The sequence below is a fragment of the Adelges cooleyi genome, unplaced genomic scaffold (assembly GCF_023614345.1).
Source record: "Adelges cooleyi isolate 19-005CV unplaced genomic scaffold, UGA_ACOO_1.1 ACOO_flye_CR_arks_rails_tigmint_CR_PRNA_30, whole genome shotgun sequence".
Taxonomy (NCBI): Eukaryota; Metazoa; Arthropoda; class Insecta; order Hemiptera; family Adelgidae; genus Adelges; species Adelges cooleyi.
In genome coordinates, this window is record NW_026095971.1 from 15141886 (window position 1) to 15213974 (window position 72089).

Here is a 72089-nt window from a genome sequence, read left to right on the forward strand (position 1 = left end):
TGGTTTTCAATTTCAAATAATCCATTTATTCTTTTTATCCGAAAATACTTGTAGTTTGTAGTTTATCGTTTTCTTAATAATTTGTTAAAACCTATTTGGTATTTTTAATATATTTATATTAACTTATGAAGCTTAAATGGTAACATGTATATTTTAAACATTTTTTTTTAAAAAGGTAATTATCTGAAAATTATAATATGTCGAATTTCAAAAATCAATTCTGAATAATTTTTTTTGAGTCACTACATTTAATAGTTTAGGCTGGACAAGAAGGACTGTTATGTGTTATATTTTTGTTCGTATACATTATTCAAATGCACTTTCCCTCTTTTTTTAAGAGACGTTTTATTAATTTCAATTTTAGTAATTCCTAATGATTATTGACCCGTGACCGCTCGACTCCACTTCTTCCCCCCAATTTCCCGACCTCATTGGTTCAAACATTTTTTCAGGTTTAAAAAAGTGATTTATCTTGTTTCTTGCTGTACCTTTCGTACGTATTAAAAGTACTGAGGTCTGAGCTGTTTTTATTATAAATATATTATTTTTAAAATACTCGGTAGACAGAAAATTATATATTACTTGACTCTTAACAACTATAAATGTTGCAGTATATGAATATTGATGAGCACGATCCGCTGTAGGCAAATAAAACCGATTTCATAATACTTTTAAATATATTACTTTCAATCTCCAATATCTGCGGAAATATTAAATGAATAAAAATAGAATAACAAAACATGATTTTTTTTGTTATGCTAAATAATATGTAAGTTTTAGTTATATAATTGTTTTAAAAAAAAATAATAGTAAGTTAGTGATTATGTATGCGTAGATTATATTTACCTACAGGCTATAAGCTATTCATTAAGACATATTTACAGCACAATATTGTTATAAATAATTTGCGGTTTTAGCTTTGATGCGAGCTGCGAAACTTCTAAATATATAGGTATTTATTTATATTTGATTATTCTCTAGCTATAGCTTAATTATAAAAATACTGGGTTGAATTCTTCGATTTATAAATTTACAGAAAACAAAATAATCGAAAACTATCCATTATGCAACTGACCTTATAAGGTAAGCATGAGGAAATATTCATTATAAAGTTTAACTTTAAGTATTTGCTAAATTGCAATGTATGTATTGTTATTAGCCAAAATAATGGAATTATTATTGTTACATAATGTTAAGTATCAATCCGTTCTGTTTGATACAAACCTTGTTTTTATGTTTAACTTAAACTCAGGTTACAGGAGAGAGGTCACCTAAAACTCAGCGTCTGAATTTTATAGGGTTCATAGGATCAGGAATAAACACCCGGCCAGCTCGAAAATTAAATCCTGGAACTTGATTGGTTTACTCTAACAAAAGTAGTTAAATATCCTTTCTCTCTCATTTGAAAACAGTACGTTTAAGGCTTAAATTGTATTTATTTAAATGTTTTTTATACACCAAAATCCTCTCATATCCCACCTATCAACACTTACACTACCTGACAACCCCCCTCGTCGCCTTAAAAGGCGCTGGTGTCGAGATCTTTTATAAATTATAAAAATCAACAAATTAAATTAATTTAGTCTGAAGGGTCCTATCATTGGATGGCCTCCCTTATCATGCCATTCTGTTATTTATATTATATTATATTATTGTTTTGTTGTACATATCATCTCATTTACCTATTGTGTTAACTAATACAAATTGTAAATTTTCAATAAAAAAAAAAAAAATGATTTTACATTATCAATTATAATTCCTTAAAGGTTGAAACTTTGGTGAAAATAAATATTTAATAGGCACCTCCTTTATTACCTTCTTACTGTACATGTGTCATCATATAAATATATAATAAGGTACGTTAGCCATGTTTCAAGTGTAAAAATGTTTCGATAGTTTTAACGAAAAACCGTTGCATGGTGTTGTGCAAATAAAAATATTATACATGAATAATTCATCAAAACTCCTCAGAGATTGCGTTTATCGTTCTATATTATTTATACACAACACGCATGAAATATTCATAATAATGTTAAAAACCATACATATAAAAACTGTGTGCTTTGAAGTAGCATAAATTTGTTTTCACTAAATCTTTATTTATTTAAAAGAAAACCGTTTAAACAAATTGAAATGAGGTAAGGTATTTGAATTTTGTTTACAATTATGAGATGCTGTTTTATAATATTCTCGGATTTTATATCTAAACTATTTTTTCCGCTTGGATTATGCACATTATTAATATGACGTCATATATATTTTCCGAGTTGTCCTTGGCGAGTGAAAGGCGTATGGTTTATTTATCCATGTGTAGAAAGGGTAGGAGAAGTTTTTTGAGGGAAAAAGGGGTCATCGTTACTCTCTTGTTGCGTGCTCAGGCATACATGCATCTGCTACAGAGCTGTGAATACATGTGCAGTATTTAGTATAATGGATAGGTAAGTCAACATAATTTATTCATTGTATTGCTGGTGTAGGTTTTAATTTTAGTAGGTACTGTAGTATAATTATTTTCACTGATATTATTACGCTGCATGCTTTTATTAATGAAAGGTAGGAGATATTTAATAAAGAAAGTTAGAAATTGCCATACTCTCATTCGCCTAATTATTAACAGACGACGCTCATAAAGAAATTGGTCTATATGTGACAATAGGTACCCATTTAAACTATATTACGTCTAACAACATTTATCATTTTTAGAAACTCATCTCAGGACGTTCTGTACTCAACTTGTTTTGTAGTATTTTAATAAAACTAATGTGTGGTACTTCAATGTGTAAATACAAAATGTGTAGACAATTTATTTAATTATCTTCTATAATAGTTAAATGATAGCTAAATAATTAATACGGTAATATATTTGAAATTTGTATACAAAAGTTTGTTCATTCTTTAATTTATAAAAAGTATTATTTATAATATGAGCTCTTAAAAATACTTTATAATTTATCTGTGCACTTTAAAATACAGCTAAATAATTGTTATAAGGATATTTTTTATTGAATATTTTTTTTATCTATTTAACAATTGATAGTTATAATTAATTTGTGTCATCGAATAAATAATGTCAATTACTTTCAAGTTAGTACAAACTTGTTTTCAACCAAATAAAGAAATTTTAGATAAATGCTCTAATAAATATCTGTATATTGTATGTACTTAATTTAATGAACGCCATTAGCCTATTGCCTACTCTGCTTTCTACTATTAACAAATTAAGAAAATAGACTAGTCAGTAAAATTAATAAACCGGTTTTTTTTAAATCTATATTAAACCTTTAGTTAATCTGATATTTAAGTTAAAATACAGTTTAGAGATTTGAATATGCAATAATTAGTTTAGCATACATTTTAGGTAATTTTAATATAATAAAGAAGTTGCTATGATTTTCTGGCTCAATGGATAATCTAGTTAGAGAAATTGGGTGGTTGAGGATTACAACTTTCTCCCCCCTCCCCTCAAAAATTAATTTTTATTTTTGAAACAGCTATACTTGATATTTAAATTTAGTTTTACTATATTGTTCATAAACCCCAAAAAAATCTTGGTTGATTTATTAATTCTGATTATTATTAATGAAAATCAACATCAATCAAGATCCTAGAAACCAAGGGATAAAAATTAATATTTGAAAATGTTCAGGAAAGATGTTAATAAATGTATTATGCCACATCATTACGTGTAATAAACTTCTATGTTCTATAACAGTAAAATTATAAATCTCTAGGCTTCCAATAAAAAGTTAAAATCTTATTAAATTTATTTTAATGAAATTTGACAATATGCTTGTAGAATGTAGATTAAAAATCTTAGATGAAAAAGTTTTTAAAAAGCCAAAACTGAATAAAAAAATCAATAAAGTTTAAAAAATTAGAATAATTAAAATTTTTCCAATTCCATCGATAAATAATATACCACTTTTTCAAAAATTGCCTTCTCTTGTACGGTGGTATATATTTATTACCACCTTCATAATCATTTTCAGAGAGAATCAGAGAAAAAAAATGCTGTGCTTCTAAGGGTTAAACTAAATAATTGATTTGTATTAAATTTATATTTTGATATTTGTTTATTAATATTACATTTTTTTAAACTCAAAATAATAGTATCCATCGTTTTTGGGGTGTCTAGATTTTGAAAGTTCCACTTCTATTGCTATACATAACTCAATTTCTTCAAAAAGTGGACCTATATACCTAGCGTCTAGAGTTCTCAACTATTTTATAATATTAAACTACAACTATAAATGAACTTTAATGTAAATTGTTTTATTATTTTTTTAAACTGTATTTCTAAAAATATCGATTTTATTAAGTATAGTGTTATGTAGGTAATTTTCGTATTTAATTATTTATTCTTATATCATAATTTGTAGATGCCATTAAAAGTATGGATGTCATAAGTTATAGAAAAAATCTTGAGTCTTCTTACTAAGAGTTCATTTGCATGATGCTTCCGCGGACGTAGACAGTTTTTTTTATAATTTACCAACATAAATAATTTGAAGTAAACAAAATTTAAATTGGCTTGTTACTATGTGATATTATTGATTATTATTTTTTTTATATCAATAATAGGTTCAACGATAGTTGAATATAGAAGCAATAAAAAACCATGCACACACATTTATTTCAAATAATTAAACTTTGTAAGATTTACAAAGCTTGTATATAAAATATAATTTTTTAAACAGTTTTTAAATATGCATAGACCATATGAAAAAATACAAACATTTCTTTTATTTCAAGATTCGTATACAAAAATTGAATAATATAAATCATTCTAAAGCTCGTTTAGTATTATTTATACTTCTTGATATCTACCTTAGAGTTCTGGTTTCAAACTACTTTCTCCACAATAAATCGATATTAAAGTGTGTACGGATTTCATTTTTGGCCTAAAGAAATCCTGAAACAACTAATATTTTTTGTTTTACAGTAAATCGCCTTATACAACATCTTTAATTTTAACCTAAAAATAATATTATCTTAATAAAGATAAATAAAACAGAACATTTTAAAGAATATTTTGTTTGATTGACCTATGAATCAGATATTCTATTGACACAATACAAATTACAAGAATAAAATAAAATATTAAGTTGTAAATAACTCACATTTTTTTTATCATGGTTATATAAAATAATATATACAAATTTAAAAATATAAGCAAAATTGTATTATTATTGAGTTTTTAGTTTAGTTAAATTTGTATTATTGAGTAAACATCTACATTATTTGTATATTAAGTATTCAAAATAGTTTTTTGTAAATCACTTAGCTAAATTCAACTTATCAATGAACCTACAAAATATTTATTGTTATACGAGATCAATAAATGATGATTTTAACTTTTTTCCCTGTGGAACTTGTATTTTTTTATTTTACCCAAGTCAAAATTTACCATACAGAAAACGGGCAATATAAAAGAATAATGTATTTCGCCATAACTGGATAATAATAATAATAATAATGAACATAATTTCTGCTACTTTCTCCGCAGATGGACAATAATTATATGGCTATGCTTACAATGTTATTACGCTAGCTGCGTAAAACCATATGTTTTATATTAAAATTATATAAACCTAAATTCTTGAGGTCACCTAATTTCTTGATAATGTTTTTTTACTAAATAACTATTATCAGTTTGGTTTGGAAATTAGTAACGTGTTTTCTTCTAGGTACTTTCATTATATTTCAGTTATTTTTTTAATTATCGGAATTCGAAATTAAGAATTTTTGTGAAATTAGAAAATGGTTGTCACGATTATATGAAAAAATAGTAATAGGAGTTTGTAACAGAAAGTCTTTCCTATTATTTTTGGTGTTGCTATTCAAACATCTTTAACGTTTATATTCTACATATAAAAAACAAAAACAGCTAAAGCAGTCCATGTAGGGCTACCCACCTAGGGAGTAGGTTTCCTGGTAGGTTCGCTATCCGGGACGGATCGACAGTCCGTCATTGCCTTTATAGATATGTATACTGTAATCTTAATAATAATTAATAATATGATTTTTATTGTAAAGTTTAGTATAGTTTTTAAAAAAGATTCACACATAAGGTTTCAATTGTATTTTTAAAAAAGTAATTATTTAAATTAGACTTGTTAGGTATGGTCATGTAGGTATTCAATAGGGCATAAACACTGGCCTCCGTGCGATGGTAAATATGTTATTAATTGTTCTTACGTTAGTGAAAGTGTGGGTGAGTTTATAAACATCGCACAACGTTTTGTATTTAAATATTCAAGGAGCGTAAAACCATATGTGAGTGTAGATTTTGATAGCATTATGAATGCAGCTTTATTGTCTATATATTTATTTATGGTATTAAGCGTTTTTATTAATGTCTTATCTCTATGTAAAATGTAATTTTTAGTTAATAATAAAATAAAAATAAGTCGTAACTCATAATATATGAATAAGTAGCAAAATTATATAAATAAACATTTATCAGTTATCACAGTATCGTATCGAAAAGATTTTAATAAAATCACTTTCACATTCATACCTTTAACAGTTAGTTTTATTATTGAACATGTTGAACATATCGAACGTCTAAAATTAATAATTTTTTTTTATTATCGAACTAAAATTTTTTACAATTAAGTTTAGCTAGCTGCTAGACAAAAAAAATGAACTGTAAAATCTGTTAATGGCATTTTAAATTAAAAAGAAAACTTAAAAAATATTTTAGTTATATTTTTTTATTAAAATATTTTAAATTTTCATAAAAATCATGTAATTTTTTAATTTAACTATCAAAACGTACGGTCAATTAAAAACAATATCACAAATGTATGCAGCTGTCTTTTTTTTTGTTTTACGTTTTTTTTAAGTGGATTCATCAAAGTTGTAAATTTTGAGTTATTTCAATATGCGGGTTTCTAATTTCGAAGTGTCGCGTGAAAGGTAATAGTTAGACGTTTGAACCACCCTTTTTTAATGCGGCTTGTCTGGAAATTCACAATAAAATGTGAAAGCATACTTGAAATTAAATTATATTTGTTACTCACCTTGACATTGATTCCATTTTAGATCTTGACAATATGCTTCCCAATTATTATTATTTTATTTTAACGTTTTACAAAAAGATGTCAATATTTGTATTAAGCGTTTGTTTTTAGCGATTTATATTTCTTTTTTTCAAAAAAATAAAGCTGTATTAATAATTAATGGATATTTATGTGCAAACACTTATGTAATATGATATTGTGACATATACAGTTTTGAACAAGAAGATTTAGCTGATTTTTAAACTCATAAATATGTGAATGTACATTGTACTAAATTCCAGTACATTAAACTAGGTAATAGGCAATGTACTAGTAGTTTTAACGTGCCTATGAATTATTAAAATCTTTTAATTATACATTTTTTTGATAACGTTTAAAATACAAAAAAAGTTGAAAACCAAAATAAAAATAAAGTATTTACGAAACTCGTACACAATTATTTGTTTAAACTTTATTTATACATTATAGTAATATAAATATTATTGTAATTGTACAATTATAAATGTATTTAAAGTGATACATAATAAGTTCATTCCCATGAACAAAGATTAAATATACTTTTTTATAATAAACTATGCTATGCAAATTTGTGCATTCGATTATCTACAGTTTTTAAATTGGAATGTGTTTTATTTTATTTTTCTAGAATACTTTTAAACGTCAGTATTATACTGACGATTTGTTTTTTCGGGCTTAGTCAATCTTTTGACGGTGATTGTGCATTACATTTAACTGGACCAGGAAGAACTAGCTTTTTTGACTTTAACAGTAATACACTGAGAGGAGGACCGCAGTGAGTATATCATCATTAAAATTATATATTTTTCAATTTTTTTTTTAATAGTAAGATGTATAGTTATTACCTACATATTTTTCTATACAATAATGGTTTACTCACAAATAGTAATAATTGAGAATATACAAATTTACATATTTAATGGTAATATTTTTATATAGACAAAATAAAATGCAATTGAGTAGGTTTCGGATATATATATAAATAAATATATATCAAGTTGATTAATATTTAAACAATATAATATAAATGCACTTATTTTAACAGTAAACAAATGAGTAGGTAGTTTGCGTGTTACATTGTTGTTTATTATTACGTTAAATAAACTCAACGAACAACACGAGGTAACTGGTAGATTATTTTCTATTGTTAATTACTCAGCTGGGTATTTTATTGTTGTTGGATTGTTCGATAATACAATTAAAAAGTTTATATACCATCGGAACGTAATATGTAGGTTATATTATTTAATATTTTTCTAGATCAGCGTTTGTAAATAGGACGATAAAGAGGTTTATCAGTATTGATATATAAATGTAAATTTAAATAAAGTAAAAAAAAAAAAATTTACATAAAACATTCATCTTAGATATTAATAGTTCAAAACACTCTACTAATCCCAGATATTTAAGTTACAATTCATATAGATTTATTTATTTTAGCGGATTCGGTCAACCTGGTCAATGCATCACTTATGAAGCGATCAATCAAGCTTACATAGATGCCAGGAAACGTATTAGTGAGTATACCAAGAGAAAAATAATCATTAAATCTGTACCTCAGAAGTAGACGAATGTAAATCACATTATGCCAACTTTTCATTACAGCATAAAAACGTTAATTTTCAAGCATACGCTGTTATGAGAACTTAAGTTCACCCGTGTAACCCTTGTAAGTTCTAAAAGGAAATTTTTTAAGGGAATTCCGAAATTATGGCTAGATGCAAACCCAGATTCTACATGCTAAATTATAATTATCTAAAAATCGCTATTTTCGGATATAGTTCGTTTAGTTCTGAGGTACAAAAATAATGATATGCAGTCAGATGTTTATAAGAGGAAGTTTAATCACTTGAGCGTTGCATAATATTAATATACATGTCTGGCAATAATCACACGTATACTGCGTTTAATCTAAATAATGGCCTAAGTGCGTTTTTCTAATCGCTTTCATCGATAAAGTGATTTTCCTATTATAGTGATGCGTGTGTACAAATATTTATATAATATATTATAATATTGAGATTCAATGTAAGCGAACGAGGATACGCATGTGATAATAATATAATATGTTAAAGCTGCGATGATGTCGGTGCTGTTGATGGTGAAAGGTGACCTCTACACAGTTTTCGCGACCGGTTCTATCGGTCTGCTGCCGTCGGAGTATTTATTTTTTTTTCATGAAGAAACCGTTACGAAATTTAATTGCCTCTAGAAAGATTCTTAAGATTATAATGTATTATCAGAAGTTTTTAAAATAAAAAAATGCAACGATATAAGTCTGCGATAACAATAGTCTGGGAATGGCAACCGCGGTTAGGTTAACAATTTTTTATTTTTCATCGTCAGTGCTATTGAAATAAGGACGTCACGTTTTAGCGCGAGTGCAGGATCGTCTACTGCTGGAACTCGTTCTTCTCCTCGTTTTTATGCTCGTGGTTGAATAATTACAACCTCTTTTTTTTTGCCTCGTAGACGTCGTGTCGGACAACAAAGAAAAATACACTGCCGAAGAAATAGCTTCCGTTGGCGAACTGCTTTTAGACATTTCCATTCAACTAACAAAAAAGTACACAAGATTATTATTTAGCGCGAAACACATTTACGGTGTAAAATTAATGCAACTTTTCTTCTTACGCTTAGCTACGGACTTTCGTATGAAGAAGTGGAAAAAGGCTTGCCCCAAATCGACACCTCGCGCACCCTGATCAAAGAGATATGTCCCGCTTTCTTGTCCAACGTCGAGTGCAGACCCGGCAAGTATAGAAGATATGACGGGCTATGCAATAACGTGAAACACCCTACGTGGGGCGCCACTAACACGCCGTTCTCCAGGCTGGTCGGTCCGCTCTTTTCCGACGGCATGAGCGCGCCAAAAGTCAGCATGCTTAGCAGTAAGCGACTGCCGCCTGCCAGAGTGGTATCCCGTACAATGCACCCCGACGAAGGTTACCATGAACACGCGGCCACGCTCATGTTGGTGGCTTTCGGTCAGTTTTTGGACCATGATTTCACGCTGATGGGGACGCCCTCAGGTAAGATACCGGTTTAGATTCATTTTAAAAGGTCAATTAAAGCATATTGTTGATTTTTTTATTTATAACAAAACCGTGAATCTTAACCTCTAATACACAGACCCGATAACCAAGAATGAACCCGAAGAATGTTGCAACCGACCTCCACACTTGAAAAATCCTTACTGTAACGAAATAGTCATACCGGATGACGATTACTTTTTCAAAAAATTTAAAGTCAAATGTTTGGATTTCGTAAGAGCTTTCCCTTCCGTCAGACCAGGATGTCGTCTAGGTAAGAAAATCGTTTTTATGTTGAACCTAGCTAAAAACATACCTCGAGACTAAAAAAATATTTAAAGATTTTCTTGTCATTAGAAAAATTGTAATTGAATGAAAAGAAATCGAGTTATGAATTACTAATAAATTATTAAATGAATAAATAATTAGAAATTATAACTTTAAGATGAAAGTGCTATTCCTAAATAATGCTTAAAGGTTAAATATTTTATACTGCAAATAATCAGATACGGATATACATATTTATATTTATATATACATACGTGTAAGGTAATTGATTTGTTTATTTATCGTACCAGGAAGTATTACCCCTTAAATAGTTTGTGAGACAACCAAACAATCATAACACTGTATGTATGTGTTATGTTCAATGTTAAGAAATGCAAATTTATAGGGTTAAATTTGCATTTAATAGACATTTTTAAAAATTCCTAAAAAGTAATATATGTTGAATGTTTTATACGAATTCATTTAACTTAGGTTTATTTATTTTGTGATTATATTTTACTTCATTTTATCCCGTTTTTTACTTATTATTGATTTTGAATATTTGTATTTTTTAATTATGGTCATATACAGCATTAGATTTCAACCAAAATATAGGTTTAAGAAATTAGACATTTTCATGACCATATCATGTTTATGAATGGTTAAGTTTTGATGAGAATTGGTTTAAAAAAAAGTACTGTTGTGAAAGCATAAAAAAATCCGTAAATTTACAAAATTATTGTAATTGCATAGTTTTTGGTATTAGCCCTATGCATTTATTTACTGTTCAGTAATTTGTATTGAGAGCATAAAAGTATTATTGTTATAATTTTGTTTTGCTATAATGTGTAATCACAAAAGCAATAAATTAAAAAAAAAAAAAAAAAAATTGTTTACCACATTTGATATAAGATGTATAACATGTAACATATTCATTTTTTGTTGTAATTTTAGGTTCAAGAGTACCTTTCAACACTTTAACAGGCGTACTCGACGCTAACACCGTATACGGTGTCACCGAAGATTATGCTAGGTATTAAAAAATTATTTTATTATATTCCTAGTTTCAAGACGAATGGTCTAGGCAAAGTGGTATACAATAAATAGTTAGTATAGTAACCAACGCCTACATGTATTCTTTAAAAAAGTCGATTTAATCTTAAGAATACAATAGTTCTGAGTAATAAGTTGAAAATGTTTGTTTTGTTTAGACATTTGAGAACCGGTTACCGTGGTTTGTTAAGAATGAATCCAGCATTTTCTGAGTTTGGTTTAAAAGATTTGCTACCAATGAGAACTATAGATCCCGATGAAGGGTGCACCAGAGTTAATCGATCACAGTTCTGTTTCGACGCAGGTAACTATGGAGATATTTTGATTTTTGACTGTTGAAGTAAGGAAAATCAGCAAGGTACAAGTGATCATTTTTTTTTTAACAGGTTTTCTTTATCTTACATTATTTACAATGAAAAATTTGGTTTAACTACTATCTACTGGTTTAAATTTTTATTTTTATTTTAGAAATAGTTATTGAAAAAAAAAAATATTACACATCACCTTATAAACAATATCGAAAATATAATTTTCATTTGGCTTTCCAATAATATTTTACACAAATAAATTATAACTACTGATTCTTTTTGCTTCAGTTGTTATTCATACAATTGTTATACTAATTATTAAACACGATTTTTTTAGGCGAAGTACGCGTTAATGAACAACTCGTATTGGCATCCATGCACACATTGTGGGCTAGAGAACATAATAGAATAGCCCAGGAGTTGGGTCAGATTAATCCACATTGGGACGACGAAACTGTTTTCCAAGAGAGCAGACGTATTGTTATTGCAAAAATTCAACATGTAACATATAATGAATTCTTGCCAACCTTACTCGGAAAGGGAGTCATGGAAAAGTTTGGACTTCTTCTCCAAAAAGAAGTAATAATAACTGTTGAATTTATATAGTTAAAACTTGAATATTTAAAGTATAATGGACATGAAATTGGTGGTTTTCGTTGCAATTTAAGACTTGTTTACAAAAAGAATAATTATTACAAGATAAAACATGTAATAAATTTATCGTTTAGGCAACTGATATACACATAAGAAATATAAGTAATCTATCAAAAAATTGTGGATTCAAGATAGGTTTTTAAAAATGTTATTTTTCAAATGATAGAGTAATGTTTTTATCTTGAGCTCTGTTTACAGCTAACATAAGTTATTATATATTATTATATTATTGATAAATTATAATTATAAATAAAAATAAAACCTAACATTGTTTAAATATAAGAGGTATTTTGATTATTCTTCTTTAACACTAAAGCTGTGGTTAAACCGTTTATCTTTTGTTAAGGATTTCTATTAGCCATTAAAAACTATTAGACAAATGTGATTTAGCTAATTAGAAGATCAATTTTATAAAAACACATTACAAAATATTCAAAGAAAAATATAGGGTATATAAGAAAATGAGTAGTATTATGGCACACAGTGAATTTACAAGCTTGAGTGTATGGGCGGTTTTCGAGACCCACCCTTTAACAAATTAAGTGTAGTACAGATAGATAACACTTGTAGATTTGACGTTTCTTTTTTCTGATTTGATAATAGTTTTATCTTTAAACATAGCGAAGTATAAAAATGCGGGAAATAAGCGCTGTTGGTTATTACATTAGCGTTGTCTATCAAAGTATATATTTTAATACTATAGACATTGAATATTTTTAATGAATAGACGTTTTTTTAGGGTTATTGGGATGGTTACGATCCTGAGGTCAATCCTAATATACTTTCTGAGTTTTCATCAGCCGCCTTTAGAATTGGACACACGTTTTTACCGAGTTCCGTTGAAAGATGGAGCAAGGCACACAAGTTTATTGGTAATAATAAAAAAAATCTATTACATTTTTACAAAACTATTTGTCTTATATAGTCTAAAGAACGTACTCGTATGCATTATGCACTTAAGTACTCTCAATTAAAGAATCATATAGAGTTATTTTCCATTGCATGACCAAGAATTAATTTCTCTATTGTTTTTTTTAGCATCAAAAAAATTATCCGATTTGATTCGTCGACCGTATGACTTGTATAGAGCTGGAGTTTTTGATGAGTACATAATGGGATTGGCAAATCAAGTTGCCCAGGCCATGGACGACTCTATCACTCAAGAAGTAACAAATAAATTATTGAAGAAACCAGGTCAGCAGTTTGGTTTTGATCTGGTATCATTTAATATACAAAGAGGACGTGATTTCGGATTGCCAGGATTTATGGAATACAGGTTAGAATAATAGGGCATTTCGGTCTTTCTCTAATCATACCATACACTGACATTGAAAAGGTTACTTTGTGACAAAATTAAAAGCAAAAAGAAAGGAAAACAAAACTAAAAATCATACTTGAAATTTAAAAGATCTGGTTTATTTCAACTATGATCATTTCTCTGTTAAAACTAACACCTTAGTCTTAATAATAGATATTGGATGTTGTTTGAATAATATAATTTAATAGATTTTCATAGATTTTTGAACAGTTGTCTAGATCTTACATAGATCTATAACATGTATAGTTTTCACTTTTCTTACAACATTGATGTACATAGTATTGCGCGACGTGGTGTTTTAATTAGAGTCATTACTGTTGTAATTACATTATAAAATAACGTGTAAATTTTTAAACAATAACAAAACAATTACATTCAGTTTTTAGGGTTTTTTTACATAATCTGAACTGGCCTGAGATTTTTAGCACGTCTGTTTTTTTTAATCGCCTGATTATAACAATATTTTACAATCTCTTTTTATTTTGCGTTAAAAAACTAATGTAGTACATGAATTTTGATTTCTGAGACCAATTTTTGAATTCAACAAAGGAAATAGATTAAGAAACTCTTTTAAAATTAAATTAAAAACGTCTATATACAAAACACGCTTAAAATATCATAAAACACCGTTTTACCTTTTTAAAGGCGATAAAAAACCCAGACAACAAATGCTCGCAGGAATGTAATTATTTCAAAAATCGTAGACATTTTGATACATTAATTTTTTTGTAATATGAACAATTTTACTTAAATTATTCACGATTAGATCACATAAGTAACTTTTTCTAAATATTTAGTCTCTATAAATTAGTTGGCGCTAGAAAGAGATCGTTCATTTATTAAAACGACTTTACATAAACTTCTGTTTTCCCAAAGGATAAACTAAGTTGTAAACTGTTCATTAAAGTCTTTAATACTATTATTTTTTAAAACATTTTCATTAACTATGTAGCCTCGTAAAATGTATGTAAAACGATTTTCAATTTACGTTTATTTCTATTTGAGATAATGTGTTATTACTTAATATTTATACAATATTTTGCAGGAAGTTTTGTGGTCTTCCCGCGTCAGATTCTTTCGACGGGTTATCTGGAGCCATGCCAAATTCGACGGTCAATAGATATTCGACCCTATACGAGTGAGTAATTTGTTAACAAGTGTTATTCACATAATTTCATTAACCGATAACATTTTATGTTAAACGTTTTGATCGTGTTTTTTACAGTTCGCCGGATGACGTAGACCTGTGGTCTGGAGGAGTGTCCGAAAAACCATTGCCAGGAAGCATGGCTGGTCCTGTATTCTCTTGTATATTGGCCACGCAGTTTAGCTACGCCAGAAGGGGAGATCGTTTTTGGTACGAATTGCCAAACCAGCCGTCCTCATTCACACCAGGTATGCGTCACATTTGTTTTCTACAGAACCATTTTTCTGATTGCTATTGGAATATATTTCTTTAATTTTCCTTAGAACAACTTCACGAGATTCGTAAAACTAGATTGGCTCGAGTAATATGCGACAACACCGATTTAATCGATACCATTCAGCTTTGGCCAATTGTTCTGCCAGATCACGAAATGTAAGTTTTATGTTCATTATTTATGAAAAGTAAACGGAAATACTATTGCATTCGAGACCCCATTTTTGAGTGTATATTTTTTTGGATCTTGCTTAATTTAAAAAAAATACCATAATTAAATATGGATTTTCATTCTCTCCGACCACTGATCGGAAAGTTATAGTGTGACGTTTATAAATATTTAATTTCATACGTTGGTAATATGTCAATTAGTCGGGGTGTTTTCTTGACTTGGAACCTAAACTATGGAAAAAAATTCACCTAATTACTCGACCGCCACCAAAATTTAATCAGCTCGTATACACAGCTGAACAAACATAATAGTAAACTTTTAAGGAAAAACTCGTAACCGCTTAAGCGCTAGAGATAGACATAGGACTTGCACAGACGTAGAGTACATAGTATTGCTCCCATTCACAGTGCGCAGAAATAACATTAAAATACAAAAGTGGCCAAAAGTGTTTTCTCAAAATATTTTGAGTTTGAGCATGGCTTTATTGAATAATAATTTCGATACCATTAACTTATTTTTAGTATTTACAATTAAAATAATGATAAACATGTTAAATTTGAGGTCTGCACAACAGATATACAGGGTGATCCATTCCACGTTAGACCTCATTTTTTCGGAAGTTTCCGTTTTCCGTCAAAGGTTATAATCTAATTTTTTACCAAAACAATTTAAAATGTATTACCTTACATTTGTAAAGAGCCCCTGACTCTAAATCTAAAAATTCTAATACTAGCTGTACTCTATGGACAAAGTGTTCCACCTCGTAAAGTCAGCGCTCCATGTTGGGTTTTTTAATGCAAGTATTATAAGACATAATACTCCATCAAAAACAAGTTTGCGAATAACATTATTTTTGCCGTAGCACCTTCATCGTGTAATGCCATTTTAAGATATACATATTGTATATTGTATAGGCACGCAAAAATGTTTTAAATTTCTGTGAAATAGCAACTATATAATTAATTAAAAAATAAAATAAATAATTGTTTAATTATTTGTAATGAATGTTTAAGGTTAACAGAATAAATATTGATCTGGGATATTTAATTAGAGATAGTTTTCAACAAGTGCATAAATAAAATTTAGAGCAAAAAAAAATAAGGGGTTCTTAAAAAATATTAGGTAACAAATTTTAATTTATTTTGGTGGAAATTGGATTATAAACTTTGGTGGAAAATGGAAAATTAGATCTTTGAGGAAGTAAAAATTATTATTATTAATCCAATACTTCCTCAGATCTGCATCGAAGTTAATATAATTGAAAAATATTATTAAATGTCAGCATAGTTTATAGTTTTAATTATATTTTACAACTGATTGCATATGAATTTATCAGAATGATTTATATAAGTGAAAATTTCAAATAACCAAATTAACATTGTATCTTACACAAACCCGTAAAAATGTTGTTAACTGCAATGATCATTTTCTACAAAACTAACCTAGCATTTTTCTTTTTTTTTTGTATAGAAATCCTCGGGTGCCTTGTCGAAGTGGAATAATCCCTTCGACAGACCTAAGAAAATGGGCTGACTCACCAGTTTCGGCTTCTCATGTGGACCCATTTATTTTTGAGCATCCGCCAGTAACAATATTTTGAGGAACAACACTTGAAATAAAAATAATCAAAGAAAATTGGTTTTGAACCAAATCACTATTATCTTATAGTTGTTGAAACATCCACGACTTCTTGTTTTTATTGCTACCAAAAACGAGGTAAATTCAAAATAAAACAAAAGATGGTATGTAAATATTTTTTGAACATCTGTTTATTGAGTTAAATTCAACATACTATTATAATATTGATGAGTAAACATATGTTTCGTTTTTTTAAATGCTTTAAAATGTTGATAAAGTTATACGATTTTTATTTTATTTGTTATTTTGTTAAATGTAGAAATTTGTATAATATTACAATATCATACTTTTTTTTATGATTTTATGTAATTTTTTTTTTTGTACGTTGTTTTAAACCGTCAAAGCGTTATTTATCTTAGACTAAAAACTATCGTAATTGTTTAAATATTGTACTATTATTATTATGATTATTATTATTATTATTAAAGTTTTATACATATTTTGTTTACTTTGTATTTTTGCAAGTATTATTTTCAGTTTTCAATTATCGCTTCCGATTCCCACCAGTTTTGCATTAATTTGCCAGTTAATTATAATTATTATTACCGACGACGTTAACGAAAGATGCGTTTCCATGTTTTCACAAAAAAAAATGTAACTAATATAATCATCACTATCACATCGATCTAAATATTACAACCAATCCAAGGTTAATTATTGTTTAACGAGATATCTTTACTCGCTACGGCGTGATCTTAGTATAGGGATGAGAGAGGTAGGGCAATGCAACCTTGACGAAAGCATGGAAGCACCCAGCATGTTTATTAGTGTTTGCTGCGCTCCGACGCTTCAGTTCGAGTTCGCAGAAGGCACCGACAATTCAGCCACTTGTTAGGGTAAGTTGATTTTTATTTTATAAATGTTTTTTATTTATTACATTTATTTTACTTCGCATACAACTCTTTTATTACCAATTATATTTTGTTAATTAAAAAACATTATTTTTTAAAAAAATCAGCTGTAAAATTATAACCGGGAGATTTTTTTTAATAAACCTATTGTTGAGTAATAAGTGAAACCTTATAATAGTTGGGGCCAACGGTTCTGTGTAGAATTTTAAATTGCCGTTTTTAGAACGTCTACCGCACGGCCACGTACAAGACCGGCGTTTTTAATTGTTTTTATCGTAATGGTTGGTATAAGTCTACAAGTTAGCCGCATACAAAATTAATGTTGGATAAAATAATAGAAATTTGTATTATCTATTATCGACGTTACCTGTACACGCGGAGTTCTAACAGTATTTAGGGCTTGTGTTTATTTTAAAATATATTCAAGTTTGAAATTTGCAGTAAAATCTTATAAATAGGTTAATTTAAAACTATTACAAAAACATATACGAAAGATATTTTTGTAAAACGTAGAACTTGATTTTTTAAATATTAAAATGTTACTATCATATCGCTGTTGTTTAGGACCGGTATTGTATTATTGGACCATTATACAGTATACTAGCACACCATAAGTAATTGTATTGTACAACAATAATCGTTGTAAATGTATTGCCATTAACCAAAGTGCGTCTGTCAAATTTTAACTATTTTAATTACTATATTTCTATTTTGATTTCATAATGTTTCTGTTAGTGGTTCATTAATAGACGCAATGTTATATTCCCATCGGGTCTGAATTATTTAAGACGGCCCGTCCGTGTTGAACAGGTTTTAAACGCGTAAGCGCCTTACTCGTATGTATTATTACAATTATAATTATTTTAAAATAACCATAACTATTTTATAGTAATTGATGCTAACAATGTATCTACAAAAAAATACATATTTAAATACTGCATGTTAAAATGTAAACCCGAATTTTCTGCCAAAGCCACTTTTCGATAGTGTTTAAATCCCGATTTAATTTTTTTATCCGACACCCTAAAATTGCATACACAAAACGCCGTCTTAGCAAATTATCTGAAAATCCAATATCCGGACACTTTGTTTTCAACGGATTTATAGACTGGAAAATAATCGTTGCAAAGGCGAATCAAAAGTTTTACCAGTAACGTTCGTGTTCGGGGCCGTTTTTGACTGCGGTCATTGTGAAGTGAAAGTAGAAACATCTTTTTAACGATTTACAGTAATCCTAATAATAATAAAATGACCTCCAAGGACGCGCGGCGTCCGGCGATGGCCACCGCCGGTTGCATAATTGCGATCACACGTAAAATAAAAGCCCATTAACAAACCTATAATGTACAGCGCACCGACCCCTCGCTCGGTCACGCTTGTTGAGCCTACAATAATAATAATAATAATAACATACCAGCTAATACACAACTGCTTAAATATAAACGCGACCAAAAGCTCGTGTAATCGTAGACGGTTGCGCAAGAATATCGTTGCGGCTGACAGACTAAAAAGCGAACGCTAATGTTAATATGATATTATTATAAATGGGTGCGCTTGTATTGCCGGCGCCACACGGCTACAACTCTGGGGTTGTGTGGCCGACACCAAAGCCGTGAAAGTCGCATATACTTACAAAGTCCCCGTCTTAAGCCTAGCAGTTAGCAAATCCGTATGGACGGATTTAAAAACAAATTATAAATGTGCAATTGGTAATTATTTTTTTATTTTCGTGGTGTTAGACTTTTCAAGGTCCCTCGGGTCCGGTTTCGTCCGACATTTCCAACCGTGTCCCAACAAAAATATTTACGACAATAATAATATTTACTATGTGTTTGTGTTTTCATCCGTTTCAAACTCTCGGGTGTTTCGAATTTGAAAAGTCGTATCGAACCTTCGGCCGACGGTCGCCTAACGGAGGCCGTCGTTATTCGGGACATCGCATCGTATCAATTATATATGATTATAATAACTGGAGAGCGGATTTAGAGGTTTTCACTTGTATTTACTGTCTACATAGAACTTGACGGGGTCAACAATTTAGGACGAAATATCGATTAAATTCGTTGAAAAAAACATGTTGTCCATGTAAGAGTATATTTAAGGGATAAGAGAGTATTTTCAATTGATTATGAAGATTTTCATAACATAGAGATAATTTAAATAATATCTGTAAAAAAAAATATTTGTGTCCAGTTTCATTACTTTTTAGCTTTGATAGAATGAAATCATAAAGATAAAATAGTGATTATAGTAATATTTTAAAGTTCCGTATTTAATTTTAATTTTATGTAATAAAATAGTTCATATTAGTAATATTATCTAATATTTTTCGTGTGCCCTAATAAATCCGCTTGGAATCTTATAGATATTAGTTAACCAAATACAAATACTCAATCCAGAGTTAGGGTGTTTTTAAAACTCTCAACAACTATTTAAATTTTTAATTTAGGTGTCGAACTTTTGTTAATTTGCCTTATTAGTATTTTAAAACTTCGGTGCAACTATCTAAGCTTAGGTTTTGTTTTATTTTCCTTATACTCGTATTTAAAGATATATTACAGAAATATTATAAGGTTTTATTAGTGCGCATTATTCAATAAAACCTTAAATAGTTCTATCTCTTGGTCTATAACTGCAGTAAAAGTATAGTAAAAACGGGAAGTTCCATTTATCATTATAATTTCCTGGTTCTATTAAAGCATCATGTGTTTCGCTGAATAACTACTGAAATAATTTTAATGTCCTTTGATTTTATTATATACAGATGAGCGGTGTACGAAAACGGTAACCGATTTTATGCGGGATCCCTACAGTCGAAAAAGGGATTCTTCTATTCGCTCGTCAATAAATGATGACAAAAGCTCCTCTATTGACGGCGGGAATCCTACATAAAATCGTTCCCCGTTCTTGTGTAGAACATAGCTTATCTGTATATTTTAGAATCAATGGTATGGCTTTTAAATCTTAAGCGCAAATATTTGTTCAAGTCAACGCAGCTTATCCTACAAAAAAACATAATATATAAAGTTTACCTACAGTACACTTCATAGTAATCACTAAATTCTCAGTTATGGAAATCATTAGCTACTATCATGTTGTACATATTATGCTAAGCGACCGCTGAAAATACTATACTTTAGTGATTAGTGTCTAACGGGTAGCAGATCCGACGACTTCCGGGTTTCTTTGCGATTCATATATTGGAATTACCCGACCGTGACTCAGACGTGTATATAAGAATTTCCTACCCGATTATAGAGATTAACACATACATAGATGAACCACATCATATACTTTTTTGGCAATTTTTGACATAGGCCATATTAACCATGTATTTGTGCCGAAAATTTCGTTATCATAACGGTTGTCGTATTGCACATTATGACAGTGACATATGTATGTGTATATTTTAATCTATGCCCGAAGTCAACACGATTTACTCTGATGACATTTACATATTATAATATAGTTGTACATTGCACTACTCGTACTTATATTATATTAAAATAATATGTGATAGTTCGTTGTATTTATCCGTGTGTTCGGTTTGTCGGAATCTATCCAAGTTAGATTTATTGTTTAATTCATAAATCAATGTCTATATAGCGTTGTGAGAAAAACAACGATATTATGGATGGCGGTCCGCCTTATTACGTGATGCCGTTGTGGTATTTCATAAGTTTCCGTTGTTGATCTTGAATCGGTTATGATGGCTTTTTGTACACGCGACACCACGTTTGATGATGATGATTAGTAGTAGTATGATGCACTCGTATGGGAAGTTCGGTTACCACGACCACTTGTTGGACTTAAACCACATAATATAAGCGCAAGTCACGCGGTCGCTTTAATATGTCTAATATAAAACAACGGGTCGACCTAGACCTTAAACTCGGCTCGACAGATAATTTATAAAAAAAGACTTACGCAACTGAGTTTTAAAAAAAACCAGTTGGTCGCACTCGTTACGTTAATATTTCTGATTCGTTCATAAAATAGAAATATCAATAGATATATAAAGATACATCGATTACATAACGTTATTTAATAACCGTGACATTGAAATTGCCAACAATAATGTAATATAGGAGCAGGGTATGTAAAATGATAAAAACGAACTATCTATAAATGATCCTACTCCGATTTATTTACCCGATAGCTGATAATTGTGTAACCAAGTAGCTGTATAAATATTGTTAAAGATTGTTTAGCCTTGATCGACACGGATCCGCCAAAATTGTAATAACAAATAATAATTAACGTATTTCCTCATAACTGAGATAGATTTTTGTGTGTAGGACGTAGGTTATTTACGACTGAATCAAATTATAATAATAATTCTAACCTGGTATATTTTACTGACAGTCTAAAAAAACAAGCGAATGATTATAAACGAATAACATGTTGTTTCATTTATTATAGTTATTTTTATTATTGATTTGTTATAATTATCAAATAATAATTAGTTTAAGACAAAAGGAAACTGTTTTTGACTTTTAAGGAGTATAATACGTTTTTAGATCGTTAATAAGCTATAATAGACATTTTTAACTAGATTAGCAAAGCTGGGCAAAGGACAATGGGCATTTTACACAACTTTTTGCTTCCACCGTTTTTTTTTACTATAAATTCTGATATTTTTGATTACTTGAATTACAGATGGGGAATTGCAAGTGCAAAACTAAGTCACTTGTTTTACCACTCCCCAGCATAACACCGTTTCTGATTATACTGTGTGCTTTTTACAAGTCTTGTTATCCGATGTATAACAGATCTTTTTATTTGAATTAAATGCAAGATAGGAATATAGAATTGTAATTCGCATTGTTATTCAGTCATATCATTATAATAAATTGATATCTATCCAAGCTCGACATCGTGTACATTTTACTGGACTACTCTGAGCAATACAACACAACAACTGCAGTCGTATGTGTTGGCATAATCTGTTTTTATGCGACTTAACTACATAAGATATATGGCGATATATTGTTAACATTTTTTCGCAACAAGCATCGTTTGAACGGAGCAGGTACGGGCGTTTTTGGCACGTTATAGATATATTAAATAATTGAGTAATAGATAATAATATAATAATAACGATGATATAAGAGGTTCGAATAATAAACTATATAGATACTCTTTAGGTTGTAGAGTGTCCCACAAAGATTTGACAAATGAAATAACTTTTGTTCTAGCGAATATTTGTTTTGTTTAAATTAATTAATATTCATTTGCGCTATAAACATCACGTTTTTCTTGCACTTGACCGTTTTACTTTTTTAAATTATTTTTTTATATTTTTATAAATTTAAGATAGCCATTCCATTCAGAATTAACATTTTAGATAGTTACTTTTAAAGTTATTTAAGTTTAAAGTTTATGATGGGAGGTGGAGTGTAGTAGAGTAATGCGTGCAGATAAAAATATCTCTACTATCCACCCTTCCTCCTAAACTTAAACAACTAAAACTAAGTATTCAAAACTGGTTATCGACCAGTCAACGTTTTCAGCAAATTATTCTTAATTTAAAAAGTTAATCAAATATATACGTTATCATTTAAGTTACTAGAAAATAATAAAAAAAAACTACAAAATACAATTATTTTAAGAAAAAAACTGGTGTAGGACGTTAAAAGAATCACCCGGTATATATATATTTAGTTTCATATTAAAACTCACGAAGGTACATGCGTAGAACGTGTGTACCAAAAGGCAATTGGTAATACTAACGCTGTACTCTTGTCTAGTTAAGAGTAGCGAGCTCGAGTACCGAGTGACTTGTATATGAAACGAAATAAATTGTAAATAATAATTTAAAATATAATATTAAACATTTGATTAAAACAGGATGATGAACGGCTGGTGATTTATTGCGTTGTTTACCTACGCGGCCAGTATATGCCAGCTGCAGGTTACGCACTAAAAGTCAAATTAATTGGATCGAATTCCGCGAACGTTACTGTAATCTTAATTAATCGAAAATGCGCACATATTTCGCACTATAATATTATTATAATAAATTAGATTAATTTTATAATTAGGGCTTGGAAGTTCACGCATTTGCATGTTTTTACTCAGTGATACATATCATAGTTAGGTGAGCTACACCCTACGAAGTCCAAATTCAATGTAGAAATACATAAAAAGTTATATTTGTTTAAGCTTTTAAATAATAATGATGTATTTTTATAAAAACTTTTTTAAATGAAAAAACTAAAAAGCTTTAAAAAAATTGATAGATATCATATATAAATTAGTATACCTATTTATTTCTATATACGAGGAGGAGTGACCGAGTGGGTAAGACGTTAGTGTATTTGGCGCTAACTGTCGCCGGTTCAATACTTGGTCACGGGCCGGGCGCTCCGTTTGCCGGTCGAGAAATTGTCAGGTAAAAATAAGCCAGAATTCTCCTCTCTGGTGACGGACTTAACGACCCGTCCTGGATAGTGAATTCGTCGAGAAATCATCTCATGTGGCAGCGTTGGGCCTTCATGTCCCGTTAAGCTACATGATGATGACATTTATATATATATATCGTTTATATTTATACTCATTAGTCATTTAGCAGTCCGACCTCAACCAAAGGTGAAAAATTATGTAGCTTTGCATTAAACATACATGTCTATTTATAAAACAATATTTTCAGTTCGATGGTCGACATTTCACATTAGTTGTTTTTTTGTAATATATTCTTGCAGAATAACAAAAATAGTAAAATTTAATAAACATTTCTCGTATGCACCCGTGCATACCTTTCATGACCTTTTTGGTCATAGAACACGACGAAAATCTTATCGGGATCACGTTATGACTCGATTTAAGTAAAATGATGTGGATTTCTTATTTGTTTATAAATAAGTTGGTTTATTTGTTATCTATAAAAATAGATAACAAATGAACTTTCAGAATTATATGCAAGGAAATTAATGAAAGTAAGCGTGTGATTTGTGAATATTCTTTAGTTTTACACAACTCACCCCTTCATTATAAATATCCAACACAAAGGTTTAATAATACATTTCTTTATTCTATACAAATATCGTTTTCAGGCTAAAATGGTAACTGAAAAAACACTTTTTAGATACGCTTAGCATTGTTTAAATAGTTTGCATGCATAATTTATTGTTTTATTACGCGGGTCAATGGCCAAGTTAAATATTGATAAAAATGACTTAAAGGGCTAGAGCAGTTTATTTGCTAACATTATGTGTGGGCTTAACATTTTTTAGTTTTAACACTCCAAGAACCCGTTATTTGCACCAATCCTACAAAAGTCCAATCTACAAATCTAGCCCAATCTAGCCCAATGCATCTACATATTTATGTTATGTCTGTTATCGTACAATATAACAATAATATGCAGACCGTATAGAACTTTTGTACTATCTGCGGGTTGTTAATAAGGTCAAGAAACCCGATTAAGTAACATTATGAGCGTTAACAACAATAGTAATAATTTAAGACCGAGTATAAATCGGTTATTATTGATTCAACGGGAAAAAAATACCTATTGTATATTATAGGTAAACGATGCCTTATCCGTTATCGTGTCCTCGTAAGTTAAAATATTTCACGTAAACTTTAACCTTATTTTAAAATATTCGTGCGATAAACTACAAAACATATAGATATATATATATATATAAACTAATTGTATGCAATAAAAATGAAAATATAAAACCGAAAGACTTTTGAGCCAATGCGTAGTGTAGTGCATGAATGGCATAGTGTATTCATAATATGATCGCAAGTAGTGACCCAATGTTGTTACTGACGTTTTTTTTGTTTTTATTTTATTTAATTGGAATCGTCGGCAAGCCTTGTACGTTTATCGCTCATCGTTATTATTTTTTTTCTCATTCTTCGTTTGTAAGATTATAATTATTATTATTTTTTCTTATTTATAAGTATACCATATATATATACGTATGTATATAAATTAATATCACTGCGCACACTTTAGGGTCATCAGATAGGTATATTGTACGGCAGCACAGCCTTGTGTCAGTTTTATATTATTTATTTATTATTATAATAATACGTACATTATGCGCATTTTTTCTCTCGTCGTAGCCGTTTTTTATACAATTTTAATGCGTTTTACACGTATACGCATAACACTGTTGTCCTCAATGTTCAGCAACCGTGAACCAAAAACCGGAATAAATCAGACGGACGCTTTCGATGCTAGAGGTATTATGCGAGCGCAAATTTACAAAGCTAAGCGTAGACCGTAGTTACAGGTGAACCTGGACCGTATCCCTTTGTGCGTCATTCAAACAGCGTTCGCAGTAAATATCTGTAAAAGTACTATAGGAACGGCTACGTCATAATTGACTATAGGAGAAATGGCCGCGAATAGCAAGGTCCGATTTGGATTTTTTTGGCAATGGAAACAAAAATAACGTATTTAACAAAATTCCCATAGTAATTTATGATCCGGTTAAAGTATGTCGGCAAAGCGGCAATGTCGTTGACCCTGAAAATTTTTCCGCTCAAATAGATGCACCAACAAAATATATCTAACCAAAAATATCTAAACCTGAAACACTAAAGTCTGATGAGTACTTGGCTGTTTTAACTACAGCCGATGCATAATATTACTATAAACGAGACGGTCAAGTGTCATTACTCATTAGCGAAGGCAATCTACTTAATCGTACAGAACGCGCGAAATCTCCGAGGATGTATCTACTTTTAACCAGTAGCGTATCCAGAGGTCATCTGGGAAAGGGTTATTTTAATTAGATACTTATCGAGGGTAAAAAATGTTTTTTTCCGTTTTTGTTATTCGCCAAGATAATATGATCTAAACACTGCATTTTCCCTTCTACAAAAACCTCATCGCTTCTGACAATGCCTATGAAGCAACATGAAGTTATAGTTGGCTTTGACCTTAACGAGAATAAACAATTTTTAGATATTATCCGTTCTGGATTTCAAAAGTTATCGCTGTGAACCGTTAAAATGTTGAATAGACAGTCAACAAAAATATGATATGTTTCATTAAACATATACGCGGTTCATTGACGTACATTCTGCGTTCGGTTTCTTATTGTTTTCGCTTTCGTTAATTAAATACATCAGAAAAACATCACTCGAGTACGATGCTCGATGGGCGATGGCCCTTTCTGCGTTTTTTTTATTTCTTATATTATCGACTATTCGCCTGTAATATGATAAATGATGTACCTATTAATCGTTATTGTTAATTATGCAATAATACTTATTCTCTTTAGGCAGTTACTAATGCTCTCGAAAACATGACAATAAATTACATTAGGTATATTCTTTATATACAACAATATAAACTTAATAAATAATATTATACAAAATCCCGATAAAAAAAAACAATAATATTATAAAAACTATTCATAGTTGTGGTTTATTTAATTTCGGCTTTTATCTCTTCTATATTTTTTGAGTTAATGATTCACTATGTGTGTTCAACTATTTTTGTAAACTATTCTTTAAACCAGTTTGAATTTGTACAATGGGTTTTTTTATAATAACTTTGACTAATTTTAAATTGAAATAGTTCATACCCTTATTATAATTTAAATGAATTAATAAGATTTTGACCAATATATTCCATTATTACTTTAAAGTTCTCAACAGCAAAAAAACGGTACACAATTTAAAATTATTTAGCACATGCTTCGTAATAATTTAAAGATCTCGAATAAATTGCGTTTATGAAAAAAAACATTTCTTAAAACGAAATTAAATACAATTATATTAATTTTAATTTTTAGTACACTGTATTTTTAGTAAATTATCAAAATATTCTTAATCACATTCATTACATATAAAAAACTTCCCTCCTACTTTTTACTACTACCTCTATATCTAAATTCAGTGTATTTAAAAATAAAAACAATATATTTTACGTGTAACTTCGTAAATCTACAAGCGTATGACTATGCCCTATGGCCTAGTCTATACTGAATACTGATTTAAAAAATATTTTTCCAGAGCACTTATTTTCCTTTCTAGCAAAATATAAACTTCATTGGTTTATTAGTATTTGTTTGACAAGCGCAGTCCGTGTATCGTTACTAATATTTTTTCTATGCATAACACGATCATAATTATTTATTTTGAATTACATTTTAATTCAAGGAGATACGTCCGAATATTTTGAAGAAACATCGAATACGCACCTTCTTATCATTTGTGTGTTTATTTATTATATTATTAATGCATGAATAATCAAATAAAAATAATAATACATTTTTATACACTGCAACGCGGTAGTGCGAAACAAAAATAACGACGCTTTTTCTACACAACGTAGAGCGTCAAGGCGATTTGCGCAAGCATATTATTAAAATCAAATTCGTCCAATCATTTGTTTCTCAAAAATTGAAAAAAACATCATGACTCTAGTTAGGAAGTAACGAGATACGTGCCGTTAGTGTGTGAATAAAATACGAATTGTATGTCACTGTGTCAGTGACAGAATATGTATTTACATACCTACTATTTATTTGTTTTAACCACTTTTTAAAATAATAAAAAAACTCATAATCTAAGACCCGATCCTAAAAAATGAACGACAAATGCTATCCCCGGGGAACCGCCCTTGACGCATCCAGCATAATATTATTATCCCATTTAGCAAGTCATTTGGCAAGAACCTCGAGTATAATATAGTCGCCCGTGACGCATTTAAGTTATTTTTTCATCGACCACTGTTCCGTCATTGATTTTATAACCTTAGTATCAACTATCAAGATATATCTATACAACAATAATAACGTTATTATTATTATTGTTGTTGTTACTAATTATTTTACGATAAATAATAAACAGTAGCCCTCCAAAAAAACGGAAGCGCCGTTACGATTTGTCGGAGTTTCGCTTGCGTCATTGATTATACTTTTGTTCCAATGACGATTAGTGTATGGGCCTTTGGTCGCGACGGCTACCTATGGCGTTTAGGTCAATCGAACGTCGACTGCATTCTGAACCGCTCGACGACCGCGTACGCGCTTAATTCGTCTGCATCTAGATACGATATAACTATTGCCTACATTTTTACAAGGTAAGTTCATTTACTTCTATAATTTTTGTTTCTTGGACAATCGTTTAAATACAATTTTGCAAACGCTCGTTAGGTAGAAGTGCATAGAGTAGGTGGCCGGCCGCGATCATTTCCGTATCGGTGAAGTCGAACAGTGGAGGAAGCGGTCGACCGCCCGGTAGTCGAAAGCCCGCACGTCGCAGCTCGTCGTAACATTTGTGGGCACATGCAACCAAGGCCGTCGGTCTGCGCGAGGCCGTCAGCCTTAACGTCCAATCCACTAACCGAGCCGCTTCGGGTGGCGCCGTCGCGGTAAGCGTTTCTCGTGGTAGTCGGGTAACTAGGGTTCGCTGTTCTTCGGTGGTGGAACCCGGAAACGCGGGCTCGCCAATCATCAACTCGGCGTAAACGCACCCTGCGCTCCATACGTCTACTGCGCTCGTGTAGCCGGTGGCGCCGAACAGCAGCTCGGGTGCCCTATAGTGTCGGGAACATATGTATGAGGCGTTCGGCCGACCGTCTGTCAAGTCTTTGGCGCTGCCGAAATCACACAGTTTTAACGCACCCGTTTCTGGATAAACCAAAAGATTGCGGGGCTTTACATCTCTGTGACACAAGCCCATCGCGTGAACATGTCCTAGCGCTCTAAAAAGTTGGTACGTGTACAGTTTGGCGTAAGTCGAGTCAATCGTCAAGCCGACGTCAGCGTATTGGCGGATTACTCTGTGCATGTTGGTCGGCGCGTATTCCATGCCCAAGTTTAATCGGACGTCCGGAACTTTCCCTGCGTTTAACCACCGCCGTTTATTTAAGATTAATAACATTTGCCGCGACCTGTACCCCCCATAGCAAACGGTGGTGACAAAGGTTTTTGTCGCTGACCCGAATAGTAAAAGAACAACAGCTGGATCACGTTTGGGTGCCGCCCTAGACGCTTGTGCGCTTCGAGCTCGCGGATCCTGTCGTACTTGCCGGCCAACGGAATTTGCTTGACGGCCGCCACCCGGTTTGCATTGTCTAGCCGCACTAGGTACACGGTGCCGTGAGTGCCAGCGTCCAAAACGGTGGCTCGACCAGACGACATGCGGTAGTCGATTTCGGAAGATTCGCGATCAGAAACGTCCAACGAATGTATTGGCGGCTCGCGGGGCCTAATGAATCCGTTCATTTCCTACGGACAAATTCTAATAGTTGTTGTTGATTTTTTTTTTTTTTGAAAGCGACACGTGGTCGTTGTCAGGCAGATGTATTGTTATTGTCGGTCGGACGTCTCTCAAGTACACTTGCACTGCTGACCGATTTTTCGCCGAGCACATTGACCTTCAATAGCACGCACGTAACAACATGTGCTGCTTGTTTTTTTAAGCTGTTCACTAATACCAAATAAGATACTGCTTTAATAATATGAAGGGCACAGGGGAAGAAGGGTAGTAATCCTTTTATGAACATTTTTTTTCAATGTAATATGCCATCAATTTTTTTTATTTATGTCAATGGATTGTTTAAATAAATACATTTTTAGTAGAATAGCACTTAATGTGGTTTTTTTTGTTCTTATGTAAGAGGAAGAGGAATTCAAGAACTTTGTTTTTGCTATACTCTAAAATTTTTATACATGGACTACTACCCTTCTTCCACCGTGCCCTTCATATATTCAGTGTGTTTTTTTCTCATACTATAACAAACACGACAATAAATAACATAAATAGAATTCCCCCTTTAAAATTTTAGACCCTTTAATTTTATAGACTACAACTACAGTTAACAGTCGGAAGACGAATATATTATATCTAATAATAATCATTGTTTTATGCACGTCTAATATGCTATAGGTACGTACATATTTACCACAAATAAGTGCTCAGGACACAATTATTCTAGAAATATAAAATAAATTAAAAAGAAAAAGTAATTTCCGTATTAACAAATAACTAAATATAATATAATAGTTATTGATGTTGAATCTTAAATCTACATAGGTATTAAATAATAATAATTATTCTAGGACTGACTGGTCTATGTTTCAAACATAATATCCGTTATTGTTATTAACCGGAGAGCTATAACAGTTACTGATAAGTGATAAATAATAATAATTGGTTCTTCGATTGATTGCCGAACAACACAAAAACATTCAATAATAAATTTTTACATACCTAATAAATTAATTAAGTTACATCATTTGCATAATAATTTGATAGCTGACAAATAGATTTTATAACCTATTCCCGTTTTATGCATAACAATTCGTTTCTTTCTATATTAATTATTTATCATAGGTTAAAAATATTACATCATTTAAAATGACTGATTCTATTATCATCATATAGATGTATTAAATATTTATCATATATTACAATTTGATGTTTGGCTATTTGCAACAGTTATGCTGTAAATATAGCAAAAGTAGTTGTTTTTATATTTTGTTTTATCATATTATAATCGATGTCAATATATATTGTGTTACTAAGTTAAATGTAACCTTTAAATTAGTTGCTTACGTGATATTTCTTTGAAATCTATCACCTGTGTCGCAACATTGAGTTAAACGGTTTTCACCACTCGCTATATTATAGTTACAAGATAGGTTAAGGATTTATAGACACTAATCATTATAGTGACCAATATCGATATAATTGTTGACACGAAAAACTAGTATTTTACCGATTCAAGCAATAATAACTGACCTTTGTTTAATTAGTTTAAAATATGTCATAAATTAATATTAATAAATGATATTTATAACTATTATCATAGAACGACGATATGTGAACAAAATGTAAATAATCTACAACCATTACGAAATTCGAATCTTTGAATATTATTTATAAATTTAATGGCGTTATGCAGAAAGCAACCATCCCAAAAATGTACTTTTTGGATATAGTTGAATGGCGTTATGCTAAAAGTAATTATCCATCAAAGTTATGAAAAACGAGAGTTTAGTAGAACGAGGTAGACAATTTTAGATTACGTATTTTACAAAATACAACCAAACCAACATTGAAGTGGAGTGCTATCTATCATTGTTTTAAAATTATATCCAAAAAGTACATTGCCTATATATAAATGTATATATTTATGTTATTTTATTTTACATTTCATCGTAATTAATGTACCTATAATTACTACATACTATACTAGACTATAATATTGACATATTATAGTCAATAGTGTATTATTTTCATCGATTAGGATTTCATGCAGAGCTGTGTTATCTTTAACTATCAAAAGTTTATTTAACACATTTTATGTATTTTTAGCTCATAAATGTTGAGATATTTTATATATTTTTGTATGGTATTTTTCATACGATTACTATTGTTTTCATTTTCCAATATATTTTTAAATTATGCATTATCATGAGATAGTTATTATAATATTATCATTAAGAAGTATAATATGCTATAATGAAGTTTGTTCTATTAGGCAATGTTTGTATGTCAATATTGTAAATGCCTTAAACACATTAGAATAATTGACTGTTAATATATTATACAAATAGACAAGTTCATTTTTAATTTTATTATCATATAACATCAACAAGTCAAACTAATAAATTAACAACTTAAAATACTTAGATGTAAGCGATATTTCAATGACATACGATTACTTATTTATAATATTTATAGTAGTCAACTATTGACAACATTTACTTTTCTCAGATACATAGAAGCAATATAATAAGATCACTGGTCAGAGGTTTTATTATCAAATATGGTAGTACCTCGTTAGTTATGATAAAGCGCTATATTTAAATAGGTATTTATACTTTTTTTTTGTATTAATCGCAAATAATACTCGCAGTTTCTTTTAATTATTAATACATTCAATATTACTAACTATACATAAAATAAAAACTGCTGAAAATCAGCTCGTAATCGTTCGTTGTAAATTATTATCTATAAAGAGATAGGTCGTATGATCAAATATGATCCGGATGCATGAAACAGTCTAATGGGTACGATAAACAAGTTTATATTTAATATTCATATAACTACTTAATAGTTAGAAATTAAATTTTTTTTTTAACGTACCTATAATTTGTGTTATGCATTGAAATTGATTTAATAGTTGTTAATAGCTATTATTAACTAATAATTAATTATCAATTAATAGTTTGTACTGTTGATATAAATACATGTGATAGATATATAAATAGCTTTGTAGGCTATGGGACTTCTTAAACCTTTTGTTTATTTCCATGGTTAAAGGAATCATACAGTTAGTTGACTTACATTTTTGGACATTTTAAATCGGAGAATGGACGGTTTTCTTTTGAGGGTTAAAATACATTTTTCTCGATCTTGGGGCTTTAAGGTTGAAACAACTTTTAAAGGACAGCATTGATTTTAAAATATATGTTAAAACAACGTTAATAGAAACGATAAATATTATATATATAATGTATATAAAGTTGAAAAGCATTCACACTTCCTGCACATATATGGAACGACTATTTATAATTAATCTTCGCACGTCCGGCGCGTCTGACCCTTAAGCGTTTACAGTATGAATACATAACAAACATTTTTCATGTAACGAAATCGTACGTATAATTTACATAGTAGATTTTCCTAGTAATAATAACTGTATAGGTCTGTTGGTAGCTCTAACAGTAATTACTATAAAGTGAGTAGGTTAATCTTTCACCGACTTTAAATTATAGTAATTAATAACTGTGTACTAAACAACTCACTCGATAGTATTAATGGCCGTTGGCCATGCGTTACCGATCGCCTATGACAATATAACTAAATCTGCAGGGAATGCGACGACCACCGCAGTTATCCTTGAAAAACCCCGGATGCGAATTTGTTCACTATTACACCGTTCTTCCGTCAAACAAGTACCTACGTCAACGAGTTCTCACTTATCAATAAAGCCAAAGAGGCATCTTCCTCTGTTGCGTCATAGTACAGTACCGACAACAATTGAAAAACTAATGCATATCTTAGAAAACTATTTAAAAGAGCGAGCATAACGAGGTAGGTGAAGTTGCAGGGCTGCGGGAATTAAAATGCTAAATGCGAATCTGTAGATAGTAAAAATATTAAATATCCATACAAATCATTGTAAAAGCAATAAAGTGTTCAAAATGGATTAGGGTTAATTGTCTATAATAATTTGTTACTGTTGTTACTCAAGACTACCGCATTATACAAGGAAGACATTGCATTTCTCCGTAGCAGATTCCCTACGGCCCTTGTAGTGTTGTTTTCTTTAAATTATTCAAATTATTATAATTATACATTATTAAGTTTCAGTACAAATGATTCATACTCGAGTTACCTAAATATGCCTTATTATATTATAAGTTGTATAAGCACACAGGTTAATCGATAATTATTTCAAGGAAATTACAAAATGTAAACAATCTAATTAAGTTTATTATTCATTTTTGGCATACATATCGGATATAAATGCTTGTATTGCATATATTTTGTAAAAAAAAAACCCCAGTTCCGGCTATTTATTAAGGGGCAAAATATAGGCATAATTTGATAGACTTATAGTGGTTACAGCCGTACAGGGTTAATATTAGGTAATTATTACAGGATTTTCGGTTATACGTGTATTTACATATTGGCTTTGCTAACGTTTTGGAAGCCTTTCGTTTTCTATCTTCAGGGCTGTGTTGCGTGCTAGGTTCTATGTTACTCGTTGCAACCTACAGGTATCAGCGGAACGAGTATCATCAAACCTAGCACGCAAAACTGCCCTAAGGATGGAAGATGAAAGGCTTTTGGAATGTTGACAAAGCCAATATGTAAATACACGTGTAACTGAAAATCCTGTAAATAATTTATATGTAGTGTTCTTGAAGACCCTTTAACTATATTAACAGTATAATATAACAGAGTATCCAAAATATATACTAAATTATACAGTAATACTGATGATCTATACTATAGATCATCTTTACATCTTGCATAATGTAATATCTATAGATATTACATTACGAAAGATGACCAGTTGCAAATTTTTTTTTACAATTTACTACACGAGAAAAGAGACCCGACTTGTAAAACCGTAACTTTTTGTTTAAATTTGGTTATATTTTACAGTTGTCAAATTTGATTAAAATAATTACAACCTCAGAAAAGTTCCTTTTAAGTAAACCATAATAATTTTAGTTTTAAAAGGTTATTATAGCATTGGAAATAGTAGTTTTGAAAATCGGTAAATCGTGAACTGTAGTTTGTAACATATTATCGAAATTTCCATTTAGGTGGAGTATGTTTTGTAGCAAAAATGACACCGAGACCGGTCGCCTTAATTTATTTTTTCCTCTAGTCCACTATTTTATTCCAATTTCCATTAATAGTGTACCTCGGTGTTATTCAATATTATTGCTTAGTATATTTATTTGGAACAAATTCATACAATACCAAAGTGTATCTAATGTATATAGTTTATTACTTACACACAATATAGTGCGTTATAATCATCTGTATGCAACATGAATAAATGTATAAACATTTTTTTATATAATTTTTTTTTAGCTTTTATTAGCAAATTAATTATTTTAATAACTATGAAATCAGACGGGGGTACTTTGTGATTTTTTTCACCATGGTTTTTAAATTTTATTTTGCAGATATAATACGAGTACATTCAAGGCCGTCCCATTGCGTATAAAGTAGAAGTACGTGTCGTATTCAGTCTTTGTCTAAAGGATCTTAAATAGTTGTCTTGAACACATATACAGCTAACAGCTGTAGATAATTGATCATCGATCGCAAACAAGTCATAAGATAAAGAAGACCGATTAAGTAATAATATATTGCACGTGTATAATAGCCAGCCAGGTCGGTGAGCTGTTCTTACGCGGGAAAACCTACACTCAATAATTATACAGGTAAAATATTATAATGGCCACGTGCAGCGATAGTGGTTTTTACGGGTTAAAGAATATCAGGCAAATGCAAGTGCTGTGGTCGATGCCTAGTAATTAGTATTCACTAAAAATAGATAAAATATATGCTAAAAATACATAACAATAGGAATTAATTGGCAATTATTTTTTAGCAAAAATGGTGAAAACCAAGACGAGACGACTATTGAATTGATAATCAACCATCGTTTAAAATTTGTAAATCTATATGAAAATTATATAGTATGCCAAATAATGTTAATAGTCTATACACTGTTTGATTTTTTTTTATGAATTTGATTAAAAAAATTGAATCCTTTTAATTTGTACAATGAAAGTAGTTCAATAATTAGGGACGTTAAGTAATTTTTGAACAATTTTTCTGGTTATTTTATTGTATAAATATATTCAATTAATTTGTATATGTGTTTGTTAATAGAATAAATGCATAATAGTAATTTACACATTATACATTTAATTATTCAAATTAAAATCATTGGCCTTTTAATTTATATGACACTAAATAGTAAATTGCCTATACTATGTATTTATTAATGATTTATCGAAACTAACGTCTAGCTATTTGATCTAAATATCTATTTCCATTTATATATTTTAATAAAAAAATAGAATTGAACACAAATATTTGTATACATACATTCGTATGCCATTGACAGTTGATGTTTTTTTAATTAAAATAAACGTTACATTGGATATATGTCTATAGTCTGTATTAGTTATTTTTGTCAAAATTGAAAATAATATATTTAATGCTTATTCGTCCTTTTATTATTTAAGGTGCTGTACAAGTATAATTTGTATTAATCATTCAAGAAATGAAAGCTCTCCAACATTTTTTTAAAAATATGTTCAAGATTTTACTTATTATTATTTCTTAACAATTTGTCCTGTCTAACTTCTTATTTAATATTAAACGAATATTATAGAAAAACAGAACAAATATGTATGAGGTGAGTTAACTCATCATCGTTATGTATAATAAAATGATAAGTATCAACCATTTATTGACATTAGTAAAATTAGGTAGGTACTGTATATTTTGTAATTATTATAATCATATGACGCTGAAAATAGCGTACACAACTGTTTCTTTGTAATGAGAAATTATGATCATTTTTAGAGATTAGCAGGTTATAGTCACACGGACTGAGTTGCTGACAAAAAGGATTCTTTGTGGAATAGTTTAATGAATTAAAAGTTTAATACTACGTAACTTAAGTTAAAGTTTCTTTATTATTATTTTTGTTACATTTTTAAGATAAACCTAATTTATTTTTAATGCTCGGCTCATAAAAAATAAGTTTGAGTTCTCTAAATGCCTTGAGTCTTAATAAAATAATTAATGTACCTATTCATTTAATTCACAAACAATTTATTTTTTCAGTCAAGTTTAGTGGGTTAGAAGTGCATTAATCTGCTTCAGTCAGTCACTGTAGTCCATGTTTCATAAGAGTATAATTTAAAACAAATTTTGTTCTAAATAATGTACTGTAAATAAATTGGAAATCGGTTAAGAAAATGTTGTAGAAAGTATGGAAGTTCTCGGTTAACGGAACTACTATTATACAACATACCTATTGGTTATCAAGACTACTGTACAAACCGTGTATGCCATTAACATTTTGTACAATTACGAAGTATTAAAATATAAAATAAAACCGTAAAAAAAAAAATCATCATCATTTAAAAAAAAAAATAATTTATTTAAAGCGGATATTGAATTAATATGGTATTATTAAATGTTAACATTAGCAGAACATGAATTGGTCGAAGTATGACTAATTAATGATACTAGCCGACTCACTAAATTGTTTTTAAACACTGTCCGTTTCCATGATTCCTCAATATTTTGTGTATGATCACCTGTATTTAGGTCCACATAATGACAAAAGTATAGGAATGATACACAACCTAATAATGTCTCACAATAATTGTGCTATTATAATCTTTGGTATATGCAGATTGTAAATATAGATTCTGTATTGATTGTTGTTGTTATTTATTGTCTTTTACAAAATACAGTTATTTTTATAAAAACTTTAATAATTTTCAAAGATTAAAATATTTTTTGTACATGACGTGATCGATTTAATAGTTAATAAAACTAAATATTCGAGTAAATTGTTTTTAGGCGGCTATAAGCTCCCATAAATTCTCCCTAGATTTATGCCAATGCCATATGGCACTATTCCTTGAAAATATAACTACTGGGTGTTATTTGCAAACAATTCATCTAGGCACACGCATGCACGCAATCTTACAAAAAATCCACAACTTGAGCACATGATTTTACTTATTAATTTAAAAGAACCTTCGAACCATTATTGTTTTTTTTTTCGAAAAAGAGCTATTATATGGGCAAGTCAAGGACTTGTCCAGTGCAAAATACCTACCTATAGTTTACAATCACGCACAGACCATCTGTATATTCAGCATTAGCGTTGCTTATTTAATGTGTTTAAAATTGTATCGATTAGCTAAAATCTAAGTAGGTACTTGCTTATCCCGATAGAACAATATTAATGTACTTACATAGTACTATTGTAGACAATAAAACTAAAGAGTCTATAAACATAAATTCTTTATTATAGACACTAAACATATGGTTAGGTACTGATAAAAACGTGTGTAACTATTTTATATATAATATTATTATTGTAAATACATACCTATTTATAAAGTTTTAGTAAGGTACGACTAACGCCTACACAAATTCTACCTACTCTTACTAAAAAAAGTATAAAATAAACGTCAAGCTTATACTTATGTCATATTAGCTTTTTAAATAGTAGAAAATTGTTTAATTTCTTCCAATTATACAGGTTGAGTTGGGATTTATAGTTATAATGACAACTATAATTGTATCGTCTAGTCTAAATTCTAAACTATCTTAATTGGAATTATGTTTAATCCTTACGTTTTTCTTTAGCTTAATTCGTTTTGAAAGGAGATGAAAATAGAAGAAAAATGAAATCACCCTACACGTTGGTACTGTTATCGTTGGTCTTGCAGTTGACGTTGACCATCGTCATTGCACAGTGGGACCGGCAGGTCCATCCTTGCGAGAGAGAATGTGTTGTAAACGGACTGTCCAAATTATGCGAATACCATTTCAAAGTTGAATGGTACTACACAATGAGCAAGGCGTGTTACGACTGTCCGTTCAACATGACGGACTGTTACAGGGCCGACTGTGTGCCGGCTGATGGCGTTGGGAAACCGATTATTGTCATTAATAGAAGTCTCCCAGGACCTTCAATACAAGTAAATAAATTGTGTACGCTCAAAATCACGCCAACTGTTGTTTTTCCCACGTCCAAAAAAAAAAACAAATTAGCTTACATTTTTCGGTTGAAAAGCTTTATCTAATGTCAACGACGATAGACAATCCATAATGTAACCCGTGCACGATCAATGGTTGTATCGCCGGAGTCCAACGTGGAACGACCGGTGTCATTGATATAGAACGCGTAATTGGGTTTTCAACAATGGACGAGCGTTCTTTGTTTAAAATAGCTTTACTTTGAAAATTTGAATACGAGCATATTGCAAATAAGTTTACATTGAAAAAGTTTTGATACAATTTGAACACGCTAGCACATAATTAATATGTCTATTTCAAGGAGGAATATCATACCTAATCATTCATCCATTGCCAATAACTCTTTATGATAACTCTTCCTTGTTAATAAGCTTCATTAGTTACACTATTGAGTATTGACTATGTTAAAATCGGTTACGGTGCACACAGTACAATGACAGGATGGGCTTTTCCGCAATGTTCGTGTACTGTTCAATACCTGTATCGTTGAATGTGCGGTGAACTTGAATTTTCTTTACGTAGTAGCTACTGTATAGATGGATTGCCTTCAACCATTGTTGACTTCTTTTGAAACCGTACAAATAAATTAATTTGTATAAGGAAGTGTCCAATTATACTGGCCGAACACCAATTAATTTACTAAAGCATAATAACCAATGACCAAATAGATTTTTCGTAAAATAAAATTTGCAAATAATAATGTATTTTAAAATATTTTGTATCTAAAATTTCAAAATTTAACATCCTACTACGTGAAACTAGACAGGTGTAGATATATGCGTTCTAACCTATCACCTATATCCTAGTATGTAGTGCGAATCATAATGTATTCGCCTAATAAAACGGTTACCGATGACATATTTTAGGTGTGTTTGGGAGATACTGTAGCGGTGACAGTAGAAAACGCGATGATGGAGGAATCTACATCGATTCACTGGCACGGTCACCATCAAAGAAACTCGCCGTATATGGACGGCGTACCGTACGTGACGCAGTGTCCGGTGCCACCGCATTCGTCGTTCCGGTACTCGTACGTGGCCGATAATGAAGGCACACACTTTTGGCACTCGCATTCTGGGTGCCAGCGGGGTGATGGCGTTTTTGGATCGTTCATCGTTCGCGGACCCAAGGAGCGCGATACGCACAAGGATATGTACGACATAGATGAGCATGTGATCACCATTGTCGATTGGGTGCACGAGTTGGGCATACGCAAGTTCTTGGCGCATCACCATGGATCGGGCGACAACAAGCCTGACACATTGTTGATAAACGGACATGGACGGAAAGGGTGGTTTGAAGACGATGTACGTACGCCCCTGGAGAAGTTCGACGTAACCAGAGTGAGTCTTCTTCTTCTTTCTTATAACAGAGACAATGAGCGCACTGCGCATGTGATGCTATTATAATAAAACAAATAAAGCAACCGAACATTTTAAACCTACATAGTAGTAACATAAATTATTTGATGAGTCGCATGACGCCAGAAAAGCCTAACCCACAAATCTATTATTCAAGAAAAAGCCAATTATAATTTTTTAAATGCTAATTCCAAAACAAAATTCTGTCATTTAGCGGATCAATTTTCTTTAAGGTTTTAATATATACCTACATATGTTTGTCTGACTTTTAGGCATTAGTACACCATTCATCCGATCGCCATAAAACTTTTGGAAGTTGAGTACACTCCCTCGAAGATTTCTGGCATAGTACTTTTCGAAAATTCTACCCCTAAGGGTGGCCTCATACACGAATTTTGTACTTTAAATACCTACGAAATATTTTTAGTTGCTAATCCAAAATAAACACTTCGTTTGTATCCATGGTAACCATGGTACTTGAGCAAATGGTAGAGGATGATTAAAGGAACAGGCAGATTCTATGTACCACAATTCTGAGGACGCTATTAAACATTTTCACGATTGGAACTGGATCTGGGACTGGACTGGGACTGGGACTGGGACCCTTGTTAACCCAAAATAAAAATTTGGTATGTAACCATGGTAACCACGGTACTCGAGCGAATGGTAGGTGATGATTAAAGAAAAAAGTTTTTCAGCCGAGTATGCAACCACGAAAGAGCATTTTCATGTCTCGTTGAAGTACCGAATAAATTTATATTAGTTGTAGAATTATAATTAAAAAAAAAATATATATATGGAGCTTCCAGTTACAGCATAAGGCCAAGGAGATTAAAAAATTATGTACAATCAAGTTTCTAGCTAAAATTGTAGTATTTATTATCTGGCCAAAAGTAACTTAACATAGAGAATTCAACTATTTTGAATTTATTATTTAGTTATATTTTGAACGTTGAACGTACAACATATGTTATCTTATCTCATATCAGATAACAGCGTAACGCTTTTTTCGGTAACACTTTTTTTCGGTTATGTACCGGCTAGTTCTCACCCCTATCTCCCGTCCCCAACCTCATCTCCGTGTGGTAACGCTTTTTTCGGTTATTTGCCAGGGTTATGTGCCAGAGCTAAGACATGCAAATGTCAACAGACAGATTCTGGGGACGCTATTAAACATTTTCACGATCGGAACTGGGACCCTTGAGTAATAGGGGGACATAATTAATATAATGTAATGTACATATGAAGATCTTAAAAAAAACCGAGACGGGGTATGCTAAAGTTTACTATTTACAACCTAAAATGGAGTACTGACTTTTTTAAAATCTTATTTGTAATTATTTTACTAAGCCCTGGCAACGCCGGGTCGGGACAGCTTGTATATTATATAAATTAATGCAATAACACGAAATTACATTTTTTGTGGTTTAAGCTATTCTGGCCTTAAGCCCTCATTTGTATGATTATTACAGTAAAATTAAGCTTTCTCAGTCTTAAACTAGACTAGAACAATACTCAACTAAACTGATCGGTGTTACTCTGTCTTACTGAAGTGAGGTTCAAAAAACTAAAAATGTTGAATTTATAATAAAAAGCTCAACTGTACTTTTACATTACTTTTATGATTTTGGATTTCAGGGAAAACGATACAGGTTCAGAGTGATAAACGCCGGATTCTTAAATTGTCCAATCGTAATGAGCATAGATAATCATACATTCACAGTTATTGCCACAGACGGGTATAACATTCGGCCAGTCGTAGGTAATTCAATCAACATTAAACAAAATGATAGTTTTATAACAGCACTATATTTCATTCAACACAAAAAAGACTAACAATATTATAATATGTACATAATTTCAGTTGACTCATTTGTCAGCTATGCCGGCGAACGTTGGGACTTTGTATTAGAAGCCACATCCGAAATTGGAAACTATTGGATGCGTTTTAGAGGTCTGATGGACTGTGATGAACGGTTTAACAGCGCATTTGAAGTGGCTATTTTACACTATGAAGGAGCTGATGACGATGAACCTCCTGGTGAACCTACATACGAGAATTCTGAGAACCCTGGAATCGTAAGTATTACAAGTTATTCACATTACAAAAATATTTCTTAAGATTAAGTAAATTTGTGCTTAAAACTGTTATTATAGCAACTGAACGCATTAAATAAAGGACCCGGTTTAATGGACTCTGCTACTGTGTCAGAATTAGAAGATGCAACAGAATTGGTAAATGATCGTCGACTAGTGTTAAAACCAGATGTAACGCTATATATGTCTTATGATTTTTATTCCATTGATAATCCACACTACCATAAGCCAATGTTATATGGATTTAAACAAGGTAAATGTGGAATTAAGAGAGTACTGTATAATATGATTACCTATATATATATATATATATATATAATTGGAATGTTTGTTTTTGTTAGTTTTACATAAATCAGAACGTCTTTATACCCCACAAATAAATAAAATGACTTTTAAATTACAATCATTCCCATTACTATCTCAAAGAGAAATGATAAAACCTGATATGAGCTGTGACAATATAAAGAAAAATTGTTCAAGGGAATTTTGCGAATGCACTAATATAATTAAGGTGCCTTTGGGATCAGTTGTTGAATTGTTTCTTATAGATAAAGGTAAATAAAAGGGAACAAAAGTTATTAATATTTTTAACACATTGTTATTACTTTACGATTTTATTTTAGGAGTTACATTCAATGCAAACCATCCATTTCATTTACATGGACATCCATTTAGGGTTATTGCGATAGATAGAGTAGGAAACCATACTTCTGCTGAAGAAATAGAAAAATTGGACAAAGCAGGAAAAATTATGCGAAATTTACGTAATGCTCCTCTTAAAGATACAGTAACAGTACCTGATGGCGGATTCACAATAGTACGGTTCATAGCCGATAATCCTGGTAATGTATTTATATGAAATAATAATTATGAAAATTTTAATTTATTTTATGACTTCTCGTAATTTTAGGTTATTGGTTATTTCATTGCCATATAGAATTTCATGTTGAAGTAGGAATGGCAACTGTATTTAAAATTGGTGAAGACTCCGATATGCCTCCACCACCTCCAGGATATCCAAAATGTGGAAATTATGATGCAAACGAATTCCTTTCATTTTCAGATATTGATAATAATGTGCCATCTAAATCAGATATAAATAAATATAACCATAGTAATGATTTAGGAGAAGGAATCAAAGTAAATTCTAGTGATGAGGACATAATAAGTACGTTAGATAAATGGTGGCCATTTGTAGGTGGAGCACATCCATACGTATCGAGTAATAGTCGTACTAATACACCACTCGTTAGTAGTTTAATAGGTTTTTTTATATTATTATTTTTTTATTATAACCAACATTTATGATATATATATATATATTGTACTTATAAATTTTGAATTATAATTTTCTGTGATAGATGTAAATAAAACAAACTATGTACTTATTATTTATTTGTAATATCGTTTTCAGTAGATGTTTGACCTTCTATCCTTTTATCGTGTTCCACCAACACAGTAGGTCGATCATATTGGAATACAATAGACTCTTTTGCTTCTTTAATGAAAAATCTGAAAAAGAAAATCCAATTATTAGGTAACAACTATAATTTTTAAATTGAGTTAAATTTAAAAATACTTACGCTTCTCTTTCTTTCTCAGATTGGTTTTGCCATTCTTTTAGTTCTTCCATGCTTAAAGGAGAAAATTTTAACAATAATAAAGTAGTCCATCCAACTATTATGCCCAAAAAACCTCCTGTAATGAATAATATTTAATAGGTATTAGTTATAATATAAATTAGTTATAACCATGATTGAAATATACAAGGTTATTGCACATATACCCCTTCTTCATCAAATATGTTAGCGTAACAGGCTGACAATCAAAATCAAGTATATAAGTACACGGTAAAATATACAGTAGTAGTAAAGTATATAGGCAAGGGTATAAGCATACCCTTGGTTTAAGCAGTTCACCCCGAAGGGCTCCCATACGACCGCGGACCAACTAGTAGCGCTGTGCGCTAATTGCGGGCCGGGGAAAGGTGTGTCTCAAGTGAAGTGGTCCTGTAAAAAGGCCATTTAGCGTTCGGCTTCAACATAACTTTAGTCGCCTTTTACGACAGGTGTGAGACACTTGGAAGAATTCTTTCTCCCTTATCCACAGGGATGGTAAAATTTATAGTAAAATTGATATCCGTTATACTGCTATTTTATTTCAGAAAATGTAAAACAGTTTGAGATAATGTGCAATGGCCTGTATATATCTACCATAGTTATAACTTATAAATAATTATTCTTTATTTTTTCATTAATAATGATATTTATGTATGTAAATGCAGAATACTAAAAATGCATACAAATTATACTACACCATAGTAATTGTTCCTAGCAGATATTAATACAGAAACAATAAATAATTTTTGTGTTCTATATTATAATGTAATTTTATTTATTTCAAGAATATAACTTGATAAGATAAAATAAGTGGAAAATTGTTCTATAAATATTTTTTTAATCTTAAAAAAATCACATATAAAAAAATAATTTACCCAATGTGGATCCAATAATTAAACCTCTGATCCCTAAACTTATTCTAGCGACTCCACCAATAATAACTCCAGCAGTTAAATAGCTAAGAGCTGATACATCATTTAAGTAGGCATTCATGACAGTTACAATGGTCCTGAAATACACATAGTAAAAATCAATATAATGTGTAATATTATATTAAATATTTGTTATTAGAACCATTCATAAGAATTTGATTATCAAGATTATAGCTAAATTTGTTTTTGATAGTTAATTTAATTTTCAACAGTGAACAATTGGTAATGCTTACACAAAACAACCACAAAATATACCAATTCTTGTTCCCCATTTAAATATGCCTCTTGCCATAGCTAAACTAACAGCAGATTGAAGTTTTGCCTAAAAATAAAAAATTAATATAGTATGAGTTAATTCTGGATTATTTGATTAACAATTAATCAAAATTTTAATATTATAATTATACATAGGTGATGGTGTCTTTTTGCTTTTAAAACATGCTCTACGGAAATAAGGAATTCCTGATTTGTAGAGATCGGATTTATATCATTTTTTTAAAAATTATATTAGGTATACTATAGGAATTTTATTTGTATAGAGAATTAAATAAATTAATATAGTTTTAGTATTATTGTAGTTTTAATTTTATTACTTTCGCTTCAAATTGATTTTGAAAGAGGGTTGCTTGATTTTTGGCAAAAAAATCATCATATGCTCGTTTACTATATGAAAAACTTCCGTACACACCACCTAATAATGCACTATAACATATCGTTGATGTTATAGCTCTAATATCTGCAGATGGATTTCCATCATCACTAAAAATAAGATATATATTTTATTAAATAAAGTAGTGTTTTAAAAAATAAATAGATGATATTAAATCTTTACTCGTGTTTGAAGGCATTTTTTACACCCTGCCAGCCGCCTACTTTCTTGTTGTTTAAAATTCCAGTTCCAGCTACATCGTGCACATTTTTATCAAAAAAAATTGCAGGTAAGAAACATCGAGTATAAGTAAACCTCCAATTTAACTTATACATAATTTACTCTGTTACTTATAACATAAGAAAATAGTTTATAAATAATTTACTACTCGGAAACAATAAAATAGTTTACAAACTACAACTGTATAACATAGACAGAAATCAGCCACTAAAATATATCAGAAATAAGCGACTTAAGTATAAATATTAAATTATTTATTATTATAAGGATTAGAGTAAATTGTAAAAAGTTTAAATTGTTATCAATTATAAAACTGTTATCATTAATTTTTAAAAATTTGGTCAACTTGAAGAATTTTGGGTTATAATTCATGGAGATATATTTGTTTTCCATACCATGCCACCGGTTTATATTATCTAGAATTTGAAAAAAATTAACATTTAATTATCATTTTTTACAATCAAGTATTTAACGTATTGGTCAAGGTGGATTTATTTAGAAGTATGTGTAGTATTATTATAGTATGTTGTCATAGATACGTATAAGGTCACTAGGTAATAAATAATAATACTCTGTATAAGTTATACTCAATGGTATAAGGTATAATATGTAAAAGATCTATGTACGTTGCCCAAAAAAAAAAAAAACTATTTACGCCTGCAAGGTTATTAATTTTTCAATTTTATTTTAATCATCATATGTTGAAAGTTCATATTCGTAGAAACGGCTTTTAATTAATGTTTGGACAATTTTGATATATTATATATAGTGTATCTGTGTGCACCTACCATAGACCTATAAAGATACCCGACAAAATAATGAAATACATATCCTTAAATGCTTTACAACTTCGTATAACACAATGATAAATAATAATTAAATATGATTTAATTATTATATATTTCCATTTGGTGTATTGTCATATATATAAAAATTATTATTATTCCATGTCTTTTTAATTTTTATTCCATGGACAACCTTACAACTCTATCTATCTCTTTCTAACGTTGTTCATAACGCGGCAGTATAGGCGGTGTGTGTGGGAGGCGCAGTCCATATCTTTATAGATCTATGGTACCTACTTGCGATTAATGGAAAATCTTTATCATTATTCTTATCATTATTTAAAATAATAAATTATTTTTTATCAGTGTCCGGGGCCTGGTAATATGTTGTTTAGCGTATTATTAAATATTTTATATATATGTAGGTTAATGTATTAAGTTGGTTGTAGTCTGCTGTAGAAATAAACAGCTATTAAAATTATAATTTTTTTTAATGTTTTTAATCATAATTTTTTACTTATTTATTAAGAAAAATGTCCAACCAAGAAGAAATTATCCATACATTTTTCGTGCATTTATCTCAATCTAATTACGATAGAGCAAAAGACTTTATGGTATTTAATATTTATTTATACATTTATATTTATGTATGTACAGGGTCTATTGTTTTCATTATGTTTAAAGAGTGAAGAGGGGAGTGTAGTATCAAATTTGTATGATCATAATTTAATCTACCGAAAATCCTTAATATTCTAACGGCCCTATACTTACATGTTTGCATTGTATTATTTATTACTAATATACAATTACTTATCTAATTCAAGGAAAAGCAGCGTACTATGTTACTAAGTTATACTTGGCCAAAGTCATTGTTTGATATTTTATGTGATTTTGCTTTAGCGGAAAAGAATTATTCCGATACCAATTTTGTACCATCAAAGAGCAAAATGTTTGTTCGAAGAGATGATGAAGTATTTTGTATTATAAATATTACACTTGTATTTGGATGAAAAAACCTATTTTAATAATTCAATATTTGCAGAATTATCTTAGATTTGTGTACAAAACTTTAATTCAAGACTTGGAAAAACTGAAACTGCTAGTAACCAATGGCCATGTGATACAATTAATTACATCTCTTCTGTATTATATGTCTGTCAGACTTAAACTTCTTGAATTGTATGATAAAATATACACCATTGGATCTGCAAACACTTTCATAGATTTTAGTGAGCTAACAGAAAAGGCTGAACTAATTCAAAATCATTATAACCATCAATCTCCAATAGACGACATTCTGAAAATTTTACAGTAAATAAGTGAAGTGTTTTTATTGTTTCTGTTTGTTTAAAGAAAATACTTTATAGACTTTTATTTGTAGGTATGAACATGATTGTCTAAAATATTTATTCAAATGTCATGATAATTTAGAAAACTGGAGGTATATAGAAGCATTAATAAATTTAAAAAGAGGTTGTGATATATTTTATGTATGGGAAAAATGCTTTCAAAATAAGGAGGTAAAAATTAATTAAATACAATAAAAACAGTAAAATTAAGATATTAATAAAAGGTCACAAATAAAAACAAATTTGTATAAATTAAAATTCATCCTAAAATTTTTTTTTACATAACATCTACAATATTATGATTTGACTTATTTTAGTGTATTATAGACATAGGTGCAATTAGAGGGGGTGCTGGGGAAGTTAAATCCTTCTAATTTCGTTCAGGGTCTAAAAAAATGTCAGCAGCCAAACGGACACAACCCTTGAGTATGGTTTATAATTTTTTCTAAAATTCTAAGGGAGCTTTTAGACTTTTTTTAAAAGATTAACTTCTTCAGCACCCACTCTAGTTGCATCAATGATCATAGGCGCAATTTCAATTTTTAATTTGGGGGGGCTAGACATTTTTTTATAATATATATATAAGTAAATATATTTTTGTATTTCAAAATTGTATGCATAACCTAATTTTTTTGGGGGGGCTAAGCCCACCCTAGCCCCCCCGTATTTGCGCCTATGCCAATGATTATAATGTATGTCTATGTTCCCTGGGCTAAGTTTAATATATTAAGTATATTATATATTTTTTAAACATTTTGTGTATCTACTATTGCTATTTTGAGAGGGATGAGATTTAAATCATACATGTTCTGGCTTAATCTTATGCTACAAGAAAGTGTAACTAATGATAATTATTATACTATTCTAAGCTTAAAATAATTTTTAGACATGGCGATTTGGTTCATCATTTTTAAACAAAAATACATTTCCAGCATTATTTTTATGGCATAAAAAATTTAAACATTTAACACTTTCAAAATTTACTTTGTATTTCTACGCAATACTTTTGCAACAAAGCACCTTACAAGACATGAAAAACTTGTGTAACACACACAATGTTCATTTTTTTTCCAAGTACGTAAATATATTTTTAAGTTAAACAAATTTTAAAGATTTTGAACGTTTCAGAATGCAACAGTTACAAAAAAAATCTGAAGCACAAGCTGTGATATTAGTATTTAGTTCTTTTGGTTTAACAGACTATAGAGGTCCTGGTTATTGTAGTCCTACTAAGGAACCATTAGATCCATACATTAAACACCAAGTAATGCTCAGTTATCCAAAGGTATAGTATTGTATCTAAAATGTATGAAGTTTTTTGTAAATAAATCATTTATGTGTATATTAATTAAAGAATTTTGTTGAATAGGTTCCTGTTCATTTAGATACTATTGAACAACTAATATCAGATAAAATTGATGCAGATAAGTCATTCAATAAGGTCATATGGGCAAATTTTTCGACTGTAAGTTTTAAATATTTTTTTAACACACTTTTGACATTCCCATTGATTTGGCTTTACACTTTAGTATAGATAATATTTTATGCATTGTTAAACTGTGTTTCATTTTTAAACTAAACTGGTAAGAATGGAATATGGCAGATCAAAAGACGCATACATGAGATTGATAGCTTATAATAGCTAACTAATAAAAACTTGGAGTATATTTGAATGTATGTGGTTAAGTATAGGATACCCTTCACTATTAAAATTATAATATTTTTTGTAATATGTAGTATTATTTTGTATATAGTAGTATACGCGTTTTACGGTAGCAAGATTAGCGCTCGTAACAGACAGATAACCCTCAGTATGTTGTTAGTGTGATCACGCTAATTTGAAACTCATTCTTTTCTTTAATGCCTTCTAATGTTTGTTATGTTAACATAAATATATTATAATGTGTCTTAAGCCGATGGTCTGTGGTGTTAACGCAGAGATTAATTGGTAAAAAAAGCCTAATAATAATGTGCCTTATAATTAATTTTGTAATTTCGTTTCAGGGTGCATATTTGTTAGCTGCTGTTGATTTGAGAGTGACTTTAGTGATGTTGTATGAACGTCGGCCTAGAAGTGAAGAACGTGATAAAGTAAATGTTAGTGACTTTGTATCACAACTACGTTGTCACAGGCATTTCCTAACTATTTACAAGTAAAAGTAATGCTGTGTCAATTAATTTATCTCATGTTTGTGTCTTCCTTTTTCAAATAATAATGATGTTTAATATTTGACAATGCCTTTCCCATGGCTTATTGTGTAACTACATTGTATATTACCTATGTTCAAATCTTTTGAATAATTTATTTATTAACACTAATTTAGAACCAAAGAATAATATCTTTTTAAATTTATTGATTATTATTATGAAACAATTTTTAAAAATAAATATGACTGACTATTAATTGTTAATAATGTGTACATATTTAAAAAAAACAATATTTGTTTCTTGATTGCAATTCTAAAGGTCTTTTTTCAAATTTTATACAAGAAAACTTATTTTATTTGGCTATTAAACTTCATCGAGTTCATCAAAATCAGATTTTGTTCTGTACTTTTTGGCACAACAAATAATATAGTCGACAAAATGTCTATCACGGTTTTCTTTTATGTACGCCTCTGCATTTTCACAGCTTTCTGGGTAACCTATATAATAAAATATGTATATTAATCTATTTTTAATCTTGTTAACAACATAATATTATATTGTAATTTACATACCTGTATGGTCATGTAAAAATTTTACTGTCAAACTGCTTTGTATTCTCAACACCTTTGTAGAGTTCATTTTATTCCACATAAACGGACCTAACCAGTAACCCCAAATGTAAGGTGAATCTGTGTGGTTTTCATGTGAGGTGTTTTTAATTGTGTACAACTCTCGTATTCCTTCGGAATAAAAGTACTTGCGAAGCATGGCTACGTTTGATGGCAAGTGAAACGTTTGTGAATTAAGAAACAATATGGGTTGTTTTATGCTCATAAGTGGTACACATTTTAATGGAGACATCCAGCCGTCAACAATAATAGCAGCTCTGTAAATATTTAAGAATAAAAAAGTTAAATACGATTATCTAGATACCAGAATACTATACATCACTCTATTTAAAAACATGAATTATCAGTAAATAATTTACTGTCAAAAAATTATTTATGTAATACTGAAATTTATAAAAATTACGTATTATTTTGTTATAGTAAATTGACTATAGAGTGATCAATTTATAGAAGTCCACTCATTTTCTAAGATAATAGTATTATAAATAGATAATAGTAAGATAATTAGATAATAGTAAGATATAGTGAACTTAGTAGTTTATTTTATCAAAAATATTCTAGTTTATATTCTTTAAGTTTTATTTTACATTGTTTTTTAATGATTACTTTTTCCTGAATTGTATTGACTTTTTAAACTCAAATGGAAACAAATATTATTTATTACATTAAAAAATCAAGGAAAATCAAGGTACTTACTGAAAATCTTGACTGGTTATGTCCAGTTTTAAATTATTTTTGTGAATCTTAGTACTATAGATGCCGCATTAGTATTAGTATTCAAAATTTAAGGGGTGAAAGGGAGGTTTTAATAAATTACAAATTAAAGTAAATATAACGAGTATTCAATACTAAATACTTTGTTTTGTTATTAATAGAGAAATATTATGTTAAATTGATTTCCCTGAAGACTGAAGAGTGTACCATATATAATTATAATTTATATAACTAATGTTGTTCCAAAGTGTATTACTTATCAGAGTATACTTTTTACATATTTCTTAATTTTTTTACTTTAAGTTACAAAAAACTTGATTGGTTTTATAAACCGTTATTTTACTATCGTAATTGATCCAAAACCCGGTTTATAGACCCAATAAAATAATTTCCATCAAGGGTCTATTCTTGAATATTTTAGCATAGGACCATATATATAATGTATATATGGTACATATTGTAAAAATAGTCAAGTTTGTGAGCCCGTCTCGCGAAGAGGGAAACGGGATTTTAATTCCATAAATATAATATCTTATTATATTGAATAGATAGTATTAGATGGTTTGAACGAATGTCTATTTTTTCGAACTTTCCGTCTTTGCCCCTTACGTTATGATGTTAATATACATAAGCTGATACTTACTTTATGCGGTTGTCATTGGCCGCAGCGTATATCGATGTCATTCCGCCAAAAGAAAACCCTGACATAACTATATTTTCTATACTCAGTTTACCCTGTATATACACATGTTGCAATAATTCAAATTTTCTTTTTATATTTTAGTTAAGTTTTTGTTCCTACTTTAAACTGTGTCAAATCGAACGGCGAATTTAGTATATTTGTAACATGGTCGCCATTGTTCATTTCAGACAAGATATCCAGGACTTTACAAATTTCTTTGCATCTGATTTTTACCTAAAAACATTAGTTCCCGATATCAAGTTATATTATTTTGACCCGTAATCAAAAATGTCCTACGAACTTGGCTATTTCTGATTATATGACGGTGTACGTCATAGGTTTTGTACAAAGACTCGTACTTTATCCACGTTTCACTCTTATTCAGTACGCTCTCTGGTGAATCGTAATAGTATGTGGCGGCTGCAGACTTATCTCTAAATTAAGGATAATGTTTAATGTTATTAGTCGATGAATGACGATGAGTTTGTATTAACCTTTATTATATTATCATGACACATTTTAAATTACAATACTAAATAGAAATCTATCCCACATATACGGTATACCTCATATTTTCTAAATATTTTGTTTAGATTCTGCAAACCTTGAATAAGTGAAGGTATACATTTCTGTTAAGGATATATAATTGAATTACCTATGTCGTTATAAGAAAATATGAGATTGAGACTAATATTTTGGGGTAGGAAATTCATATAAAAATTAAAAATTAATTATATTCAATAAAGTATACAACTGGTAAATTAACAACGAATGAACAGGAAAAATGCCTCTTTAATGCAAAACTACTTTTGAATAGTTCATAATTGTTTTACTATAATTAGCTGATTTAGTTTAATTTTACAATTTTATCATTTTAAGATGAGAAATTAATCAAAATATAATATGTTGTTTTTAGTAATTAGTATTGATCATGTAGCTGATATAGAAATTATTTCATGTTTACCTGTGTTCAACTGCGGCCACTACAAAGCCATAGGATGCTATTGAATTACAATATTCTGAGCACAAGAATTTAGTGGCTGCATATCCATGGGAAAATATAAACAAAGGATACGATTTTTGTGCTTGTGATAATGGTGCATTACTAATAGTCGGAATAAAATACGGTTCTAGAAATAAAATAAAAATTTCGATTAGAAATAATGTGAATTATATAATCCTCTGTATAATCCTTATTACTAACATCGTTTCTTGTATTTTTAATAATTAAATTATTGATGACTTAATTAAACAAATGTCGAATCTACAAAATTAAGACTTTACAGAAAACTATTTAAAAGTTTTTTCTTTAAATTTGTTTACAGTATTTGATACGATTTTTAGCGTTATAAATATGAATTAATTTAGTTCCGTGTTTTTAAAAACCTTCCTATTCTTTATCAGATTATACAGTAAACACATTTTCACTAAAAATGTTCTTACAACATTTTTCAATTAGGATATATTAATTTTAAATAAATAATACATTAGACAACAATTTTAGTTAAAGTATCTTTTATATCATTTCTCTTTGTTCTGGTTATAAACTGAGTGAAAAAAATCAAGAAATAGGAGGTTAATACTTGATGCTATTATTTTTGGAACCTTAGTGAAGGGTAAGTTAGACTAATGTCTCGAAACGAGGTTTAAGAAGGGAATTAAACTGTTCTTGTTTGGGGTTTTGGATACTTAACGATGAGAAATATTGTTGTTTGTTATCGAGTAATGAACTATGTACAATAATATACATTGTATATTATGCAAGGCAACCATTGAAACTGGATGTGATATTTAGAGCAAAAGGCTCGTTTGATTGGGGACTTAACCTGATATTATAAGCGTATTAATGTATTTAATTTATTTACATCGAGATGTAAGGACTTTTAGCCGCAAATTTTAATTGTTTGACTTCTTAAATATATCATTTTATAGATAATAATTCATATTTTTTGATCTTGCTACAAAATGTTATTAAGAATTTTATATAATACTTTATTTTTACTTTGTCTTATTAAAGTTTGGCCGTGTTTATATATGAAGAACGGTGTTTTGTTCGCATTAGCAAATCCTTTTAAATACATTTCATGCGGCATCCATGGTACCCATTTGTCCGAGTATTTCTAAATATAACAGTTATTCAGTATTATTGAGTTTCATAAATACCATACATTGAACATTTATATTGTTTGTGTGTAAGTCTATAGAATTAAAAATGTCTTATAATGATAAACTTATTTAAAGTGAATCGTGAATAAGCTACAAACATCCTAACAGCAGAAAAAAGCGATCTTAAAGATAGCTGAGATAGTTTTATATGAGCAGTCAATAAGGTATTTAATGTGTTGCCGGCCAATACAAGGATGAAAATGGTTTAAAATGTCTAAAGTAACAGCTGTCTTATTATTAGAGATCCTAAATGCGTGACCTGAATTAATTTAAATTTAAGTTGATTTCTTAAATGAGAAGGGAAATACAATATTATTATATCTAGCTGGTAACAATGTTATTTTACCTTTTCTCTCGAAAATCGAATATTTCTCCTAAATATTTAGATAATCTAGACAACGAGAATCAAGATTTATAGTTTTTTAAGAACTATTTAAAAATTTGTACTATTAAAAACTGACTACACTGTTTTGTTTTACAAGCTATTAAAATATTAGTGAAACTTGTTAATAGGTTGTATTAAAATAAATATATACATAACGTCGAAACAAAAATGAATACTTACGTCTAACTTTTCAGGGGAGATGTCTATGGGATAGAATATCCTGAAGAAGCACCCTTCAGGACTATATTCCGTCATCAGTTCAACACTGCCTGTAGCGTAAGGGCCTAAAATGTATTTGAGTATGTATTTGTAATGTAATTGAGTACAAAATATAATATACTAGGTATAAATTAATAATAATAATTCTTAACTATATATAATATGTAATTGTGTAATACGATTAAATAGTAAACTCTTTGTAGGTATGTATGTATTATTTTAGAAATTGAATAATCTATGAGGTGTATAAACATTTTTTCTTGATACCTACTGGTTTCTTGATAATTCATGTACTTACCCAAAGGATAAGGCAAATGGCGTTTATTCATTTTTTTCGCTTCCGTAAATTCAGCAATAAAGGACTTCACTTATTAACTGTATTCGACAAGACAAACTAAGCAGTTTACATGCTTTACGTTTTTTTGTCATTTGTTTTGGCTTAGTAGAGGTCATACATATTTATACAAAGATGTGCCTATAGTATGCTAATTACTAAATATATTCGTGTATACATTTTAAAATTAAAAGTCGTGGGTTTTTACAACAGCTTATAATTTAGGTACGAAAACGACATTCTCAGATTTGCATTTGAAATGTTGACAGGGAATTTAATATTTTTGTCGTTTCAAAAGTTTTACGTTATCATTAGTTTGGCTATATTAGCTACAACGGTGATATTTAGGTTGAAATAAATAAAAACAAATGTATCGTGTCGCGAAGATTTTAAAATTTAAGATTTATATTTATATAAAAACAGTCGTTCCATACTGCGTAACTCATCAATTACAACAAGTAGCAAGTATGCGAAATATTTACATAATATGCCCTCGAAGAGGCAAGAGCCAAAATTGTGAAAAATACCCTTTTAGTTCTTTTATAATGTTCAAAGTTTTAGATATATTCGAAATAAATGTAAAATTGTTTAATTCTACTTGGGGTGCCAAATGACCCATTTAGAGTACTAATTTTTTAATACTCTAAATCTAAAACTATACTAATATAAGCGATTTAAAAATTCATTTTTTTAAATTAAATATATTATAGTAAATTATTCATTTTTTCTTAAGGGAGATCTAAATGTTTACTTCAATAATTATAAGGGGATTTGTATATACTCATATATTCTTATACATTAAATACAATAACCTAGGTACATTGTATCACTATAGACTATAATATAAAATATTCTAACGAGGAATAGTGACTAGTAAATAGTATTTGGCGCATAGAATAATTAAGAATAAAAAGTTACATTTAGTAACTAATTAAAGTAATATATTTTATAATATGATTGGTAAAAATAATTTAAAAGCCTTATTGATATTTTAAGTATACATTTTAGTATAAGTAAGTATTCATTCTAGTTATAAGTATAAATTCTTCAGTAGATACTTTAAATGTTTTATGATTACAAATTATTTTATAAGTTTTTATGGTTTATTTTAGATCTAAAGTATGATAACTGGGCTTTGGAAAATATGTCTAGACTCTACTAATAGAATGATATTTTTTTAATACAATAATTCAGTAGCTCGGTAATGTTTTTACTAAAAAACTACCTCAAATAATGCGTAGTGGTTTTGATTGTTTATCGGAAAGTAATAGCGTGTTGAATTTGAAATACATAGAATATACCAGTTTTCGTCGAATTTTATTGAAGGGCAATGGAAACTTTTAAATTAGAAAATAGAGTTGATGTTATTTTTAAATCACATCAATATCTTTTAGTTCTGCATTGAAACTAAAAATGTCATGGGCAAACAAATATAATGTCCTCACAGTATGTATGACAATAATTATACATGACTTATGTAATTTTTTTTAAATATGTTAATTTACTTATTTACTAATGGAAAAATCTCGTTTTGTCAAACTATATGGTAATTAATTTTATAATTACTTAAGATTATGGGTATCAACGTTCAAAAACATACTTAAGTCCATGTATTATCGTGTTTCAAGAACCTTGGCTTTGAGTTTTTGAAAGTATTACTTAACATCGTCAACAAATTAAAAAAAAAATTGATTTGATAAATTATGTGGTAGTAAGATATTTTTTGTTAACAATTATAATATTAAATTACTGTGAATGTAATGTATAACATACATATGAAGGGCTGCGGAGAAAAAAGATCAATGTCAATTTTTTAACATTCTGAGAAAATCATGTTTTTAATTTTAAAACGTAATACATTTTGCCTGTATGCCTAAACTTCTGGTGGTCGTTACTCTCGACTAATCTATTTTTTCCCTGATTCGAGCGCATAAAAGATACAATACGTCAATACAAAGAGTTTGATACCAAAATCTCATTTTCAAAAAAAAATTTACATTGATCTTTTTTCCCCGCAGCCCTTCATATATTATATTAATTAAAAAGATATAATAAAATAAATTCTTATGTTCTAGATTTAATTATTTCGATGAATTTTAAAATATGGATCAATTTAGATCAGATCTTCCTAAAATCGTACAAAAATATTCTTTGTATACTATTATAATTACTAATTAGATACTTTATAATACTATCCAGCTTTCCTGTGTCTACAAATTTTTTATCATCTTTATATTATAGTGTTTGTTAAAAACCTCCAAAAAAATGTTAATACACCGGCAGCTGTGATTTGGGTCATATTGGAAAAAAATCTAGAGCCAGCCGAGTATAAGTATTTAGGATATGTGAAGTGACAGAATGGTGCAATTAAAGATTATGGCAACTAGATTGGTAAATGGTATTTTATGTACGTAGGCGGACGATTGACACTCGCCTGTGCTGTGTTTCACTCAATAAATGCCATTATTATTATAATAAACAATTAGATAAATATGAATAATTGCTAAAACTTGTTAAATTTAAATCCTGATAACATTATAGATGGTTTTTTTTGTTAACACTAAAATTGTATTCAATATTATATTTTACTTTATATTTTTTGAATTTGAGATTATATAATAATTAAATGCAATAAGGAGCCAATAATGTTGAGTGACGAATTCCCAAGTTCATTTAGATAAAAGTGTGCTTGGATGAGATAGATTAAAACAACTGAAATGTTTTACAATATGTAATTAGAGTATGTAAGACAATTTTTGTAAACCTAATAGAGAATAGGTTGGATAGAATTAGGAATGGGTTTATATTGATGGTAGTTTGAGATTTGTGCCTATTGCAGAAAAATTAAGGAGAGTATATGAGATGGTATGGACATGATGGATGAAAATTGAGAATGATAAGATAGACTCATACAGAAGTAGGTGGATGCTAAAAATGAATGACAAATAATTAATAAAAAATATGAAGGGAGAGGATTAGGATGACCGATCTTGTATTATTATTTTATGCAAGGCATGGAAGAAGATAATTAAGAAACTCATAATGCTTAAAAAGTTAAAACATTTATTAGTTATAGAAGTTATAGAACGGGGAAGAAGAGGGAAATGGATCCGAATTATTTTTTTGACAGTTCCCTAAAAAGACACAATAATATTAATACACATAGGTTATATACATAACCCTTAATATTTTTTACCGAGTCAATTTGGTCGCGGCCGCCACGGATAATAGGTTGTCAACAACCGGGCATTATCCATCTATATTTTTGTTAGATAGGGTCGTGCCTAATAAATAACCCATAAAAACATTTATAGGTTCACCGTTCAGCCATTCTTTTACGACGTTAAAAACGTGTCAAATGTGCAATCAGAATAATCGGCTAAGTTAGTTTCTGAATTTCCCCAATTTAAAAACGGAAGGAGTAACATTTTTAAAATTTTGACCATTCTGTATAGATATTTTCATTCATAACCATGGTAATTAATTATTTAGAATTTAGATTGTAGATAAGTGGTAGGTACCTATTATAATTACAAAAATTACAACTAAAATTTTCAACAATACAATATGTCCCGCAACGCTAATGAATTAACTTTGAGTATTATTTTCAAAATACAAAATGTTGTATAGTTAACACAGTTTATAAATAAGTACATAATAATTATTTACAATGAACATTTGATGTACTACAGAATTCAATTTATGTATCGTTATTGATTTAAAAAAAAAGGATCAATAAATTAAATAATAATCCGCTTAATAAAAATAATTTTATATCTATTTATAGGTAGTTTTTTATTATTATTAATAACCAAATAATTTTTTAAAATTAAACTGGTCTTCATCAATATATTAAAAAAAATAAGCAGGTTAAAAAACAAAAACTATTTATATTATTACATATTTAAATATACCATTTCTTTTCTAATTAAATGTTACGGTGATTAATTTAAACGCTTCTTAGGCAATAGGTGCAAAGTTATTCAAGAATAAAAAAAACCCAAAATAAATGGAGAGGTATAACAATGAGATAGCTAGGCAAAGATGTATGCAAGTCCATTGTAATTGTGAATGTTTTATTATATATTATTCGAACATGATTAAAATATTTAGTTATTGAAATAATTTCACGCCAGGGGAACATTATGTGGACAAAAGAACTTTTAGATTAGATAATAAATATTGTTTTTTTTGTTTTAAGTATAGGTTAGTACTCAAAATTATACTAATTAATTATGAAATATATAATATTTTTAAATTTACAAGTGTAAATATACGTGTATTGGATACACAAACACGATACACGTGTACAAACTAATATTACACGTGTACTTAATTAATTACATGGACCAAATCGTAGCCTCTACTATAAACCAGTCACCTTGACCAGTCACCTCGACTCTACTATGTTAGCTGTTCACTATATTTTAAAAAGCTAACATAGTAGTGTCGGGGCGTTCCTAAGAGAATAAATTACAATTTGTACTTCACAGTTCATTTTAATTACGACAAAAACTTAACTATTTAACAATTTTATATGCAAATGAAGTATATATTTATCGTATAAATGAGTTCATATTTATCACATCAAGTTAATAATTACACCATTGTCAAAATAATAGGTTAAAATAATTTGACTTCCACGGGAATTCACCAGAAAATGCCCATTTTTCTTTTTATCGTTTTCGTGTAACTGATAAAATCGTCAGTTATGTCGTCGCTGTGTTCCTTTAAGTATATTTGCGCACTGTCGGCATTTGTCGGATAACCTTTGGGAAAATAATTCCAATGACGGTATATACATATTTTGAACATTTTTTTTAATTAAAAATTACTTATACGTACCGGCGTGATCTCGTAAAAATCGTATTGTCAAGTAGCTTTGTATTTTCAACGCAGTTTCCGGATCCAATTTTTTCCACATGATTATATCTAACCAATAACCCCAAATGTAGGGAGTATCCGTATGGCTCTCATGAGTAGTATTCTTCAACGTGTACAACTGACGAATTCCTTTGGAATTAAAATACTTTCGAAGTACGGATATGTTTGAAGGTATATGAAATGTTTGAGAGTTAATGAATAGAATAGGTTGATCAATATTCAAAAACGGTTCAGATTTGATCGGGAACATCCAACCATCAATAATAACAGCGGTCCTGGTAACACACAAATTATTCACATGATTTTTTCTTAACTACTCATGTATGTGATACATTTTACATGGGGTCTATAATGATCATTCTTAGAATTTTTACAAGGACGTATTGTCTTAAGTTAACAATTTTAACGTGATTATATATTTAACATATCAGAAAAATTAAAACGTATGTTGAACAAGGTGAAATATTTTACCTTGTGTATGGTAATTCCTATAATATATTGAATAATTTTACCAAAAGGGGGGGGGGGGGCGAAAGGCGTTTATTTTTTTCAGTTGTAAAGTAAAAATATACCATTTTCAACTATTAGTGGTGGTCACTTGGATCTAGATACTCACTTAATACGTTTGTCGTTCGCTGCAGTGTACATAGCGGTAGATCCGCCGAATGAATATCCCGCCACAATAACTTTGTTGAAATTCAGTTTACCCTGAAGAAATTAAAAATAATTTTGTAGTAAAACACAATGAGTATTAATATGTTTCGAATTTTGTTTTGAATATTACTTTGAACTGTTCTAAGTCGAAGCTATAATTAATTATATTTTCAACAGGAGCACCGTTATTGATTTCAGAAAGTGTGTCTAAAAGTTTTTCCATTTCCTTGAATCTGTATTTTAACTAGAACACACAGATTATCGATTGTATGATTGATTAATGTAAACCAAGTTGAAGTGTACATATAAAGTTCTAGTATTGACGTTACTGACGCAGTGTAACTTTAATAAGGTGCGGGAGTTTTGCAATCCAAACAATATAAGTTTTAAATAATATCTAAAAGTATAATTTTTTGGCAAATTAATGAACGATGTGGTGGAGTGGGATATTTGGGATGTGTTGTTACACATGGGTTTGAATGGTATTATACAAATGTTGCGAAGCCTACCTAAGCATACGAGGATGACAGTTTATGTTCGTAGGGTCAAGGCTGTAGGTAAAGTTTTGAATTAAGTCATCTATTACAAAACATTGAAAATAGTAGTAAGAAAGAATAATCTCCGTTACGTTCTGTCGCTAGTTCAATTGTCGATCACAAGACAGTTTTGAAAAACGGGCGGCCGACTGTAAAAAAAAAAGAAATAGCTAGGTCCCAAACTTGTTTGGTCTGTATTAGCCAGCAACCCGAATCAAATCTCTGTCTGACAGGATATCATATTATGTATAATATTATAGGCATTCAGCACTGTGACATTGGGCATTCTCGAACATATTGTCAATATTAAAATATGAAATCGTTACTTGTTTATTTCGCAATAGGTAATGATCGTTATCGCATATTTGGTGCAAGTGTACGTGGTCCACCCACGTGCATTGGTCGTTTTTTACGCTCTCTGGAGAATCATAGTAGAACGTAGCTGGCGCTGATGTATCCCTAAACAAACGATATAACTTATGGGTAATAGACAGATTTCCCAAGTACAACATACAAATGCAATTCGGTGTGCAATTACGCCGGTTACCTGTGTTCGATGGCGACAACGATAAAACCGTGAGACGCTATCGAGTTACAGTACTCCGAGCAAACGAATCTGGTAGCTGCGAATCCATGGGAAAACACTAGCAAGGGATAGGACTCGAGAGCTTTGGACAACGGCGCGTCGCAAATGGTGGGTATATAGTGAGGTTCTGAAATCAAAAACATGTTATCATTAAATCCAATTGCCTTTTTCTGTATCGTTGAAAACACTTTTGCCTAACTATGTAGTAGATACGTAACTTGAATGGTGCACACTGCACGTAAATGTCGTTAACGTAAAACGTACTATAATACATGTATAATTGCTTACTAACTAAAACGATTACTAATATTGTTATTTTAACTTAATAAAGTGTTTAAGTCGGTCATAAGGATAAAGTGGGAATGTCTTTCTCGCCGGATCACGGACATCGCGGCAGCGGCCGATTTATAATATAAGTCGCCTTGATTAGGTACCGGCAACTTTACTGTAATAAATTAATAAAATAATATACTATTGATTCCCCAGACTAATGTTAAATCCTATTAACGTGTCATGTCCGTGTATTTACAATAACATGTTATTTTATGGCACCCATCTGTTTTACTTTTATATATTCGTATAAAACATCCTTGAAATAACTAATTATGTGCTTTAAATATAATTTAAATAAATATAATTGCCGTATAAAATATATAGTATGACGACTTTATTTTTCTACATTGTTCTTAAAAACATGTTGTAAAACCATCAACAATAATTTTCATACCCCAAGATAAAATAACTAGATAACTAAAAAAAAAGGAGTTTAAACGCATTCTGGAAGAAAGGATCGATAATATTTTGTTAAGTTACGGCTTTATATCTGCAGTAAAATATTTAAGGAATACTTTATTTCAATTTGGAAGTCATTTGAAATTTTTTTTTTAAGTAATAGCGTGGCACATATGATTTTGTTAATCTTTGGCTTAAAGATAATGATTTAATGTACAATTTCTGAATAAATATAATTAATAATTTGTATAGGAAAATAATTAAAATTGTATAAATTTTCTTTTTGCTATTGTTAAGAATCCTACGCCCCTATCAACTTTTAAAACTTAAATGGCAATGTATGTATTTTATATAATTTTATAATTGAGAATAATCTACTGAACATTTTAACTTGTTAGATTTGGAAATTGAATAATATTATAAAATAACAAACAAAAATAAACCCAAAATAATATTAATACAATTTTTCCTCCTCCAAAATTGTGTACAAACATAAGTAAAATAAAAATCATATTAACTAAGTTTCAACAGGTAATAATTAAATTTTGTAAAAAGAATTGTGTTTGTAATCAATATTATTTTTTAGTTTTTCCTTAATAAACCAAAAAAGTAACTACAGATTTTTAAAAAGTTGTTTACTAAATCATACTATGTCTACCTTATGTCAAATGGCTGATACTCTAATCTTCAGATCTTAAGTCTAAAAATACACTATGCCTACAATATAAAAAGACGTTTTTAGTTCCTCTCAATAATTTTATACGTACACTAATATAATGTTTGATGCAACAGTTATGGTTGATAAAAATGTAATTGAAAAAATATAACCTTTTTTTAATTTTAAATATATTTTCCAAAGTATTAGCGTGTAAATGTATGTAACTCTCTGAAACATGAATATTGAAAATATTCACCATCCCTTAATTAAAACTAAAATGTATAACCTTTTTAAAAGATCAATAATTTTAAAACATAATTAATTCTTGAAAAAGAAGGGCAAATTTATAAATTAGTTGACCGATTACATTGCATGCACTTCTCAGTGGCTGTTACCTATATCAGTAATAACATGTGCCTAGGCCATAAACACTAACACATAAGAAACCAGTTAATCGAGTACAATAACTAAAAAGGTATTTTCACTTTTCCCAAACCCCTAATAAAACTTATTTTAGCTCGCGTTTATTTTGGCGGTTAATCGATAATGATGTATTCGTAATACAGAAACGCTGTCAAAATTAAAATAATATTTTAAATATGTACAATTTAAAAACAAATGTCTAAACGTCGACATACATTGTTTATTTTGTTACTCTGTCCGCGAGTACCGCTTGGAACCTGTTTTATAATGAGCCCCTCTTAAGGATTCAATGTAATACTGTATACAATAAGTATACAACACGACTTCGTAATAAGAAGCAAAAGATATTAAATATTTCTTGTTTTAGACGTTAAATTTGATTCCAGTCTAAAATGATTGTAGGACATCTAGTTATTTTTAAATTGCTCCTAACATATTATATTATTATACACATTCAATTTCAGTTGACTATCCAAAATCTGCTTCAAATTAATTTTTTTGCATCGTGTTTAATCAAGGATAATGTCGCACACCTGAAATTGATCTTTTTAATACAATTATTAAGTTATTAGCATTATTAATTTATTAATTAATTACTTTATTAAGATAATAAACTATTAAGAGTTAATATTAAATATAAAATTTTTAAAAAATTATAACGATTTTTGTAATAAAAAAAAAAATGTTAATATAATACAAATATTGAAAAATCATATGATATACATATTATATTGTAATAATTGTGTACAAAATTAATACAATTAATTATTTTAATTATTACAATGGGTGGTTATTACATTAATTAATATAGTATACAAGTTGTCCCGACCCTGCGTTGCCCGGGATTTAGTTTGCCAGGGCTGAGTAAGATAATTCAAATAAGATTAAAAAAAAGTCAGTACTCCATTTTAGGTTTTAAACATATTTGAATTTGAGTTTCGTTTATACGTGTATTACCGTTTTTATTACTTTTCTATTTAAGCTTGGGCTGAAATTAGGTATTAGGTTTTATTTATACTATATGTTTTATTTTTTGTGTCAATTCAGTGATATCTTTTTATCTACTGAACCAATTTATTCGTGTAGCAGATATTGCATGATATCCGAATAGTACGTTAATAGGTTGAAAATTAAAAAAAGGAACTCCATCATTAAAATCTAGACACAACGCCTTAAAAATTACACATTAAAATTACTGCACGTTATAACGTTGTGAAAAGTATTATAATATATACTATACCTTTAGGTAGTGATATTTTTTTTGTTCAAAAATGAAATAATAACATGACAACAAACACAATACTTTTAACTTTTTATTAAATTTAATATTGCTAGCTGTTGATATACGTATTATGACATTTTTTGTTATTTATTATTTTATCATGCCGAGTGTCACACAAATCTAATGATTTTTTTTTTAATCATTAACAAAACATTCCACATAAATTTCCGGAATCTATCTAATTTTGGAGAGGAGTTATGTCTAGTACTTAAATTTTTATTCTTCAATTTTTTATATGATGCAATTGTAAAGTACCATAGGGAAAAATATATTTTACTTTGTCTTATCAAATACGGTCCGTATTTGAACACGAAAAAGGGTATCCGGAGGCTGCTCGCAAATCCTCTTAAATATGTCTCGTTCGGCATCCATGGCATCCATTTATCCGAATATTCCTAAAAAGATAAAGATGTCACATTAAATCCAGTAGAACTGAAAAATTCACTAACATTTGGGAGAAAATATATTTTAAACCCACCCACCCAAAATATATTACTCATAACATACAAATATTATTAAATTTAATCCTATAATATGACCTTATACTAAGTATTCTGCTAAGTATAGATCAACCATCCACCTCAACCATTAAATCAATGAGGTATTTATCCCGCCAGACACTTGTGTTTGGTGCCACTAATTAAATCTATTCGTTATCTCCACTGAAAAACCGACAAAATTGTTTTTCAAATATCCGGTTGGCGTTTTTTTAACTACACACAATTTAAGAGGAAGTTAAAGTACAGAAAATAGGCATACGATTTTGACGAATGTAAATAATTGTTTACTATAAAATAAATAAGTAATGTACTATAATATTTTACTATCATAAACCATTGTAATATTAGTTAACGCACAAATCGTGGTTCCAACGCTTAACGCAATAAAGACAAAGACTATACACCATAGCTATTTTTTTAAAATTTATTTTGGCACACATCCACCTATGTGTTCTTTTTACATTACTATTTTTATTGTCAATCCAATTATTGGACCGTAAAGCATGGTGAATATATTTATTTTTATTTCTAGAGCTTATAAAAAATATTAGGCCGACACACCAACAAATAAGGACTATAACGCTGATACTAACGTTTATCTGTTCGGATGGAATATCTGTCGGGTAAAATATCCTTGCAAAACATCCTTCCGGGCTGTACTCAGTCATTAGGTCAATACATCCCGTCGCAAAAGGACCTGTAAAAAAACGAATTTGTACAATAATTATCTATTGTAGTAAAAACGAATTATAATAATTAATAACCCAATCAAAACATTGCAATGCATTAATTGACCAATCAACGTCCTCGAACACGTCTTATAGACATTATGGACCATAATGGTAAATAACATAGCTATGTTTAAAGTTGGGATGGGAGGAAATAATAATAATCTTTGAATATTTACCCGTTATTTAGTTTCAAACGGTGGTCATGGGGGTTTCATCCTTAATACTAACATTAAATTACAATTACTTAAGTATTTAGAACAGATATTATTTTTCCGACCTCGTCGCACGCTTATAGTGTTATGCAAACAAGGAAACACACGCAGCAGTTGGATTTTAAAGTGATCGTATGGGTACATTTAATGTCTATGTATAAACATACTGGTTTGATCTCTACAGAATTGCCGATCCAATGTCCATTACTTTGTGCCTTGTGGTTTATATAGAATTGATTTTACCGATAAAAACTAAATTGATGTATGTGCACTGGCCTTGTACAGTATAAATGGGCGCATACTAGTTGCCTCCCATTTCCAGGTAGTCATCAAAATGATGTGCTAGTTGGCAGTTGCCTCCCAAATATCTGAATTCCCTCCGGTGACCTTTATTTATTTTTGTAGCATTCTGGGTCAAAAAGTACTAGTTGTCTCCTATTACAAGTAGTCAACATATTTCATCCGAGTTGCCTTTAAAAGATATCCAAATTCCCTCCCAACGATCCCTCCTAAGGAGCCTGCGCGCGACCTGCTTGAAGTCTTCCTCTTTCCAACAAAAACAATTGTTTGTAATCTGACTAATATACGAGGTGTGAGCATTTTTTTTGTAACGTATGTTTTCACCACTAAAAAGAACTCTAACTTAGTAACAAAAAATGTAGGTTAAAAATTGTATTTAGTAGGTAATACAAATAAAGCTAAAAATAAGTGAAAATAATCGAAATCAAAAAATTTACCATAGTTTGGGACTTAGCAATTTTCGCGCGTAGGGCCTTTAAGCTAGGTAAGCAGTATGACGATTGACGTATATTTATTTTTTTATAATTTTACTAATATAATTGCAATCTGCAGCTACCAAATTATTCATTATTTTAGAATAATTAATCATAGTGTGTATTTTTCAATAGATAACTGATAGTATGATAGTAGCAATTGTGTATATTGTTATCAAAAAAAAAACATTAATTGGAATTATCAGTTGTTGTATTTAAGCGATAATAATATATACCTCATGTCATAAGTAACAAAGTTCAATGGGATTCGATGTACACGCAGAATTGTATATCAGTATTACGTTATTGTCATCGCATTTATTTAGTAATCAATAGTATCTACAGTTTGGTTCTTGTTAATTTTACAGTATTTATTTTAAGTTAATCGTGCTATGTTTTACAATTTATTTGAAAATCATATATTCTTGGGAGGAAATTCGAATAAATAGTATTAATTATCTGGGATGCAACTAGTAGTTTATGACCCTTAGTTAGACTAGTAGTTATTAATTTGTAAGGATTACACTTTTTTAATTACACTAACCAATGTTTCTTTGAACATATTTGTGGCAAACAATAATATTTCTATTTAGACAAGTTTGTTATTTAAATTACACATTCGTTAAATTTGTAAATAGTAGGACATGTTGTTTTTTTAAAAGTCTTAGCCCTATATTAGCCTATTATTAGTAAAACTACTTTCGTTTCAGAAATTAACTACTAAATATTATTTTTTAAGATTTAATTATGAAAAAATAATAATAGGTTTATTACTTAGTCAATGGAATCTAACTTTAAAACAAGGAAAAATAGAATAATTCAAAAAAATATAATTAAATATTAAACCGGTTTATTTTACATGAGATGATTATTTAAAAGGTGAACCGGCGTATGGTCATGGAGTTGTATTTTTTCTCGAAAAAGGAAACCGCAGTAATATCAAAACCTAATTATAGACAAAAATTATAAATATTAGGTTCTTTTAAGATTTTTTTATTCCATAAACTACTTATTTTACTATAATTATTAATAAGGTCTGGAAAAATATTGTTTATACAAATTATATCATGATATAATATGTATATAGGTGTATAATAAATAGAAAATGTATATTCATATTAAAAGTTACTTACGTTATTCGACATACAATTTATAAATGGATGAACTGCGAAACCTTAGAAATAGCCTTAGAGGTCCTACATTTTTAAAACTACTAAATTAATTTAAAAGTATCTTAAGATTTTATATCAATATATTATAAAAACAGAGATGTGAAATGTTACGTTTTTACAAACTTGACACTATTAATTTAAACTTAATACTTCTTTTAAAAAATATTTAAATTTTCAACCACAACCGAGAAGAACAAACTATTCAATGGATGACCAAACATAGGGATCACACAATGTTTTAAAATTAATTTTTAGCCAGAAATGTAAAGTCTTACAAATATTTTTAATTAAATGTTGTTTAAATATTTTATGAACATTTATAGTAATTAATATATGTACAAATATTTTGTAAGAAAATAAAATATTATATTATATAGATATTATATAATGAAAGTAATGTTTAACGTTTTGCAGCTAGGTATAGCAACCAGCTCTAAAGCGATAACGGGAAACAATTTTCTTTTCCTCGCACTGATAATAAAATAGATACTGTGATGTGCTGGATCGAATATATTTTAACTGTCAAATCAATACATCCGAGTTTCTATAATTTTTAAGAGAGGAATGATTCTTCTCAAGAATTTTAAAACTTTATTATTAGATACCTACTTTATTATAAATTTCTTCTAACTTCTAAAAATATGGTTATCAATTTTATACTTAGCTGTGATCCTAATTTTACCAAGTTGAGTGCTTAATTCTAATAAGATAAATAAAGGTTCTTGATATTATATTTATTGATACTAACCGCGTACCTAGGAAGCGGGCAAGTCGTATAGCTACTTCCCTAAAAATTACAAATAGATGTATAATTGAAATGCTGAATAGCGAGTTGTTTGAAGGTCACAGTTTTGTACGACAGTGGATTATCAATAAATATTATATTTTAGCTAGGTTTGTCGTTTCTGGTGTGTTTTCAAATGATTATTTAAAGTTTATTAAACGGCTAGGATCTTAACAAATTGACATTGTGGAATTGACTAACTCCGTTAGATTGGAAAACGTATTGGCCCGATTTTACGAGCTCAGATTTTTAGCTAATTTTTTTTCGTGTTATCGAAAACACATTTTGAATCTAATCAATAATCATGTATTGAATTTTGCATATTTAAATACGAAATATTATGTTTTGATACATTAGGATTAAGTAGCCAGTTAAAATTTGGCTAATAAGCTCCGTGTCACCAAATTGTCCAATATAGTTTTTAGAATTTGATTTCAGGTTAACTTTATGCTGTGTCTAAAAAACAATTTTTTTTACATACCCTTCTCAGTCAATTAAAAAAGGAACTTGTTTTTATCAAGTTGCAGTCATCTAAGGACTAATGTGTATAAAGTGTATACAAGGTGATTCATTGAGATTCTTATAAGACACTCGTTTATCTTAATATTAAACAATATTCAAATTTTTACATCTATTATTTTTTTCCAGGGCTCTTAACTTTTAAAACTTAAGGGTAACGTGTTATGTTTAATTAACATTTTAAATTGAGAATAATCAGCTGAAAATTATGACTGGTCTATAAGTAGTTTTGGATGATTACTTTTAAAGTTACTAAAGTTCAACATTTAGGACGAGAGGTGGAGTGCGGTAGATTAGTGCACGCAGTAAAGATAATATTACACTCCACCTTTCTTCCCGTCATATATTTAAATTCTAATTACTTTAAATGAACTATCCAAAACTAGTTATCAATTAAAGTTTTCAGTAAATTTTTGTTATTTAAAAAATTAATGAAACATGTATTATATAGAATTTAAGTTTCGTAAGTTGATAGAGCTCTGGAAAATACATAATAATAAAATTCGTAAAATAGCTATTTTTTGAATAATGGATTTTTCGTATTATTATTGACTGTTTACATACCTAGGATAAATGTATAACGAATGTATCTTGGTTCATAGTTTTAAGTAAGTTAGACAATTAGTAGCCCTAATATTGGTTTTCTATAGACAGTAAGATAAGACTCACCCGAAGGGTATGGTAGGTGACATTTTTCCGAATCGTTTACTTCCATGGTTTTATTTTTATTTTATGTACGGACACCATATAATAAATGTTGTTACACTTTTTTTCTTGGCGAGATTAACGCGTATTGTAGGCACTTGGTGAGATTGCCGACTGACCGGCTTTCGTGATCATAGTACGGATAAACGGTTGCGGTTTGTTGCGTTTAGTGGGGGACGAGGAGTATAGTTTTTACGCGTTGGCGTTAAAAAACCAAATATTATTTACAAGTATACATAGATAAATAATTATAGTAATGACTTTTAATCACCATAATACAAAATACGGCAGTACAGATAAAAAAGTGATTATTAATTTATATAATTATAACATTATATTATTATCACTGTTGTCATTTATTTTACATCCCCGGGTACAAATTATAATACCATAATTCTAGTTTTGGATTCAATTGACTTTATGGCGATGTGCCTATAAGCTTAAAAGTTATAATAATAATAAAATGTAGATAATTTATGATTATATTTTTTAAAATGGAGAAATTATACTTAGGCCGTATTAAATTGTATAACAGGTATTATAAAAACATAATATGGCTAAATGTTGCTATATGTGAATAAATAAACATATTTTTTCATTATGTGAAGTATAAAAAGAATTATTATTTTGGTCCATTTACGTGAAAATTTATCAAGAACTGCCTTGGTTAACAGACTTTTTATACTTCAGATATTTATTATTATAAAGTGTTTAAAACAATGCTTCTATAAAGTAATACATTTTCATTTTCATTCTTTGAATGAAAAAAGAAAAATTGTTAAAAAAAATCATATTTACATTCGACCAAAAATGGAATGGACGTAAATAATAAATATTGCAATACTAGTTATTAAAGTAAACTAATATTTAAAAATTAGGATGTCTATTTTAATTATATATAACTGTGTATAATTAATTATTAATATAATATTAGTATTATATTATATAATATATAATAATATAATAATATAATTAATTATTTTTAATTATGTATATATTTCTTGACGTTGTTACCCAAAATCATAATTAATTAATAATATTATACATTTTGATACCAATTTTCCTTTTTATACACAATGAATGAAAATGAGAATGTATTAGATTTAAAGGTTGTTTCAAACACTATGTAATATTAAATAGCTGAAGTATAAAAAGGTCTGCTAACTAAGGTAGTTCTTAATCAATATTCACGTAAATGGACCAAAATAATAATTACTTTTTATGCTTCACATAATATAAAAATAATACGTTAGTACCTAAAAAAAGGTTATTTTAGAGCATTATTAAATTGTACTCGCCTAACTCTTTATTTTTTTGTTTTTGTTGGGGAAGGAATATATTGGAGAAAATTATGGAATGACGTTATACTATATGATTCAGGAAAATAAATCACTAGAACAATAAACTGATATTGGGACATATATTATTGATATAGCTTGATATGACACTGATATTATTGTTTTATCTTTTTTTCCCTAGACACTGCCGTTCATTTTTGATAATTGTCCTTGGCAATTAAAGTGTTATTTGTCAAAAAATATAAAAAAATTATTAAAAAAAATTCTGACTAGAAAAATTGGTACATTTGAATGAATTGACAATTAAATGAAAAGTCTGGCAC

At 29.4% G+C, this 72089-nt stretch overlaps 7 protein-coding genes across 13 annotated transcripts; 3 read left to right on the forward strand and 4 right to left on the reverse strand.

Annotated features, from left to right (window-relative positions):
• The first annotated feature begins 2347 nt into the window (after positions 1 to 2347).
• Positions 2348 to 17192, forward strand: LOC126838552 (peroxidase). Its single transcript, XM_050573056.1, has 15 exons — positions 2348 to 2438; positions 7672 to 7818; positions 8484 to 8560; positions 9516 to 9609; positions 9684 to 10075; positions 10176 to 10349; positions 11297 to 11375; positions 11554 to 11699; positions 12041 to 12282; positions 13097 to 13229; positions 13396 to 13633; positions 14721 to 14813; positions 14901 to 15070; positions 15146 to 15254; positions 16738 to 17192. The coding sequence occupies exons 1-15, from the start codon at positions 2431 to 2433 to the stop codon at positions 16865 to 16867; spliced, it is 2232 nt and encodes a 743-aa protein (XP_050429013.1). The 5' UTR covers positions 2348 to 2430; the 3' UTR covers positions 16868 to 17192.
• A 452-nt stretch (positions 17193 to 17644) lies between these two features.
• LOC126839273 (uncharacterized) lies at positions 17645 to 43857 on the forward strand. Of its 5 annotated transcripts, none has more exons than XM_050574476.1 (11): positions 28676 to 28809; positions 35390 to 35650; positions 36464 to 36636; positions 38616 to 38950; positions 39875 to 40351; positions 42008 to 42131; positions 42234 to 42448; positions 42527 to 42719; positions 42808 to 43020; positions 43090 to 43308; positions 43377 to 43857. In XM_050574476.1, the coding sequence occupies exons 4-11, from the start codon at positions 38654 to 38656 to the stop codon at positions 43772 to 43774; spliced, it is 2136 nt and encodes a 711-aa protein (XP_050430433.1). In that variant the 5' UTR covers positions 28676 to 28809; positions 35390 to 35650; positions 36464 to 36636; positions 38616 to 38653; the 3' UTR covers positions 43775 to 43857. The 5 variants fall into 5 exon arrangements, with proteins under 5 accessions (XP_050430432.1, XP_050430433.1, XP_050430431.1 ...); XM_050574479.1 differs by lacking the exon at positions 36464 to 36636 and adding an exon at positions 28883 to 29100 and having other exon boundaries at positions 28691 to 28809; XM_050574475.1 differs by lacking the exons at positions 28676 to 28809; positions 36464 to 36636 and adding an exon at positions 17645 to 17741.
• LOC126839396 (glycogen synthase kinase-3 alpha-like) lies at positions 28854 to 29540 on the reverse strand. Its single transcript, XM_050574713.1, has one exon. The coding sequence runs from the start codon at positions 29538 to 29540 to the stop codon at positions 28854 to 28856; it is 687 nt and encodes a 228-aa protein (XP_050430670.1).
• On the reverse strand, positions 42157 to 46192 carry LOC126839274 (RPII140-upstream gene protein). Its single transcript, XM_050574480.1, has 7 exons — positions 45850 to 46192; positions 45611 to 45776; positions 45251 to 45339; positions 44961 to 45094; positions 44050 to 44164; positions 43852 to 43978; positions 42157 to 42440 (listed from the first exon to the last, which is right to left on the reverse strand). The coding sequence occupies exons 1-6, from the start codon at positions 45999 to 46001 to the stop codon at positions 43855 to 43857; spliced, it is 780 nt and encodes a 259-aa protein (XP_050430437.1). The 5' UTR covers positions 46002 to 46192; the 3' UTR covers positions 42157 to 42440; positions 43852 to 43854.
• An 847-nt stretch (positions 46193 to 47039) lies between these two features.
• LOC126838965 (KICSTOR subunit 2-like) lies at positions 47040 to 55069 on the forward strand. 3 transcript variants are annotated; one of them, XM_050573793.1, is made up of 9 exons: positions 47040 to 47305; positions 47516 to 47662; positions 47734 to 48002; positions 48073 to 48211; positions 48927 to 49114; positions 49169 to 49325; positions 49410 to 49505; positions 50045 to 50199; positions 54959 to 55069. In XM_050573793.1, exons 1-8 carry the CDS (start codon positions 47225 to 47227, stop codon positions 50195 to 50197), a joined length of 1230 nt encoding a protein of 409 aa, XP_050429750.1. In that variant the 5' UTR covers positions 47040 to 47224; the 3' UTR covers positions 50198 to 50199; positions 54959 to 55069. The 3 variants fall into 3 exon arrangements, with proteins under 3 accessions (XP_050429750.1, XP_050429749.1, XP_050429751.1); XM_050573792.1 differs by lacking the exon at positions 54959 to 55069 and having other exon boundaries at positions 50045 to 51263; XM_050573794.1 differs by lacking the exons at positions 47040 to 47305; positions 54959 to 55069 and having other exon boundaries at positions 47557 to 47669; positions 50045 to 51266.
• On the reverse strand, positions 50468 to 55395 carry LOC126838966 (platelet-activating factor acetylhydrolase-like). Its single transcript, XM_050573795.1, has 9 exons — positions 55282 to 55395; positions 54945 to 55048; positions 54216 to 54333; positions 53178 to 53343; positions 52515 to 52647; positions 52334 to 52447; positions 52175 to 52266; positions 50761 to 51074; positions 50468 to 50685 (listed from the first exon to the last, which is right to left on the reverse strand). Exons 1-9 carry the CDS (start codon positions 55310 to 55312, stop codon positions 50552 to 50554), a joined length of 1206 nt encoding a protein of 401 aa, XP_050429752.1. The 5' UTR covers positions 55313 to 55395; the 3' UTR covers positions 50468 to 50551.
• A 4401-nt stretch (positions 55396 to 59796) lies between these two features.
• LOC126838822 (platelet-activating factor acetylhydrolase-like) lies at positions 59797 to 70595 on the reverse strand. Its single transcript, XM_050573561.1, has 9 exons — positions 70433 to 70595; positions 66166 to 66269; positions 65350 to 65467; positions 61939 to 62104; positions 61718 to 61850; positions 60986 to 61099; positions 60818 to 60909; positions 60163 to 60476; positions 59797 to 60086 (listed from the first exon to the last, which is right to left on the reverse strand). The coding sequence occupies exons 1-9, from the start codon at positions 70476 to 70478 to the stop codon at positions 59968 to 59970; spliced, it is 1206 nt and encodes a 401-aa protein (XP_050429518.1). The 5' UTR covers positions 70479 to 70595; the 3' UTR covers positions 59797 to 59967.
• Positions 70596 to 72089: the final 1494 nt, after the last annotated feature.

Bases quoted from the DNA above. Each gene is read 5' to 3' on its own strand.
- LOC126838552 (XM_050573056.1), top strand. The intron at 13,230-13,395 runs GTAATAATAAAA...TGTTTTTTTTAG, and splicing joins CAAGGCACACAAGTTTATTG to CATCAAAAAAATTATCCGAT. The intron at 15,071-15,145 runs GTATGCGTCACA...AATTTTCCTTAG, and splicing joins GCCGTCCTCATTCACACCAG to AACAACTTCACGAGATTCGT.
- LOC126839396 (XM_050574713.1), bottom strand. From the start codon at position 29,540: ATGGAATACGCGCCGACCAACATGCACAGAGTAATCCGCCAATACGCT.
- LOC126839273 (XM_050574475.1), top strand. From the start codon at position 38,654: ATGAAATCACCCTACACGTTGGTACTGTTATCGTTGGTCTTGCAGTTG. The intron at 40,352-42,007 runs GTGAGTCTTCTT...TTTGGATTTCAG, and splicing joins AGAAGTTCGACGTAACCAGA to GGAAAACGATACAGGTTCAG. The intron at 42,720-42,807 runs GTAAATGTGGAA...TGTTTTTGTTAG, and splicing joins GTTATATGGATTTAAACAAG to TTTTACATAAATCAGAACGT.
- LOC126839274 (XM_050574480.1), bottom strand. From the start codon at position 46,001: ATGTATAAGTTAAATTGGAGGTTTACTTATACTCGATGTTTCTTACCT. The intron at 45,095-45,250 runs GTAAGCATTACC...TGTGTATTTCAG, and splicing joins ATATTTTGTGGTTGTTTTGT to GACCATTGTAACTGTCATGA. The intron at 43,979-44,049 runs GTAAGTATTTTT...TTTCTTTTTCAG, and splicing joins TCTGAGAAAGAAAGAGAAGC to ATTTTTCATTAAAGAAGCAA.
- LOC126838965 (XM_050573793.1), top strand. From the start codon at position 47,225: ATGTCCAACCAAGAAGAAATTATCCATACATTTTTCGTGCATTTATCT. The intron at 47,306-47,515 runs GTATTTAATATT...ATCTAATTCAAG, and splicing joins ATAGAGCAAAAGACTTTATG to GAAAAGCAGCGTACTATGTT. The intron at 47,663-47,733 runs GTATTTTGTATT...CAATATTTGCAG, and splicing joins TTGTTCGAAGAGATGATGAA to AATTATCTTAGATTTGTGTA.
- LOC126838966 (XM_050573795.1), bottom strand. From the start codon at position 55,312: ATGAATAAACGCCATTTGCCTTATCCTTTGG. The intron at 54,334-54,944 runs GTAAGTATTCAT...TGTTATATTTAG, and splicing joins TCTCCCCTGAAAAGTTAGAC to AAATACTCGGACAAATGGGT. The intron at 51,075-52,174 runs GTAAGTATCAGC...AAATATTTACAG, and splicing joins GCCAATGACAACCGCATAAA to AGCTGCTATTATTGTTGACG.
- LOC126838822 (XM_050573561.1), bottom strand. From the start codon at position 70,478: ATGGAAGTAAACGATTCGGAAAAATGTCACCTACCATACCCTTCGG. The intron at 62,105-65,349 runs GTAAAATATATT...TTTTGATTTCAG, and splicing joins ACCGTATTTGATAAGACAAA to AACCTCACTATATACCCACC. The intron at 60,477-60,817 runs GTGAGTATCTAG...GTGTGTTACCAG, and splicing joins GCGAACGACAAACGTATTAA to GACCGCTGTTATTATTGATG.